This window comes from Triticum aestivum, chromosome 5A (assembly GCF_018294505.1).
Source record: "Triticum aestivum cultivar Chinese Spring chromosome 5A, IWGSC CS RefSeq v2.1, whole genome shotgun sequence".
In the NCBI taxonomy this organism is placed as follows: Eukaryota; Viridiplantae; Streptophyta; class Magnoliopsida; order Poales; family Poaceae; genus Triticum; species Triticum aestivum.
The window spans coordinates 432059803-432113784 of NC_057806.1; the positions used below are offsets into that span (position 1 = coordinate 432059803).

General features: G+C 47.2%; 3 protein-coding genes across 3 annotated transcripts; all 3 read left to right on the forward strand.

Moving 5' to 3' along the window:
• Positions 1 to 4405: 4405 nt before the first annotated feature.
• On the forward strand, positions 4406 to 8528 carry LOC123107069 (uncharacterized). The gene is made up of 2 exons (XM_044529076.1): positions 4406 to 6119; positions 7945 to 8528. Exons 1-2 carry the CDS (start codon positions 4492 to 4494, stop codon positions 8279 to 8281), a joined length of 1965 nt encoding a protein of 654 aa, XP_044385011.1. The 5' UTR covers positions 4406 to 4491; the 3' UTR covers positions 8282 to 8528.
• A 19708-nt stretch (positions 8529 to 28236) lies between these two features.
• LOC123103789 (E3 ubiquitin-protein ligase RNF144B-like) lies at positions 28237 to 30232 on the forward strand. The gene is made up of 2 exons (XM_044525467.1): positions 28237 to 29001; positions 29707 to 30232. Exons 1-2 carry the CDS (start codon positions 28334 to 28336, stop codon positions 29885 to 29887), a joined length of 849 nt encoding a protein of 282 aa, XP_044381402.1. The 5' UTR covers positions 28237 to 28333; the 3' UTR covers positions 29888 to 30232.
• A 460-nt stretch (positions 30233 to 30692) lies between these two features.
• Positions 30693 to 34415, forward strand: LOC123103787 (uncharacterized). Its single transcript, XM_044525466.1, has 5 exons — positions 30693 to 30853; positions 30960 to 31350; positions 31435 to 31884; positions 32010 to 32165; positions 33900 to 34415. Exons 2-5 carry the CDS (start codon positions 30985 to 30987, stop codon positions 34059 to 34061), a joined length of 1134 nt encoding a protein of 377 aa, XP_044381401.1. The 5' UTR covers positions 30693 to 30853; positions 30960 to 30984; the 3' UTR covers positions 34062 to 34415.
• The last annotated feature ends 19567 nt before the right edge of the window (positions 34416 to 53982 follow it).

The window sequence follows — 53982 nt, forward strand, 5'->3', positions numbered from 1 at the left end:
TATGAGATTATGCAACTCCCGTTTACCGGAGGAACACTTTGGGTACTACCAAACGTCACAACGTAACTGGGTGATTATAAAGGAGTACTACAGGTGTCTCCAATGGTCGATGTTGGGTTGGCGTATTTCGAGATTAGGATTTGTCACTCCGATTGTCGGAGAGGTATCTCTGGGCCCTCTCGGTAATACACATCACATAAGCCTTGCAAGCATTACAACTAATATGTTAGTTGTGAGATGATGTATTACGGAACGAGTAAAGAGACTTGCCGGTAACGAGATTGAACTAGGTATTGGATACCGACGATCGAATCTCGGGCAAGTAACATACCGATGACAAAGGGAACAACGTATGTTGTTATGCGGTCTGACCGATAAAGATCTTAGTAGAATATGTAGGAGCCAATATGGGCATCCAGGTCCCGCTATTGGTTATTGACCAGAGACGTGTCTCGGTCATGTCTACATTGTTCTCGAACCCGTAGGGTCCACACGCTTAAGGTTACGATGACAGTTATATTATGAGTTTATGCATTTTGATGTACCGAAGGTTGTTCGGAGTCCCGGATGTGATCACGGACATGACGAGGAGTCTCGAAATGGTCGAGACATAAAGATTGATATATTGGAAGCCTATGTTTGGACATCGGAAGTGTTCCGGGTGAAATCGGGATTTTACCGGGTTACCGGGAGGTTACCGGAACCCCCCGGGAGCCATATGGGCCATCATGGGCCTTAGTGGAAAGGAGAAAGGGGCAGCCCAAAGGGGCTGCGCGCCTCCCCCCTTCCCTAGTCCTATTAGGACTAGGAGAGGTGGCCGGCCACCCCTCTCCCTCTTTCCCCCTTGGGAATCCTAGTTGGAATAGGATTGGGGGGGGGAGTCCTACTCCCGGTAGGAGTAGGACTCCTCCTGCGCCTCTCTCTCTTGGCCGGCGCCCCCTCCCCCCTTGGCTCCTTTATATACTGAGGTAGAGGCACCCCAAAGACACACAAGTTGACACAAGTTGATCCACGTGATCTATTCCTTAGCCGTGTGCGGTGCCCCCTGCCACCATATTCCTCGATAATACTGTAGCGGAGTTTAGGCGAAGCCCTGCTGCTGTAGTTCATCAAGATCGTCACCACGCCGTCGTGCTGACGGAACTCTTCCCCGACACTTTGCTGGATCGGAGTCCGGGGATCGTCATCGAGCTGAACGTGTGCTCGAACTCGGAGGTGCCGTAGTTTCGGTGCTTGATCGGTTGGATCGAGAAGACGTACGACTACTTCCTCTACGTCGTGTCATCGCTTCCGCAGTCGGTCTGCGTTGGGTACGTAGACAATACTCTCCCCTCGTTGCTATGCATCACATGATCTTGCGTGTGCGTAGGAAAATTTTGAAATTACTACGAAACCCAACAGTAGGTGCCAGGGGGATGCCCGGAACCCCTTGCGGTGACCCGGTATGTACCCGGTACCCCCAGAACACTTTCAGTGTCCGAATATCATCGTCAAATATATGAATCTTTACCTCTCGACCATTTTGAGACTCCTCTTCATGTCTGTGATCTCATCCCGGACTTCGAACAACATTCGGTCACCAAATCACATAACTCATATAATACAAAATCATCATCGAACGTTAAGTGTGCGGATCCTACGAGTTCAGGGACTATGTAGACATGACCGAGACACCTCTCTGGTCAATAACCAACAGCGGAACCTGGATGCTCATATTGGTTCCCACATATTCTACAAAGATCTTTATCGGTCGTACCGTAATGACAACATACGTTATTCCCTTTGTCATCGGTATGTTACTTGCCTAAGGTTCGATCGTCGGTATCTTCATACCTAGTTCAATCTCGTTACCGAAAAGTCTCTTTACTCGTTCTGTAATACATCATCCTGTAACTAACTCATTAGTCACATTGTTTGCAAGACTTACCATGATGTGTATTACCGAGAGGGCCCAGAGATACCTCTCCGATACTCGGAGTGACAAATCCTAATCTCGATCTATGCCAACCCAACAAATACCTTCGGAGATACCTGTAGAGCATCTTTATAATCACCCATTTACGTTGTGACGTTTCATAGCACACAAGGTATTCCTCCGGTATCCAGGAGTTGCATAATCTCATAGTCGAAAGAATATGTATTTGACATGAAGAAAGAAATAGCAATAAAGCTAAACGATCAATATGCTAAGCTAACGGATGGGTCTTGTCCATCACATCATTCTCCTAATGATGTGATCCCTTTCATCAAATGACAACACATGTCTATGGTTAGGAAACTTAACCATTTTTATTGACGAGCTAGTCTAGTAGAGGCTTACTAGGGACAAGGTGTTTTGTCTATGTATTCACATGTATCAAGTTTCCGCTTAATACAATTCTAGCATGAATAATAGACATTTATCATGATATAAGGAAATATAAATAACAACTTTATTATTGCCTCCAGGGCATATTTCCTTCATATTCCATAGAACTCGGTCCAACATGGACCTTTATATCACTACATGACATTTAGCAACTCAGACAACATATTGTCATCATAGATAGTCCAACTTTCATTAAAAAAAGATATATGTATTTTGCAAGAAAAATACAAGCTTCACAAGATGAGGTCATTAGCTTCAACTTTTGGTGTTTTGGCGGGAAACTCGGTGAAGAAATCTAGATGACACATTGTTGTAATGTACCAAAATCACCATGAACTCTTCTCCTGCTTTGGTCTGAATGGTGTGTGGCACGTGGGACTTTAGGTGTAATATATTATGACAATTTGTTCTGGCCACAACATACGGGTCAGGTCCTACTACAATGGTATGCCTTCAACATGATGTCGGCTCGACCCATTTTTGGACAAATACATCCAATAACTACAACCCATTTTGAGTTGTGCCCAACTTGTCGGTCTAGCCCGTTTAGTGTCAAACGCATCTACACATGATTTGGGTTAAGCCTGTTTTTGTACTCGTTTAGACCGAGCACATTTTTCTCTCTGTTTGTCATAGTTCTTATGATTGGGCCTATCAAAAGGCCCACTTAAGAATTGTTGCGATTAAGCCTATTTACAAGGTCCACTTAAGATCAAAATAAACCCTAGCTTCCCCTATATATATAGTCCTACACCATCCACCTTATTTTACACCGCTTCTAGTCTAGTACCTAGATATGACAACCATCCACCTTTTATCTCCGTCGTCTCGTCTCCCATAGTCACAAAAATCGCCATAGCTTGTAAAATGTTTCGCCGCATCGACCCCTCCAATCATTCTCCCAACTCCAGGCTACCCTAATCTTGGAGCTCCATCTTCAATTGGTACTATTCCGAATTTTGCCTGTTTATAATCTAATAGTGATAGATTTGATGTAATATATTATATCTAATCTGCGTATATGTTTTTATTAGTATTTTGGATGATATTGGTTTAGATCTATGAACACAATAGATGTTTGGTCATATATTTTTGCGGCGACGGTGCGTTTGCTGCGATAACATGGTGTTTGCTTAGTAAGTGAGGTAAGATACTAGACCATGCACTACATGGAAGCGATGTCACAACGACGCGGTGGCCGGCAAGGGTGTGGTGGCGGCGTTTGTGAGAGGGAGGTTTGTGAGGATGAGGGTGTTTTGGTGTTTAAGTTGTTGATATTGTGGTTGAAAATATATTTCTCCTTTTTCTTTAGGGTTGAAAAAGGTTAGTTCATAATTGGAAACAAAGTAGAATTGGGGGAAAGGATTTGTGGCATGCAGATGCGGGGGCATTGAGCCCCTCGCGCATGTTTTTTCTGATGATTTTCGAACTTAAAACTTTCGTATCTTTCCAACCAAAAGTTTAAATTAAGTTTTGTTTTCAGATTCGTGTTGCCCGTGAATATATTTGGTAAGTTTTAACTGTCAAAACTTAATAGGAGTGACTCACAATCTTTAAGCTTAAAAACTGAATCAGTAAGATTCAGAACTAGATCTTAGAAAATGCACACGGAATCAACGACTTTGCGGATCCCGAAACAATCGTGCGGCTGGGTTGGGCTGTGCAGGTGCGCGCCCCCAAGAGTTTCCGGCAGAATCGGTTAGATTTGACACCTTTCCGCTTTCATTAATTCTTCATATATCTCTTCAAAGAAAATCTTAAATTCGAGTGTAATTAATGTATTATTTTTTTTAAAACAATTAATGTATTAATCGACATGTTGATTTCCCCGTACTCCATTTGCATTTGTTTTTGGGAAAGCAAAGATAGCGATAGATCCGTATATTTGGAAACACGGCCGGCGAGAAAAGTCTCGGATTACACCGCGTTCGGTCGGTTAATTTGTACTCTATCCGTTCACGAACCGAACTCGACGGCCAAGAAAAAAAGAGCAGGACTCTCGGCGCCCAAGAAACCTTCCCTTATATGCGCGTCCCCCCTTTCCAACTGTGCAGGTCATGACGCAGCGCCCAAACAAATCTCTTCTCTCGTGGAGCGCCTACGAGATCTACCCGTGAGGTGCAATGGAGAAAGAATCCCAGCCCGCGGAGTATCACCGGCTCGAGCCGGGGGAACCAGAGGCGCCCGTCGCCAGCCCTGGCGCCGCCGGGGCTCCCATCTACGACGTGTACATGGATGATGAGGAGGAGGCCGAGGAGGCGTATCTGGAGAGCCTCGACGTCCCCGCGGGCCCCGTCGTCCTCGACGCGGACACGGCGGCGGCGGTGGAGGCGGAACGGCAGGCCGCCATGGCCGCCGACGAGGAGATGGCGCACGCGCTGCACATGCAGGACCTCGTGGAGGCGGAGGAGTGGGAGCTGCGTGACCTGGACCTGGAACAGCCGCCCGGCGACTACCCCGCCTCCTCCAGGGCCGGCGTCGGCTTCGGCGCCAGGGCCACCGCGGACAACTTCTTGGAGAGACAGAGCGGGACCTTCGAGAGCATCCATGAGGTGGAGAGCGGAACCGTCTTCCTCGGCAATTCGAGAATCCTGGAACCCCTCGAGTGTCTGGAAAGTCTGCCAGGCCCGAGCGCTGCCGGCGCCGCCGCATCTCCGGCGAGACAGACCATCCGCTCCCAAGACGCCGGCGGCTCCTCGTCAAGCCAGCAAGTCCCCGGACACGGGGTAGCCGCTACTGTACCAAGCGTGACCCCGCCCATCGGCTTCGTCCCATCTCCAAGAAGATGCGGCGCTCTCTGCGCCATCGCCCCGCGGGCCAGACCAATCGGCCCTTTCGACGACCCCGTTTCCGTGAAAAGACGGGCCCTCCTCGCCGACGCCGCCTCATCGGTCATGTTCCCCGCAATGGAAGAAGGGCACGACAACGGCTGGTACGAGGCCATCGTCCTCGACGATGCTGACAAGCTGGAGCTGGCGGAGAAGCAGCGATTGCTCGAATCATTGCAGCTGTGCCTCCCAAGATCTGATGAACCCTGCAAGCCCTCCGTCGCGGCCGGCGGCGGAGAAGAAGAAGAAGAAGAGGGCGGGTTCTCCCTGCCCAAGTTCTGCCAGAGGTGGGGCGTCAGCCCGTCCGACCTCGAGCCCGACGCGCCCGGCCCGTCGACGACGAAGGTGCCCCCGCTGGCCGACGACGAGGTGCCCACGTTCGACTGCGGCATCTGCATGGACACCCTCCCCGTCTTCGACCTCTTCCACGGGCTCCCCTGCAAGCACAAGTTCTGCGCGACGTGCATGACCACCTACGTGGAGGGCAGGATCCGGGCGAGCGAGCTGCCCATCCCGTGCCCCGACGCGGGGTGCAAGGGCAAAGAGAACGCCGTCCTCCACCCGGAGAAGTGCAAGAAGGCGATCGACTACGGCGCGTTCGGCGATTGGGGCGCGCGGCTCACGGAGCGCGCGCTCCCGGCCGACCGGCGCGCGTACTGCCCGAACCGGCGGTGCGGGGTCATCCTGGAGACGAGCGGCGGGGCGGAGCCGGCCATGGCGCCGTGCCCGGCGTGCAAGCACCAGCTGTGCGCCACCTGCGGCATGGAGTGGAGCCCGGACGGGGCGGCCGGCGAGCACGACTGCGCCAAGGGCCCCGACGCCGCGCTCGTGAGGAGGCTCGCGCAGGAGCGCCAGTGGAAACAGTGCCCGAGCTGCAGGATGATCGTCGAGAGGAGCTACGGATGCAATCGAATGACATGCAGGTATTACTCTCAGTCTCATCTCAATTGATTCGTTATGCTCTGTTAATTTCCTGTCATCTGAATTTATTTCATACAGTATATCAAGTTTTCTAGAGCTAAGTAAAACACTTAATTAATTATTAGCTGAATTTATCAGGGCACAACTATCATTGTCATCTTCATGTTTCACATCATCTAGTGTAGTAAAACCTACTACCAACACTTAGTTCAAAGTACTTTATCGTGCATATATTTCGTATTCAAACGTAAAACATTTTCATAAAGTATCGTCGGATTCGGATGACTAGGAAATATCAAACCTCAAAATGATTTGGTACACTTGGTTTGTTGCGCTCTTGCGTGGTAATGTTTTTTGGCATGTTAAGGGCATCTTCAACAACAACCCACAAATTCCCTCGATATTTGTTTGAAAATCAGTATATGAACCAGTGTCTAAACACTGATAACACTGATACAGGAGCCGGCCATCGAACCGTACTTGCATCCATTTGAAAACAATTGTGTGTTAGTAAAATAAAACAGCTTCCGCCAAATCTCAAACGTTCTTCGTGTTGCTTGTGTTGGTAAAATAAAACACCTTTCACAAACTTGTTGCTTCCGCCAAACGTCTTCCGTTCAATTGGGTGTTAGTAAAATAATCAATTAAGCTCACTAATGCACACCTTCTGCGAAACACCTTCCGTTCATATGCACACCTTCCACCAAAATACCTTCCATTCAATTATGTGTTAGTAAAACAATTAAGTAAGCTCACTAATATACACCTTCCGCCAAACACCTGTTACCTTCCGTTCAATTGTGTGTCAGTAAAATAATCAATTAAGCTCACTAATATACACCTTCCGCCAAACACCTTCCGTTCACATGCACACCTTCCGCCAAATTACCTTATGTTCAATTGTGTGTTAGTAAAATAACCAATTAAACTTACTAATATACATCTTCCGTCAAACACCTTTCGTTCACATGCACACCTTTTGCCAAACACTTGTATGACTAATAATAGTTTCTGCCAAAGCAAAAAAAAAAATTAGCCACAGCTATTCGCCATCTGGATGGAGAGCGGGGCTTTTGGTTTGTCATGTGGATGTCCAGACTCCTACAAAGCTTCCCATATTTGTCTCCAGTTTACCGAAAAAGCGTGAACCGGACCGTCGGGCGGACCGATATAGGATCACGTTGGATGACAAACTGTGTCCGAACAACGTGGTCCGGACGCTTGCAAGAGTTTTGCGGGTCCGTCTTGAAGATGCCCTAAGGACATCATTAGAATTTGTTGTTGTTATTGCAAAATGAGAAAGAATCTGGTATGGTGTTGTTTTTCAATAAGCTGTGCTATATATTGTTTGGGCCGGTTAACTCAACTAATCGTGGCCAGCTTGATTGGTTACAAGTTGCAACCGGTCACCAACGCATGCCATTTTTAGCTTCTGAGACAACCTGCAGTAAAACATATAAACGATGTTTTTCTTCTTCACAAAGCTCATGATACATACATATAAACGATAATTTTCCTTCAAATATAATTTTGTAATCTCATCAATATCTAAAGTTAAAATTAAAAAATTGGATGCACGCATTATTTAGAGGTAGTATATATGTAAGGTTTGATGTTCTATCACTCCCATGCTGCACCGTTTGCTGATGTGTGTATCTGAATCTGCCAGTGCACATACATCACACTGCCTTTCGATGTAATACTATCATTTTTTTAATTCCTACATATTTTCCATTTCGAACGCCATACTTATTTTTTCAAGAGTACGCCTAGAAGTACTATGTACTTTTTCGAACGCCATACTCACTGAACTCTTTTGTGCTGAAGGTGCGGCTTCGTCTTCTGCTACCAGTGCGGGCGCCCCATGAGCAGGGGGCAGCCGGGAGAGGCAGGCCTGCTGGAGCCATGCCGGTGCCACGACGCCGGGCTCGCGTTCGCCTTCGCGCACCACCACCAGGCCCACCACGTCGAGCTGAACGTGCCGGGGCCGCCCCCGCTCCTGCAGGAGGAGGAGGCGGCGGCGGTGGAGGCCCTCGTCATGAACAGGCTGCCGCCCGTTCTCCCCGCAGACAGGGCGCACCGCCGGCTGGAGGTGGCCGACGGCATTCACCAGCCCGGCCCTCAAGATGCCCCAGACGTGGAAATGGAAAACTTCTTGTACTAGTTGGCTTGGTTCGATCGGTTGTGTCTCTGCATGCACAGGGGAGCTGAACGGTGACATGAGTGGCCGAGTGTTCTTCATCATCTCTCTGGTAGATGATGACAATGTCTGTTTCCTTCCCCGTTGGGATTTGATGAATTTTATACAAGTTTGGATGATTGGATTTGGCTGAGAATATCGGACTTCAGTATCACATATGTGTTAAACTATTATATTGCATGCCACATATTCTCCTTCCGTTCTACTAAAATGATCTAAACGCTCTTACATTTCTTTACGGAGAGGGTGTAATGTAGTGTATTTTTTTAAAGGTCAAACTTTATGAACTTTGATCAAGTTTGTGGATAAAAATATTTACATCTAGAATGCCAAACTTATGTCCTTAGATTCATCATAACATGTAGTTTCATTCATCATAGCATGTAGTTTCATATTTATACACACTAGATTATGGAAACGGAGAGAGTATTAAACAGGTTACCGGTGCATGTTTAGTTTAGGTGATCACGTAACTAGATACTTCCTCTATTTCAAATTTTGTAAAATTCGACCGTGTTTAATGAGCGAATTATTTATATTTAGAATACCAAATGTATATCATCGGATACATTATGAGTTAAATACTCATACTACTCCCTCCGTTCCGTATTATAGTACGCATAATTTTTTTGAAAAATCAAATTTTACAAAGTTTAACAAAGTTTATATAGAAAATTGTATATATGTACAATATCATATATATATATATGTATGTATGTATGTATATATATATATGAAACTACACCTTATGATGAATCTAATGATATATGTTTGGCATTCTATAGATGTAAATATTTTTCTCCATAAACTTGGTCAAAATTTGTGAGGTTTGACTTTTCAAAACATCAATATGCACGACATTATGGAATGGAGGGACTATTGTTTATGTTTGGTGTTGAAGATATACTATCTCCGTCCCCAAATGGATGGCGTATAAATTCAGTTAAAAAGTCTAAGTTTGATCAAGTATATATTAAAAAAATGAAGATAAACAATACCAAGTCAGTATCATTATATCCACCATTAGATATATTTTCGTAATCTATTTATTCAATATTGTATATGTTGATCCTTTTTTATACATATTTGGTCCAACATAGAGAGAATTGACTTTTTGACTGAACTTATATGTCATCTGCTTAGGGACAGAGGGAGTAGATAGCTTTTTTGGCACGGCGGCTCGAGGCTCTACTCCAAAGAGCACCTACTACAAATTCTGCGAAGTACATTAACTGTGCAGGTCAACATCATGCAGGGAGAAGTCGAGAGAAGAACACAAGCGAGAGAAGATATTCCGGACCTAGCAAGTGCCGTCGGGTTCATTTCTGTTATCGGAGCTCAGCTATCAAATTGCTGTAGCTCGAACATTTTATTTTAATTTGTGTAACTACCTTTCATGTACTACTACTATATCACGACCAGCTGGACTAAGTTGAAGTTTATGCTTTCTGTCCTCGTTGTGATTCTGAATTTCCGAGGCGTGGACGGCTCGGTCGTGGAAAGATGACTCATCCTTGGCCCTTTCTGGCCTGTCACGATCAAGTGTAGCACCGCTCTGGTCCGATTCTTACTGGCCAATCCACCGAAAGCGCGTACAAGAGTGCGACCAACGACCAGTTTTGAGATAATTGCATGTTTGTTTCTTTTTTCGAAAAACTGTCGATCTATTCATTTTCAATTACGGCAGTACAACAAACATCAAAAATAATAAAAATTACATCCAGATTCATAAACCATCTAGCGACGACTATAAGCACTGAAGCGAGCCAAAGGCGTGCCGTCGTCATCGCCGCTCCTCGCCGGAGCCGGGCACAACTTGTTGTAGTAGACAGTCTGGAAATCGTTGTGCTAAGGTCCCATAGGACCAACGCCCCAGAACAGCAACCGCCGCTGATGAAGAGAATTTTAGATCCGAAAGATCCAACCTGAAGACACATGAACAAAGACAAACAAAAACCGGATCCGAGCGGATCCACCAAAGACAATCACTGACCAAATCTCGCGAGATCCGCCGGAGACACACCTCCACACGCCCTCCGACGATGCTATACACACCATTGGGACGGAAGCTAGGCGAGGAGAACCTTATTCCATCTTCATGAAGTCGCCGCCGTCTTGTCTTTTTGAACAGGACACAAACCCTAACAAAACTTGAAAAAGCACCTGAAAACGGAGCCTTCCCGACGGCAAGGACCGGGATCCACCGCGCACCCCTGGCCCTAAGGCCACAGGAGACGTGGGAGATCGGCGGTGCCGCCGACGGGAGACAGAAACTCTATCCGCCTTTTCCTGGAGGATGGACAAAGGGAGATCTGCCACACAATTATGATGTGCGCACGAGATAATTGCATGTTGATACCACATTTGGGGCTGTGGCCATGAATCAATACCACTATCTATATTTTTCACATGTCAGTATCATGTTTGGGGCAAGGTGTTATAAAACGGTCTAAATCGCGTATAACAGTGTATTGACGGTGTATCTGACCGTTCGGCCCAACCTGTCAGGTGACACCGTGGCCAATCGGCGTGTACTGCCCACTGACTCAGACGAGGCCGGCTCGGTCGGTCTTATATGGCTGGGTCAAACTGATTCGAAGCCCTCTCTTCACTCTCGCTCTCGGACCCTAGTTCTTTCCTCTCAAGCTCTCGCCCTCCTGTCTCGGATTCGCCACATCGCCCTGGTGTACGAGGATGAGAGCAGTGCTGACTACTCCAACATGCAGTACATCAACTCCTCCTCCAACGTCATGCGGTACCAAGTCAGTGATAGAGCTAGGTTAGGGTTTCTGATTTGGGATTTGATTTTTGATTTGAGAGTTTTGGTTTCTTTTGCTCCTGCAGATCCCTGCTAGCATTGAAGATCAAGACTACATGGGTATGGAGACAGAACTCATGGTTCATTGCATTCACAGGGGAACAGAATGGTGGCATGCATGAATGGCCGAATGTTCTTCATCTTTCTCCTAGATGATGACAATGTTTGTTTCCTTCCCGGTTGGGATTGTTGGGGAACGTAGTAATTTCAAAAAAATTCCTACGCACACGCAAGATCATGGTGATGCATAGCAACGAGAGGGAAGAGTGTTGTCTACGTACCCTCGTAGACCGGACGCGGAAGCGTTAGCACAACGCGGTTGATGTAGTCGTACGTCTTCACGGCCCGACCGATCAAGCACCGAAACTACGGCACCTCCGAGTTCTAGCACACGTTCAGCTCGATGACGATCCCCGGACTCCGATCCAGCAAAGTGTCGGGGATGAGTTCCGTCAGCACGACGGCGTGGTGACGATCTTGATGTTCTATCGTCGCAGGGCTTTGCCTAAGCACCGCTACAATATTATCGAGGATTATGGTGGAGGGGGGCACCGCGCACGGCTAAGAGATCAATGATCAATTGTTGTGTCTATGGGGTGCCCCTGCCCTCGTATATAAAGGAGTGGAGGAGGGGGCCGGCCAAGGAGGGTGGCGCGCCCTAAGGGGGAGTCCAACTCCCACAGGGAGTAGGATTCCCCTTTTTCCTATTAGGAGTAGAAGAGGGAAGGAAGAGGAAGGAGGGAGGAAGGAAAGGGGGGCCGGCCCCCTTCCCAATTCGGATTCGGCTTGGGGGCGCCCCTTCCCTTGCTCCTTTCCCCTCCTTTCCACTAAGGCCCAATAAGGCCCATATACCTCCCAGGGGTTCCGATAACCTCTCGGTGATCCGGTATTGTTCCAATCTCACCCGGAACCTTTCCGGTGTCCAAATATAGTCGTCCAATATATCGATCTTTATGTCTCGACCATTTCGAGACTCCTCGTCAAGTCGTGATCACATCCGGGACTCCGAACAACCTTCGGTACATCAAAATATATAAACTCATAATGAAACTGTCATCGTAACGTTAAGCGTGCGGACCCTACGGGTTCGAGAACAATGTAGACATGACCGAGACACGTCTCCGGTCAATAACCAATAGCGGAACCTGGTTGCTCATATTGGCTCCTACATATTCTACAAAGATCTTTATCGGTCAGACCGCATAACAACATACGTTTGTTCCCTTTGTCATCGGTATGTTACTTGCCCGAGATTCGATCGTCGGTATCTCAATACCTATTTCAATCTCGTTACCGGCAAGTCTCTTTACTCGTTCTATAATACATCATCTTGCAACTAACTTATTAGTTGCATTGCTTGCAAGGCTTAAGTGATGTGCATTACCGAGAGGGCCCAGAGATACCTCCCCGACAATCGGAGTGACAAATCCTAATCTCGAAATACGCCAACCCAACATGTACCTTTGGAGACACCTGTAGAGCACCTTTATAATCACCCAGTTACGTTGTGACGTTTGGTAGCACACAAAGTGTTCCTCCGGTAAACGGGAGTTGCATAATCTCATAGTCATAGGAACATGTATAAGTCATGAAGAAAGCAATAGCAACATACTAAACGATCGGGTGCTAAGCTAATGGAATGGGTCATGTCAATCACATCATTCTCCTAATGATGTGATCTCGTTAATCAAATGACAACTCATGTCTATGGTTAGGAAACATAACCATTTTCAATTAACGAGCTAGTCAAGTAGAGGCATACTAGTGACACTTTGTTTGTTTATGTATTCACACAAGTATTATGTTTCCGGTTAATACAATTCTAGCATGAATAATAAACATTTATCATGATATCAGGAAATAAGTAATAACTTTATTATTGCCTCTAGGGCATATTTCCTTCAGTCTCCCACTTGCACTAGAGCCAATAATCTAGATTACACAGTAATGATTCTAACACCCATGGAGCCTTGGTGCTGATCATGTTTTGCTCGTGGAAGAGGCTTAGTCAATGGGTCTACTACATTCAGATCCGTATGTATCTTGCAAATCTCTATCTCTCCCATCTGGACTAGATCCCGGATGGAATTGAAGCGTCTCTTGATGTGCTTGGTTCTCTTGTGAAATCTGGATTCCTTTGCCAAGGCAACTACACCAGTATTGTCATAAAAGATTTTCATTGGACCCGATGCACTAGGTATGACACCTAGATCGGATATAAACTCCTTCATCCAGACTCCTTCGTTTGCTGCTTCCGAAGCAGCTATGTACTCCGCTTCACATGTAGATCCCGCCACGATGCTTTGTTTAGAACTGCATCAACTGACAGCTCCACCGTTTAATGTAAATATGTATCCGGTTTGCGATTTAGAATCGTCCGGATCAGTGTCAAAGCTTGCATCAACGTAACCATTTACGATGAGCTCTTTGTCACCTCCATATACGAGAAACATATCCTTAGTACTTTTCAGGTATTTCAGGATGTTCTTGACCGCTGTCCAGTGATCCACTCCTGGATTACTTTGGTACCTCCCTGCTAGACTTATAGCAAGGCACACATCAGGTCTGGTACACAGCATTGCATACATGATAGAGCCTATGGCTGAAGCATAGGGAACATCTTTCATTTTCTCTCTATCTTCTGCAGTGGTCGGGCATTGAGTCTTACTCAACTTTACACCTTGTAACACAGGCAAGAATCCTTTCTTTGCTTGATCTATTTTGAACTTCTTCAAAACTTTGTCAAGGTATGTGCTTTGTGAAAGTCCAATTAAGCGTCTTGATCTATCTCTATAGATCTTAATGCCCAATATGTAAGCAGCTTCACCGAGGTCTTTCATTGAAAAACTCTTATTCAAGTATCCCTTTATGCTATCCAAAAATTCTATATCAATTCCGATTAGTAATATGTCATCCACATATAATATCAGAAATGCTACAGATCTCCCACTCACTTTCTTGTAAATACAGACTTCTCCAAAAGTCTGTATAAAACCAAATGCTTTGATCACACTATCAAAGCGTTTATTCCAACTCCGAGATGCTTGCACTAATCCATAAATGGACCGCTGGAGCTTGCACACTTTGTTAGCTCCCTTTGGATCGCAAAACCTTCCGGCTGCATCATATACAACTCTTCTTCCAGAAATCCATTCAGGAATGCAGTTTTGACATCCATCTGCCAAATTTCATAATCATAAAATGCGGCAATTGTTAACATGATTCGGACAGACTTAAGCATCGCTACGGGTGAGAAGGTCTCATCATAGTCAATCCCTTGAACTTGTCGAAAAACTTTTGCGACAAGTCGAGCTTTGTAGACAGTAACATTACCGTCAGTGTCAGTCTTCTTCTTGAAGATCCATTTATTCTCAATTGCTTGCCGATCATTGGGCAAGTCAACCAAAGTCCACACTTTGTTCTCATACATGGATCCCATCTCAGATTTCATGCTTCAAGCCATTTTGCGGAATCTGGGCTCACCATCGCTTCTTCATAGTTCGTAGGTTCATCATGATCTAGTAGCATGACTTCCAGAACAGGATTACCATACCACTCTGGTGCGGATCTTACTCTAGTTGATCTACAAGGTTCAGTAGTAACTTGTTCTGAAGTTTCATGATCATCATCATTAGTTTCCTCACTAATTGGTGTAGGTGTCACAGAAACCGGTTTCTGTGATGTACTACTTTCCAATAAGGGAGCAGGTACAGTTACCTCATCAAGTTCTACTTTCCTCCCACTCACTTCTTTCGAGAGAAACTCCTTCTCTAGAAAGGATCCATTCTTAGCAACAAATGTCTTGCCTTCGGATCTATGATAGAAGGTGTACCCAACAGTCTCCTTCGGGTACCCTATGAAGACACATTTCTCCGATTTGGGTTCGAGCTTATCAGGTTGAAGCTTTTTCACATAAGCATCGCAGCCCCAAACTTTCAGAAACGACAACTTTGGTTTCTTGCCAAACCATAGTTCATAAGGTGTTGTCTCAACGGATTTTGATGGTGCCCTATTTAACGTGAATGCGGCCGTCTCTAAAGCATAACCCCAAAACGATAGCGGTAAATCTGTAAGAGACATCATAGATCGCACCATATCAAGTAAAGTACGATTACGACGTCCGGACACACCATTACGCTGTGGTGTTCCGGGTGGCGTGAGTTGTGAAACTATTCCGCATTGTTTCAAATATAAACCAAACTCGTAACTCAAATATTCTCCTCCACGATCAGACCGTAGAAACTTTATTTTCTTGTTACGATGATTTTCAACTTCACTTTGAAATTCTTTGAACTTTTCAAATGTTTCAGACTTATGTTTCATTAAGTAGATATACCCATATCTGCTTAAATCATCTGTGAAGGTGAGAAAATAATGATATCCGCCACGAGCTTCAACATTCATTGGACCACATACATCTGTATGTATGATTTCCAACAAATCTGTTGCTCTCTCCATAGTACCGGAGAACGGCGTTTTAGTCATCTTGCCCATGAGGCACGGTTCGCAAGTACCAAGTGATTCATAATCAAGTGCTTCCAAAAGTCCATCAGTATGGAGTTTCTTCATGCGCTTTACATCGATATGACCTAAACAGTAGTGCCACAAATAAGTTGCACTATCATTATCAACTCTGCATCTTTTAGCTTCAACATTATGAATATGTGTATCACTACTATCGAGATTCATCAAAAATAGACCACTCTTCAAGGGTGCATGACCATAAAAGATATTACTCATATAAATAGAGCAACCATTATTCTCTAATTTAAATGAATAACCGTCTCGCATCAAACAAGATCCAGATATAATGTTCATGCTCAACGCTGGCACCAAATAACAATTATTTAGGTCTAATACTAATCCCGATGGTAGATGTAGAGGTAGCGTGCCGACCGCGATCACATCGACTTTGGAACCATTTCCCACGCGCATCGTCACCTCATCCTTCACCAGTGTTCGCTTAATCCATAGTCCCTGTTTCGAGTTGCAAATATTAGCAACAGAACCAGTATCAAATACACAAGTGCTACTGCGAGCTCTAGTAAGGTACACATCAATAACATGTATATCACATATACCTTTGTTCACCTTGCCATCTTTCTTATCCGCCAAATACTTGGGGCAGTTCCGCTTCCAGTGACCAGTCTGCTTGCAGTAGAAGCACTCAGTTTCAGGCTTAGGTCCAGACTTGGGTTTCTTCTCCTGAGCAGCAACTTGCTTGCTGTTCTTCTTGAAGTTCCCCTTCTTCTTCCCCTTGCCCTTTTTATTGAAACTAGTGGTCTTGTTGACCATCAACACTTGATGCTCCTTCTTGATTTCAACCTCCGCAGCTTTTAGCATTGCGAAGAGCTCGGGAATTGTCTTATTCATCCCTTGCATATTATAGTTCATCATGAAGCTCTTGTAGCTAGGTGGAAGTGATTGGAGAATTCTGTCAATGACGCAATCATCCGGAAGATTAACTCCCAGTTGAATTAAGTGATTATTATACTCAGACATTTTGAGTATATGCTCACTGACAGAACTGTTCTCCTCCATCTTGCAGCTATAGAACTTATTGGAGACTTCATATCTCTCAATCCGGGCATTTGCTTGAAATATTAATTTCAACTCCTGGAACATCTCATATGCTTCATGACGTTCAAAGCTTCATTGAAGTCCCGATTCTAAGCCATAAAGCATGGCACACTGAACTATCGAGTAGTCATCAGCTTTGCTCTGCCAGACGTTCATAACATTTAGTGTTGCTCCAGCAGCAGGCCTGGCACCCAGCGGTGCTTTCAGGACGTAATTCTTCTATGCAGCAATGAGGATAATTCTCAAGTTACGGACCCAGTCCGTATAGTTGCTACCATCATCTTTCAACTTTGCTTTCTTAAGGAACGCATTAAAATTCAACGAAACAACAACACGGACCATCTATCTACAATCAAACATAAACAAGCAAGATACTATCAGGTACTAAGTTCATGATAAATTTAAGTTCAATTAATCATATTACTTAAGAACTCCCACTTAGAAAGACATCCCTCTAATCTTCTAAGTGATCACGTGATCCAAATCAACTAAACCATAACCGATCATCACGTGAAATGGAGTAGTTTTCAATGGTGAACATCACTATGTCGATCATATCTACTATATGATTCACGCTCGACCTTTCGGTCTCAGTGTTCCGAGGCCATATCTGCATATGCTAGGCTCGTCAAGTTTAACCTGAGTATTCTGCGTGTGCAAAACTGGCTTGCACCCGTTGTAGATGGACGTAGAGCTTATCACACCCGATCATCACGTGGTGTCTGGGCACGACGAACTTTGGCAACAGTGCATACTCAGGGAGAACACTTTTGTCTTGAAATTTAGTGAGAGATCATCTTATAATGCTACCGTCAATCAAAGCAATATAAGATGCATAAAAGATAAACATCACATGCAATCAATATAAGTGATATGATATGGCCATCATCATCTTGTGCTTGTGATCTCCATCTCCGAAGCATCGTCATGATCACCATCGTCACGGCACGACATCTTGATCTCCATCGTAGCATCGTTGTCGTCTCGCCAATCTTATACTTCCACGACTATCGCTACCGCTTAGTGATAAAATAAAGCATTATAGCGCGATTGCATTGCATACAATAAAGCGACAACCAAATGGCTCCTGCCAGTTGCCGATAACTCGGTTACAAAACATGATCATCTCATACAATAAAATTTTAGCATCATGTCTTGACCATATCACATCACAACATGCCCTGCAAAAACAAGTTAGAGGTCCTCTACTTTGTTGTTGCAAGTTTTACGTGGCTGCTACGGGCTTAGCAAGAACCATTCTTACCTACGCATCAAAACCACAACGATAGTTTGTCAAGTTGGTGTTGTTTTAACCTTTGCAAGGACCGGGCGTAGCCACACTCAGTTCAACTAAAGTTTGAGAAACTGACACCCGCCAGCCACCTGTGTGCAAAGCACGTCGGTAGAACCAGTCTCGTGTAAGCATACGCGTAATGTCGGTCCGAGCCGCTTCATCCAACAATACCGCCGAACCAAAGTATGACATGCTGGTAAGCAGTATGACTTATATCGCCCACAACTCACTTGTGTTCTACTCGTGCATAACATCAACGCATAAAACCTAGGCTCGGATGCCACTGTTGGGGAACGTAGTAATTTCAAAAAATTTCCTACGCACACGCAAGATCATGGTGATGCATAGCAACAAGAGGGAAGAGTGTTGTCTACGTACCCTCGTAGACCGGAAGCGGAAGCGTTAGCACAACGCGGTTGATGTAGTCGTACGTCTTCACGGCCCGACCGATCAAGCACCGAAACTACGGCACCTCCGAGTTCTAGCACACGTTCAGCTCGATGACGATCTCCGGACTCCAATCCAGCAAAGTGTCGGGGATGAGTTCCGTCAGCACGACGGCGTGGTGACGATCTTGATGTTCTACCATCGCAGGGCTTCGCCTAAGTACCGCTACAATATTATCGAGGATTATGGTGGAGGGGGCACCGCACACGGCTAAGATATCAATGATCAATTGGTCTGTCTATGGGGTGCCCCCTGCCCCCGTATATAAAGGAGTGGAGGAGGGGCCGGCCAAGGAGGGTGGCGCGCCCTAAGGGGGAGTCCAACTCCCACAGGGAGTAGGACTCCCCTTTTTCCTATTAGGAGTAGGAGAGGGAAGGAAGAGGAAGGAGGGAGGAAGGAAAGGGGGGCCAGCCCCCTTCCCAATTCGGATTGGGCTTGGGGGGCGCCCCTTCCCTTGCTCCTTTCCCCTCCTTTCCACTAAGGCCCAATAAGGCCCATATACCTCCCGGGGGGTTCTGATAACCTCCCGGTGATCCGGTATTGTCCCAATCTCACCCGGAACCTTTTCGGTGTCCAAATATAGTCGTCCAATATATCGATCTTTATGTCTGGACCATTTCGAGACTCCTCGTCAAGTCCGTGATCACATCCGGGACTCCGAACAACCTTCGATACATCAAAATATATAAACTCATAGTGAAACTATCATCGTAACGTTAAGCGTGCAGACCCTACGGGTTCGAGAACAATGTAGACATGACCGAGACACGTCTCCGGTCAATAACCAATAGCGGAACCTGGATGCTCATATTGGTTCTCTACGAAGATCTTTATCGGTCAGACCGCATAACAACATACGTTTGTTCCCTTTGTCATCGGTATGTTACTTGCCCGAGATTTGATCGTCAGTATCTCAATACCTAATTCAATCTCATTACCGGCAAGTCTCTTTACTCGTTCTATAATACATCATCTTGCAACTAACTTATTAGTTGCATTGCTTGCAAGGCTTAAGTGATGTGCATTACCGAGAGGGCCCAGAGATACCTCTCCGACAATCGGAGTGACAAATCCTAATCTCGAAATACGCCAACCCAATATGTACCTTTGGAGACACCTGTAGAGCACCTTTATAATCACCCAGTTACGTTGTGACGTTTGGTAGCACACAAAGTGTTCCTCCGGTAAATGGGAGTTGCATAATCTCATAGTCATAGGAACATGTATAAGTCATGAAGAAAGCAATAGCAACATACTAAACGATCGGGTGCTAAGCTAATGGAATGGGTCATGTCAATCACATCATTCTCCTAATGATGTGATCTCGTTAATCAAATGACAACTCATGTCTATGGTTAGGAAACATAACCATTTTCGATTAACGAGCTAGTCAAGTAGAGGCATACTAGTGACACTTTGTTTGTTTATGTATTCACACAAGTATTATGTTTCCAGTTAATACAATTCTAGCATGAATAATAAACATTTATCATGATATAAGGAAATAAATAATAACTTTATTATTGCCTCTAGGGCATATTTCCTTCAAGGATTTGATGAATTTTATACAAGTTTGGATGATTGGATCTGGCTGAGTATATCACACTTTGTATTACATATATGTGTTAAACTGTCACATATTGTCCTTCCGTTCCAAAATGTTTGGGCCTTTAGTTTAATGTTAGTGCATTATTTTTTTGAAAAGTCAAACCTCACAAAATTTCGCATCTAGAATTTTAAACATATATCATTAGATTCATCATAGCATGTAGTTTCAAATATTATATATTTGATAATGTAGATATAAATAGTTTTCTCTACAAACTTGATCAAAATTTGCAAAATTTGACTTTTCAAAAATATTATGCGCACTACATTACTGGACGAAGGGAGTATTAAACAAGGTTATAGGTCCATGTTTAGGTGATCACGTAACTAGATACTCCATCCATTCCATAATGTAGCGTTTATATATTTGTTTAAAGAAAAGGTATTTATATTTAGAATACCAAATGTATATCGGATACATCATAGTTAAATATTCGTACTATTGTATATGTTTGGTATTGTAGATATACTACATCCGTACGCAATTGGATGGCGTATAAATTCAGTTAAAAAGTCGATGTTTACTTGTTTGACCAAGTGTACATACAAAAATATGGAGATAAATAATATCAAATCAATATCATCATATCCATCATTAGATACATGTTCATAATCTATTTATTCAATATTGTATTTGTTAATATTTTCTTCTATATATTTGGTCAAACTTTTGACTGAACTTATAGCCATCTATTTGGGGACACGGAGAATAGACAGCTTTCTTCATAAAATTGGTCAAAGTTTACTAAACTTGATTTAAAAGAACTATATGCACTACATTATGAAACGGACGGGGGTATTGCCATTGCAGCGAATGGCGAGTTTGTCACAGGTCTATCAAATTTCGGACCTACTAGTTTGTGTAACTACTATATGGAGTACCTTGAAGTTTATGCTTTCTGTCCTCGTTGTGATTCTGAATTTCCAAGGCGTGAACGGCTCGGTCGTGGAAAGATGACTCATCCTTGGCCCTTTCCTTTCTGGTCTGGTCTGTCACGATCCAAGAAGTGTCGATAACATTTCATGTTCTCTCCTCCGGATCTGCTGATTCGGTTCTTTGGATGGGTTTTGAAACTTGCGAGCCGTTAGAGGCGACTCGGGGCGACGCGGGCGGCGACTCCGTTCCCCCCGGCGATGCTGCCGCGGCGTCGGCGTGGGTGCTGGTCCGGCGGGGTCCCTGTGGCGCCTCGGCGCTCCCTGCTCCGGCGTGCCCCCTGGGGTTGGCCGTGTTGGTGGCGGCGGCCGTTTCTGGGCGTTGGCGGAGGATTCGTCCGATGAGGAGGATGGGCTATCCTCACCGCGGCTGGTCCCTCCCCCGGCGGGGGCGACGGTGGGTGATTTCGTGCTGGCGGTTGCTCAAGGTGGAGCTAGTCGGGGTGACCAGCGACGCCGTTTCGCGCCGGGTGGTGGAGGCGCGCGGTCGACGGCGGTGCGCTGCTGGCGGCCAGAGGCGCCTGCGGCTGAGGCCGCGTGGGGGGTTCCCCCGCTGTCTCCCCGGCGTTTTGGGTCCGCGGTGGCCCCGGTGTCGCCTGAGGAGTGGCCTGTCCTCCCTGTCCCCCCCTCGTCGGCGTCGTTGGCGGCGGCGGCGGCGCGGGTAGCGGAGGTGGCGGATGCGCTAGGGTTGGCGCCGCCCGCCCTGCCCTTGGGCCTGCTGGGGGCCGCTGGGCCTGGGGCGGCCCAGCCCTGTCCAATGACCGTCGGGCCTTCTGGTGGGGGGCCCAGGTCGTCTGTGGGGGAGCTTTCGGGCCCTGGTGAGGGACCTGGCCCCGTCAGCCCACGCGGGCGGCCTGCCCCAGGGGGGCCCGTTGGCCCGCCTGCCAGCGCTTTATATGGCTGCGCAGGGGCCTCCGCGACCCCTCGCTAGGGTTTTCGGCTCGTTCCAGTGAGGTGCGGTGCCATCGTCTCACCATCAGATCTCTCGTTCCCCTTCCCCCTCCTCCACCTCTCTCCCTGTCCTTTGCCGAGGTGACGGCCATGGGTGACCGGCGCGCGGACAAGCCCCCGATGGAGCCCCTGCTCTCCAAGGAGGAATGGCGGCGCAAGAAGGCCCTTCGGACGCAGGCGAAGCGTGGCCTGCGGGCCAAGGCGGCAGGGCGAGCGGACGGTGGCGGTGGTTTCGAGCATGGTCAAGACGGCGGTGCTGGTCGGGGCTACGGTGGCTATCAGGGCCACGACTCAGGATCTGGTTTCCACGGGTGCGAGGGGGATTGGGGTCCTCCTCCCCCCTGGTGGGGCCAACAAGAGATGAAGAAGAAGCGTAAGCATGGCGAGCGTCGCCACGAGCTGGAGCGCAAACAAGAGCACCCCCTGTGCGGCGGAGGTCATGGGGACCCGCTGGCAAAAAAGCCCCGGGCTTCGGCTACACCGCTCGCAGTGGTCGCGCTCGATGCGCCGCGGGGCTCAGCGGACGCTCCCATTCCAGTAGAAGAGGAGGGCGGTGAGTGCTTCAAATGCGGCCGGACCGTCCACTTTCAGGCCAAATGCACCTCCCCCCTTTGTGTGATCTGCAAGCAGGAGGGTCATGCCTCGACGTACTGCCCTTCACGGGGCAAGCAGCCGCACCTACAGATCATGGGCAGTGCCATTCCGGGCGAAGGTTTCTTCTGCATGGAGTTCGAAGAAGAGGAGTTGGAGGAGGGCGATGCCCTTAAAACAGCCAATGGGGCCATACTGTCAGTAGAGCCGGGGAGGCTTTCGCTGCGTACGCTCACGCAGGAGCTGAAGCACATGGTGGCTGGTGACTGGGACTGGCAGATTGCGCAGGTTGGTGACAATGACTTTGCAGTGAGCTTCCCCTCAGCAGATCTACTGCATATGGCCAAGACAAGTGGCAAGCTTTTCCTCTCCATCATTGACATTACGGTGCTGGTTCGTGACTCGATCCATGAGACGATTGTGCCTCTCTCCATGCCGGAGGTGTGGCTTCGCCTTCATGGCATCCCCAAGAAGCACCGTCGGGTCGATCGTCTAATGGAGGGGCTCAAGATGCTGGGCAGACCTATCGTGGTGGATGAGCTGTCCCTCATCCGGGTGGGACCGGTGAGGATGAAATTTGGTTGCAGAGCCCCTGACAAGATGAATGGTTTTGTGCAAGTTTGGTTTAATCAAGAGGGCTATGACATTCGGGTCGAGGTGGAGCGACTCCCAAAGCGTCCTGGAGACGGGCCGGCGGCGCCTGGCCCTAACATTCCCCCCTCTCACCCGGGTGATAAGAGTGCTGGACCGTCTGGTCCGGGGACCGGAGGGCCAGCGGGGCTGCAGCAGCAAGATCCAGGGACCCAGGGCGGGCACATCTCTGGGAACGGGGACCGCGCTATGGATGTGGACATGGCTGGGCGCGAAGATGAACCTGAGGATAGCATGCCGGACACGTCAATTGACACGGAGACCTGGAACCAATTGGGTATCAAAGAACTTGCGCTTGACGAGGGGAAGGAGAACGCGGAGCCTGGGGCGCTGGCGATCTCGAATACTGCTGGGAGCAGCCCACCCCCGTCCCGCGCACTAGTGGGGGCTTTCAATAAGGTGGGCTCGGCGGCGCCTCCTGTGGCTGTCGCCCCAGCCTCCCCCAGTCTGCTCGACTCGGACTCGGGCGTGGTGCTCAACGAACACTCCATCCGCACCCCGGTGTCGAGCCGCCGCAGTTCGGGGGGCTCTGGGCGCGCCCCCAAGAAGACGGCTGGAAGGAAGCCTCCTGTCAAGCAAGCCGCCTTGGCGCTTCCTTCGCCGGTGGCGCCAGCGTGCGTGGACCTTCAGACTGCTCTGGGCTCCGTGGGCGCGGCATCCAAGGCACGGTGCTCTCGGGCATCCCCGGGCCCCCAGCGGGCTCCCAGTGCCCGGGCCAAGGCGGCGCTGGGTGAATTGTCTTCCTTGGAGAGTGCTCAGCTACGCCTGGCGGACAAGAACTTGGAGATTTCAGGTAACCCACCCCCCTCCTTTAAGATTCTGAACGCGTTTTCTGATCCGCAACTAGTTTCTATCCTAGACGACAGCGGTTTCGATTTAGGTTCGGATCGTGGCGAGCTTGTGTCCCTTATACGTGCTCGCGAGGAGGCCCAAGCGGCTTTGGCAGAGGCCGCTGATGCGGCCAAGGCCAGGGAGGCCGAATCCACGGCGTTGGCGGTCTCTGCTAACCCAGTGGCTTCGGGTAACCCTGCCACGCTAGTCCTGTCTGAGGGGGCTGCCGCAACCAGGGAGGTTGCCACAGCTCCGTCGACTAGCCGCGCCCAAGCTAAGAAGCGAGTGGCTAAACCGGTGACCTCCAGAGGGGTTCGCCTTCGCAACTGTATCATCTGATGCGCTACATCTTTTGGAATATTAGAGGTTGCGGGCACTCGGGTCGTCGCACGCAACTTAGGGAGTATATCGCGCGCGAGAGGATTGACGTTGTCGCTCTTCAAGAAACGATCAAAGCGGATTTTTCGTACCGCGATCTGGCGGCCTATGATTCTCTCCACCGCTTCGTGTGGGGTTGGGTCCCTTCAGCATGCCATTCGGGCGGCCTTCTACTGGGTTGTAATTCTGATGTTTGTGATGTTGTAACCTGGGATGTGGGTGCGTTCTTCATTTCAGCCACCATTAAACATAGAGTCTCTCTCGCATCCTGGGCGATCATTTGTGTTTACGGGCCGGCCGATCACTCTCGCGCGGCTGATTTCTTAGGTGAAATCCAAGTCTTGGTCGGGGCCAAGCAAGCCGCTAACATCCACATTGTCCTTGGGGGCGATTTTAACCTTATCCGATCAGTTGCGGACAAGAATAACCGCAACATCGACTGGCCTAGGGTTTCCCTTTTTAACAATGCCATTGCGGCTTGCGCTCTTCGGGAAATTGCTAGGACAGGGGCTAGATACACGTGGACTAACAAACAACTCAACCCGGTTCGGAGCGTCCTGGACCGTGTTTTTGCTACGTCTGATTGGGAGATGATCTTCCCCATGTGCACGCTGGTTGCTGAAACACGCATTGGTTCAGATCATGTTCCTCTGATCCTGGCATCTGGGGAGGATAGGATCAAGCGTAGCTCACGCTTCTACTTCGAAACAGGGTGGTTCGAGGTAGATGGTTTCATGCCTATGCTCCTTGCGCGCTGGGAACAAGCTAGAGCCGCGGCTGGGCGCTCCAGAGGTCCTATGGACACTTGGGTGAATGCGGCCGGGTCCCTGCATGGTTTCCTGCGAGGGTGGGGGGCAAACCATGGCAGTGATGCTAAACGAGCTAGGGAAGTTCTTGTCGAGGAAATCAAGGCACTTGACGCCCAGGCTGACTCGCGTTCCTTCTCGGAAGCGAAGTGGGCTAACCGTTACGCCCTTGAAAATCAAGTGCTTGCCATCCTCAGGGAAGAGGAGGAATATTGGCGCCGGAGGGGTGGCGTCAAGTGGATTACCAAAGGGGATGCTAACACGGGCTATTTCCATGCCTTCGCCAACGGCCGCAAGAGGAAAAGTTCGATTCTGAGATTGCAATCGGACCAGGGGCTACTAGTCAGCCAAGCCAAAATCTCGCGGCACATCTACGACTTCTTCCTTAACCTGTTGGGAACAGCGGAAGAAAAGCCACTGCGCCTCCGTGCAGACTTCTGGGGGGAAGAATCTTGTGTGTCGCAAGCCGAGAACGATGGCCTGGCCCTATCCTTCTCCACGGGGGAGATCGATGAGGCGCTTGGCTCGATGAAGACCGATACCGCGCCAGGGCCGGATGGCTGGCCGGTGTCTTTCTTCCGGCGGTTCTGGCCGGCGCTCAAGGACATTTTCTATGATATTATCAATGGGTTTGCGCTAGGCACAATAGACATCTCTCGCCTCAATTTTGGTGTCATTAGCCTCATCCCTAAAGTCAAGGGGGCGGACTCGATCAAGCAATACCGCCCCATCACCCTTATTAATGTGCCTTTCAAATTATGCTCCAAAGCCTACTCTACGAGACTTGCCCCGGTTGCACAACGTGTGATCGACCATTGCCAGTCGGGTTTCCTCAAAGTCCGTAACATCCTAGAAGGTCCGGTAGTTTTGCAAGAGATCGTGCACGAGCTTAAGCGCACGCGACAGCCGGCCGTGCTCTTCAAGCTCGACTTCGAGAAAGCCTACGACCGAGTGAACTGGGAGTTCATTCGTGAGGTGCTGACCCGGAAGGGATTCGAGTCGGGTTTCATTCATCGCATTATGCAACTGGTCGTGGGGGGCCAGACTGCGATTGCAATCAACGGAGAAGTGGGGAACTTCTTCCGCAACAAACGCGGTCTCAGACAAGGAGACCCCTCCTCGCCTTTGATTTTCAACTTTGTTGCCGACGCTCTCTCGGCCATGGTGAACAAGGCCAAGATCGCAGGCCATATCCGAGGTGTGGTGCCTCACCTGTGCCCTGGAGGGATCACCCACTTACAATATGCGGATGACACCCTGCTGCTCTTCGAGCCCGATGACCATAGCATAGCCTCGATTAAGCTCATCCTCCTCACTTTCAAGATCATTTCCGGCTTGAATATTAATTTTCTGAAGAGCGAGGTGATTGCCATTGGGATGGACAATCCCAGCGCCTCCCGCATTGCTAACCTACTTAATTGCAAACTAGGGAGTTTCCCAATTAAGTACCTAGGACTTCCCATTTCGGACAAACACATTTCGATTCTCGAATGGGAACCACTCTATGGCAAAGTGGCGAACCGGGTCAGCCCCTGGCGCGGCAGATTCCTTTCATCTGCGGCTAGGTTGATTCTGACGAATTCTAGTCTGTCCTCCCTGCCCTTGTTTACCATGGGCATGTTCCTACTGGCTGACGGAGTTCACGCCAAGCTCGACACCCCTAGATCTAAGTTCTTTTGGGAAGGGACTGGGACAAAAAAGAAATACCACCTGATCAAGTGGGCGGCGCTTTGCCGCCCCAAGAAATTCGGTGGCCTTGGGATCCTCAACTCCAAACTCATGAATGTAGCTCTCCTTGTCAAGTGGATATGGAAACTCTCCCAGAACGAACAAGGGCTTTGGGCTGATATTCTTCGCGCCAAATACTTCACCGATGGAAACTTTCTCACCTCAAAGGTGAAGGGATCGCCTTTCTGGAATGGGATTCAGGCGGTTAAGCCGGCCTTCACGCTTGGGCCAAGTTCTGCGTTAAGAATGGGAAATCCACGAGACTCTGGCTCGACCACTGGCTAGGGGCGGAGCCTTTATGGCGAAGCCACTTTGACATCTACCAACTAGTGACGGACGTTGAAATCTTGGTGGCCGACGCGCTTAGAACTAACCCTCCTGCCATAGCTTTCAAAAGACCTCTCCTCGCCCATGAACGGTCAAGTTGGGATGGGCTCCTAACTGCCTTGCAAGGGGTCTCTCTCTGCCCTGAGGCTGACTCGGTCTCCTGGTCCCTCTCGAGATCCGGCAAGTTCATGGTACAATCGCTTTACAACAAGCTGACTGAGGGACCGACCCTCGACATAGCTAGGGGGCTATGGAAAGCGTCTATTCCTCTAAAGATCAAAGTGTTCCTTTGGCAATTATTCCGTGACCGCCTACCTTCGTCTAACAACATTGCCATTCGACACGGCACTTCGGATGGGTCATGTGCGCTATGTGGAGCGCACGAAGATGCGAACCACATCTTCTTTCAATGTCACCTAGCACGGTTTGCTTGGAGTGCCGTCCGTGAGACTTTTGCGCAAAACTGGAATCCCCAAACGGCTGCGGACCTACGTGGGATACTTCTCGCTCATAGAGGTAGCTTCGGGCGCGTGCTGTGGCGATGCGTAGGGGCGCTGTGCTGGTCATTATGGACCACCCGTAATAAGATAACTATCGAACACAAGTTCCCTGCTCACCCTGCTGATATTATTTTCAAATGCTATTTGTTTCTCCAGACATGGACACCGTTGGGGAAACGGCGTGATGCAGACCGGATGATGGAGGCCTTGGAGCGGATTCGCATGATTCAGATTGAAGCCCGACGCTAAGTCCCCGCTCGTGGCGCTTTTGGAATGTCCGCCTCGTTCCTTTAATTACCATCTTTCTTATCAGGCTGGGGCCGATTGCATGTTCCGTACTTTGGGCATTTGACCCCCTTTTTATTTCGTTCGAAATCTCTGTTTCTTTGTTGGATGCTGCCTGTGATGGGCTTTATTAATTTAAAGCCGGACGCAGTTAAAAAAAAATGTTCTCTCCTCCGATTCTTACTCGCCAATCCACCAAAAGCGCGAGCCCCACGTACAAAAATTGCGACCGACGACGACTTTCCCCACCTCCCCACTAACCCAACCTCCTTCCACCCACGCAGTCCCATGGCGAGCGCGGCGCAGGAGCTCGACGTCCAGGACCTCCGCCTGCAGGAGCTCATCCGGGGCTCCATGCCGGACCGGCCGCCGTCCTCGTCGTCGTCCCGCGTGCCGCCGCTCAGCGACGACGAGATCGGCCGGTTCCACTGCGCGGTCTGCATGGAGCCCAAGCTGGTGTTCGACCGGTTCCGCGCCACGCCGGCCTGCGCGCACGACTTCTGCGTCGCCTGCGTCGTGGCCCACATCGAGGCCCGCGTCGTGGACGGCGCCGTGCCCGTGCCCTGCCCGGCGGCCGGGGCCGGCTGCCCCGGCGCCATGCACCCGGAGGCCTGCAAGAAGCTGCTCCACATGGACGTATTCGACGCCTGGTGCGTCGCGCTCTGCGAGCGCGCCGTCGGGCCGGCCCGCGCGCGCTGCCCCTACCGGGACCGCGGCGAGCTCGTGGTGCTCGACGCCGGCTGCGGCGCCGCCGTCGGCGAGGTGCCTGAGGAGGCGACCTGCCCCGGCTGCTCGCGCGCCTTCTGCCTGCTGTGCGAGGAGCCCTGGGACGACCGCCACGACGGCGGCCAGGGGTGCGCGCTCGACCGGCTCGCCGTGGGGCGCAGCTGGATGCGCTGCCCGAGCTGCCGCGCCATGATCGACCGGATCGACGGCTGCAAGACCATGCTGTGCAGGTAAAACTAAACTAACCGCGGTAACAACTTACTGCTGGCTACTCCCTCCATACCATAATATAAAAACATTTTTGACAGAACGAGTACTTCTTAAATTGACTTTCACCTGCAAGTTTTCTCCTCAGTTAAATCTTCAAACCTGCTTAAGATTATGAACCAAGGTTTGTGCGACTTTTTCTGATGGCCATTTCAAACAATGAAGGAGGATTGTCAAACGCAGCTGTTGCTTAGAATTTTGGTTATTCAATTTTGGAGGACACTGTCTGAATTGCAGTCCCTTTTCCTGTGAACCATTGATTGTGATCTCTAGTCTTCGCAGGAGCATCTATAAATACGTAGACTTGAGTTGACTAATGACCTGAAAAACCTTGTTGACTTGACCGACGACGACGACAGCATATGAGTTCCATTTTTCAGATCAGCGGGGATCGGTTCCCCGGTTCCATTTCATATGACAAAACCAATGTTAACAAACACCAAGATTCAGAACCCCAACCAAAGACATGAAGGCAAATTTCTCTGAGTCTGTCATTACTAGTGACAATTTCTCTGAGTATGTACTCCTCTGTAAATTAATATAAAAGCGTTTAGATCATTAAAATAATAATCTAAATGCTCTTATGTTAGTTTAAATAGTGATCTAAATACTTTTATATTAGTTTACGGAGGGAGAACTGAATCTTTGTCGGCTCTTGTGATCCACAGGTGTGGCTCCGTCTTCTGCTACGGCTGCGGCTCGTCTCGGGTAGAGGGGATGTGCAGATGCTATGCTTCGCGACGGGAGGATTTCATACCACTCGACGCCGGCGCTGATCTCGTCGGGGCCGGGCCAAGCGCTGGCCTATCCTCGACTCTCAGCAAGGATAGCTCGGTTGATGGTTGTTGAACTGATCGAGTTAGCAGTGCTGAACTCTTGAGTGAGGAAGCCAAACAGAGGACTACAGTGGTACATATATATTTTTGTTTCCCCTTCCATTCTCTTGTATGTATGTATTGTCTATTGTGCTTCATGCTGCGGTGGATTGTGATATTGGAGCATGTCCAACAGACGCTCGTTAAAAAAGTTTTGTAGTGCTTAAATAGTGTTTTTGCGCGCGGGAGGTTTACCAGATGCACAAAAACACGGTACCCAACCCGGCGGCCCCACATGCAGCAGCCCGCGTGCGTTAAATTTACAACTTCGTTTTTGTGCATGCTTTATTTTACAGCTTCTGCTGGAGCGTTGTTTTCGGGCGCAGGCACCAAAAAGCTTTGTTTTTTGCGCGCACGTTTTATTTGACGCGTCTGTTGGAGATGCTCTTTTTGGCAACTTCCAGAGATGGAAAAGATGAACACTTTCCGGCAAGAAAAAATAGAAAAAAGAAAAAAGAATAGAAAGATGAATACTGCGGTATGGCATTCCCCCACTGGAACTGGTTTTTTTTTAGCAAACCCCACTGGAGCAGTTTTTGTTTTGAGGGGTCCCACTGGAACAGGTGCAGAAAGGAGAGAAGTTCATCTTCTCGGGCCTTTCCAGCCCATTTGCTGATTTATCTACAAGCAAATGAGGCCCAGGCGCTCAGGCCTTTCGGGAATACGTACCGGAGCAATACGCCACGGCGTCGCTCGCCCGGCAAAGGCTTTGCCGTCTGTTTGCCGACGGTCTCCCGCCACCGCGCACTCGGCAAACCCCCGGCTGCAATCTGCAATGCCCCCCCCAAACCCTACATAGCCCGGCTTACCCCTCCGTTTGCGCCTCCATCCTCCGCGCCCTCTTCCACTCGCGCCGCCGCTCGTCCCCGCGTCCGAGCCTGCTGTTTAGGAAGGTCGCGCTCGCATCGCACGTTTGAAGAAGAAACCGACCGGCACTCAGGTCAGTTCGCCGCCATTTGTGCTGCTCGGAGCGGCAGATCTGCTCGTGTTCCCGCAATGGTTCGGTTTCTGACTGAGCTTACAATCATGTGTGGCGTGCGGCGCAGGGAGAGAGAGGGAGGCCCGGCGACGATGGCGGAAGACCGCAGCTGGATGTACACGGGCCGCCAGAGCAGGAAGAAGTTCACCCCCGAGTGGTTGGAGAAGACGACCGAGTTCGTGGAGCGCGCCTTCCGCATCCTCCCGCCGAGGCGCCAGGCCGTCGTGCTGTGCCCCTGCGCTCGCTGCGAGTTCAGGCTGTACAGATCGAAGGACGAGATTCAGCTGCATCTGTTCAAGAACGGGTTCGCGCCAGGGTACACGGTGTGGGTGTACCACGGCGAGCGACGCAACCCCCAGCCTGCTAAGCCGTCCGACGACCGCCCCAAAGAGAATGGCGATCTCAGCGGGAAGAAGGATGGCGCCGGCGGCGGCGAGCAAGCGTCGAAATCAGCGCAGGTTTGGTTCTGAACATCTGAGCGGGGTTTCAGAAACCGTAGCTTAAACAGGGGAGGTTTCAGCAGCGGTTACTGACATTTGCAGGGGACCAAGAAGTGGGCGTGTGCAAGAGGAAAGCCACCAAAGAAGAATCAACTGTGGGCGCGGGCTGCCGCGCAGGGAGAGGGAGGCCCCGCGACGATGGCGGAAGACCGCAACTGGATGTACACGGGCCGCCAGAGCAGGGACTCGATCACCCCCGAGTGGGTGGAGAAGACGACCGAGTTCGTGGAGCGCGCCTTCCGCGGCGTCCCGCCGGAGCGCCTGGGCGTGGGCATGCTGTGCCCCTGCGCGCGCTGCCGCAACCGCAACAGGCGGCCGAGGACCAAGTACGCCATGCAGCTGGATCTGGGCAGGAACGGCTTCATGCCAGGGTACACGGTGTGGGTGCACCACGGCGAGGGCCACAACCCCCAGCCGGCGAAGCCATCCGACGACCACCCCGAAGAGAATCTTGATGGCGCCGGTGGTGGCGAGCAAGTGTCGAAGCCGCAGGTCTGGTTCTGAACATCTGAGGGGTTTCAGAAACTGTAGCTTAAACAGGGGAGGTTTCAGAAATTCAGAAGCTGTGAACGCCCCAGGAGGTTACTGACATTGTGTACTTGCCATTGCATTTGCAGGGGACTGAGGAGTGGGAAATGCCCTTGCTTGAGGCGTATGCAAGAAGCAAGCTACCAAAAGAGGATCAAATTAAGTGGAGCTACCAGAAATACCTGTGGGAGCAAGAGAAAACCAAGCAGCACCAGCAACAGAGTGCACCAAAGGCAAAGAGGCTGGTGAGTTTACCTGCCTTACTGACATTGCAGTGTAATTACTTAGTAGAAACCATCAAACTAGCGTTGCTTGTCCTGTATGAAGGCTGTGAACTAGAGTAGAAACATGGTTTGATGTGTTTGCTCTCTACACCTTAACTAGAGGGGTGCAGGGTAGCACAAATTTTCAGCAATGGCCGCCCAACTTCATGCTTTGCTCGCGCTGTGTGGAATGGGCGGGCGGCTTAACTGCTTCAAGCCTGAAATGCAACTTTGGGAAGAGCAACTTGTTGCATTGTTTCCTGTCAGTAGTTATTTAGACTCTGTTGCTAGCAAATTCTGTACTGCTGAATGCTGATAGAGGCAATCTTCTTCAATATAATGGTATAATTAGCATAGTTTTAAATAGCCGGCTATAGCCCAGTTATAGCTCCGCTATAGCTGTTTGAGCATGTTGTCGCTAAATGATTTCATGTACAATTTGCCGCTATAGCCTCGCTATAGCCCAGCTATAGCTGTTTTTAAGGGTCCCCGCTATATGCCATAGCACGCTATTTAAAACATTGATAATTAGAGATACAACACCTTCCCCATTTCATGTTTTTCCTGAAACTTCTTTTAGCCTCCAATGCTGTTCTATTGGGAGAAAGAAACGTGTTTGCCAGCTCTAGAAGACCACACACCATTTGGCTGTTGGTACACAGTGCTATATGAATGTTCTAAAGGCATTCGACTTTGAGGACGATCCTCTTGCTCAGTGGCGGATCTAGGATTTTGAAACAGGGTGGTCCACCTAAAAAAATACTACAAATATGACATGCCTATGATCAATGATATGTACAGTAGCATATTTCGCAGGAAGATTTTTTTTTTTTGCCTGTGATCCTTCACTACTAATTTTACTTATGTATAGGAAGAAATGGCAGCGAGGAATTGCCATTCAAGAAATAATTGCTTTGCATCATACTACTTTTTTTTGCGAGTGCATCATACTACAATTTTGATTCTTCACGTTTTTTCTTTTCTTTTTTAGCACTAACTAGTTCCAGTTCACTGTACCATCTCACGGAACACAAATCATAAGTTACGGGCAGTACCATTGATAGTTAGTCAACTCACGTTACTGTAGTTCTTCATACTCCGTAGCCTCGCCGGCCGCCGGGCAAGACTGCGCGCGCGGGATAAACGAGCGTGCCGCTATTGTGTCAGGCGGGCAGGGCGGGTGCCGGGTGGCTCCTAGCCTCCTGGGATCGAGCCGTGGCAGTGGATCCACCGAGCTCCGCCGCTCCAGCCCTGTCATCTGGCTACGGCGAGTTGCTGGCGAGGCGGCGCAGTAGGGACGGGGGCGCTTAGGCCAGAGGGGAATCAGGGACAGGACAGGTGCGGCTGTGCGCAGAGTGGGTCAGGACAGTGCTTCCTGGGCTTCGTATATTTTCATCGGGCCTCTATGGTATGAAGGCCGTTGCAAAATCCCAGGGTGGGCCGCGGCCCACCCTGTCCACCCTCTGGATCCGCCAATGCTCTTGCTTGAGGATAGAGGATCAGCATGCAAGTAGTAATAGCAGGTCTTCTCGCTAAAATCTCACATGGGTTTGTTATTGATTAGTAGTAGCACACAGTACACATTATTGGCTTTTCTCTGACGTACAGTTGCACGAATTTCTGCACTTTTTCTAACTGACGAATGTCTACACTTAATAGCATATGCAACTTGTTAAAACTATGTGACACGTTTCACTTTCCATTCATATGCCGTAGCGCACCTCTGGTTCGTCCGCTGCCAAGCCCGCTGAGGAGGAAGGGCGCAATGTCAGCGTCCCGGAGCCTGAACTTGAAGATACAGCAACGTCAACAGCTAATCCGGCAACGGCAGACAACGCGTGTGGAGTTCAAATCCCAGCTGGACGGAATTCCGTGTAACGACTACCTCCTTTAGCTCCTCATGTACTTGGCGGTTAAGAAATGGGCGGCTTAATCAGCTAGTTAATCTTCTTCTAGATCTCTCCTGCCGGCGTAGTTTTGGGCCTACTGATGGTCGTCGGCATGCCTCGGCTGTAAGCGTGGTGTACTGCACTTTCAGTAGTTTAATTTGCTTCCAGAGAATTTCTTTGTTTCCTCATGGATGACATACAATGCCCCATAGTTCGCTGGAATGTGCGCGGCCTGAACTCGCTGGTAAAGCGGTCGGCAATCCGTGAGGTCGCCGGCGCCCGTAGAAAAGCGATCCTTTGCCTGCGAGACAAGAAAATTGAAACGTGGGATCGACAGTTTGTTAGAGAAGTAGGGGGGCTGCGTCAATTTTCTGGGATGACACAGTCGTGTCTGTGCCATCGCATAGGATAGGAATCTACTCCATTACGGCGCAAGTTATGGTAATTAGTTAGATCGGCTAAAATCTTCTGGCTAACCACCGTGTATGGGCCAACAGACGACGCATCTAAAGATCAGTTCCTCCTCGAGCTAGTAAGGGCCCGTTCGAAAGTCTGCTGGCTTCCCAAAGTAGCCAGCTTCTCGGGGAGGCAGCGCTAGCCAGCTTCTTGGCGGAGCCAGCGATGCGTTCGGCACTTCGGCAGCGCGCGGCTGCTCTCTAGCTCCCGTCTACATGGGCCGGCAGCCCAGGAAGCAAGCATAAAGCCCAGTTAGGTGGTTTCTCGTACGGGAGAGAACATATCGGTGAGAGAAACATATCGATCCAACCGGTACGCTGCCCCAGAGTTCACTTGGCGGTGGCATATCTAGTAATTACGTCCAAGTCCAACTCTGCCTCCTTCCATTTTTGAAGCTAGGTTCGGCCCGCTTCTCGTTTTTGCACTACGAGGGCAGTTCGCTCCGCGAAGCTGGCTTTCAGGAGCTGCCGCGTTCGGGACGACTGCACGTGCTGACCAAAGAAGCTGGGAGTAGAAGAGGATCCGAACGGGGCCTAAGTAGTGCGCCACCCGCCGGCGAGCCGTGGCTCATCAACGACGATTTCAACGCAATCTATGAGGCTCGGGACAAAGACAACCTTAACATCAACCGCCACATCATGGGTAGGTTTAGGACGGCGATCGACACGGCTGCTCTTCGAGAGGTAAAATGCAAGAACCATAGATTCAGTTGGAGTAACGAGCACGAGGTTCCCACACTCGTAAGTATCAACAAGCTTTTCTGCAACATTGCCTGGGAAACCATCTTCCCCTCCTTCCTCCTCATGGTTGCATCGACATCTTACTTGGATCGCTGCGCACTCCTGCTCAGCGGCGCGACATGCTAGGTTCAGATTCGACAGCTTCTGGCCTAATGACGGTGTCATACACCGGGGTGACTCACATAAGGGTGTCTAATAATTAATTAATTGCATTAAGGACTCGGCTTCCAGATTGATTCATCACAAAAAAATACCTATTTAATTGGATGTAATTAATCACATATGTAATTTACTGTCTGCCTAATTAATTATATTAATGACTTGATTTCTAATCGATTGGGTGTTCGATTTCAATATAATTTTGCATTAATGGTTGCGTCCCAACGACGACTACGTATGCATTCCCCTTAATTTTCAATTGATTCGGTTCAGTTGCCATATTATTTTTTACATCTCTACTCCTAAAGTCTCAACAAGGTAGTTGTTCGCTAGTTTCGTTTGTTACCTCCCACGCACGACCAGATCTCGATCCCATCGATTTTTTACCCCACCTGTTTTCATCGACTTTTTTACCCGGCCCACCTCCTGTTTCTGGTCTATACCGATTTTTGTCTTATTAATCTCAGATGTGCACATCACCTCTCCGATCAACAAAAATTCCACGCACGTATGTCTCCTCAACCCGATCTCTCCTTCCCCATTCCAAACCCTAGCAGAGGCTAGCACGCATGTCTCCACTTCCCCCTCCCACATCTTCATCGTCCGTGGCCGCCGCCTCGTGACCCCCCTCCGTCGGACAAAAGGAGCCCCTCTGTGTCGGAACAAAGTAGGTGGGTCATGGTGGACCATTGCCGGAGCCAGAGCAGAGAGACGGGGTGGAGGAGATGAGGAGGACGGGGAAGGATTCACGTGCTAAAAACAATGCCGTTGATAGCTAGTGACTGCTGCGGTCATCGCGCGACATGAGTTGTAGCCGCGTCCGGTGGGCAGCAGCCCCCATCGTCGCTGCCGCCGCGCTGGTGCTCCAGCAGGCGGCCGTCTTGGCATTGTGCCTCGGCTGCCGCGGGTGCGATGCCGCCGTAGTGGCCAACGAGAAGCCAAATTACCAGGGAGACGATGTCGAAGAGCCTTCTCTACTTAGATGCACATCGGTCGGGGCGGCTTTAGGTACAACCAACGCATGAGGTGGCGCGGGCATTCGGGGATCATCTGTAGCAGGGCTTGGACCTCGTGGCGGGTACTACGGCGAGCAGGTAAGTTCGGCCCGCCCTTGGCCTTCACCGTTACCACACACCACATGCGCGAGGCCATCGAGTGGGGCACCAACCATGTTCATCTACCCAATCGCTTCTCCCCTCTCTACAAATGCACATCTTTCCCTTCTCCATCTTTCTTTTGTGCATGATACCCCTTATCTTAGCCACCCATTTTTGCATCATGATCCGTGCAGGCACATTTATCATTTTTGTTTCTCTCAAACGAAACAACGTATAAACTTGAAACTTTGCAGGACAACAAAACAATCTAATTACTATGTGGGATTTTTTTAGATTTTTTCATGCATTTAAAATGCTAAAAATTATTTTTTTAATTAAAAATCCTCATTTTATATATTTATGTTGGTCCAAAAAATCTGAAAGTTTTTTCACACATTAAAGTTGTAAAGTTTGTTTGATCTGCAAAGTTTGAAGTCCATATGTTCTTTCATTTGGAAGAAACAAAAAAGAGAAATCTCCTTGTTGCAAGTTAGTTGAAGAGTACGGATCTTAAATCAATGTTGAAGGGTTGAAGATAAGAGATTCCATATAACTCGACCTACAGAAGAACTTTACCAATATTATTTTCGTCTTGATCTGGTCCGTAACTTGAATACAATTTTTTTGTTAGGATCACAAGCATGGTGTTCAATAACAAATTGTCTTGCTACGTTTGCGATTTTTAGTTTGTAGATTATGCAAGGGCTCCCTGATCAGTATGTAGTTGCAGGAAACTCGAAGCCCTAGCGACAGTTTCAAGGATGGCTAATTCAGTGACCGTGTGAAGAATGTTATTCAGAAATATAGTGTCACGATGCACTGGGCGTTGCACAACAAGGATACTTGTTGGGGAGGGGGTCCAATAATGGTGATTCACGGATTATTTATTTGTCATCTGTTTTATTTCTCGAACTTGGACAAGATGATATAAATGTTGGGGAACGTAGTAATTTCGAAAATTTCTTAGGCACACGCAGGATCATGGTGATGCATAGCAATGAGAGGGGAGAGTGTCGTCCACGTACCCTCGTAGACCGTTAAGCGGAAGCGTTATGACAACGCGGTTGGTGTAGTTGTACGTCTTCACGATCGGCCGATCCTCAGTACCGAACGTACGGCACCTCCGCGTTCAGCACACGTTCAGCTCGGTGACGTCCCGCGAACTCACGATCCAGTAGAGCTCGGGGAAGAGTTTCTTCAGCACGACGGCGTGGTGACGATGTTGATGAAGCTACCGCAGCAGGGCTTTGCCTAAACACCGCTACAGTATGACCGAGGTGGAATTTGGTGGAAGGGGGGCACCGCACATGGCTGGGAGAGATCTTTGTGATCAGCTTGAGTGTCTAGAGGTGCCCCCTGCCCTTGTATATAAAGGAGCAAGGGGGAGGCCGGTCGGCCCTTGTTGGCGCGCCTAGGAGGAGGAATCCTCCTCATAGTAGGAGTAGAATTCCTCCCTTTCCTACTCCTAGGAGGGAGAAAGGCAGGGAGAGAAAGAGAAGGAAAGGGGGGCGCCGCCCCCCCTCTCTCCTAGTCCAATTCGGACAGGGGGAAGGGGGCGCGCTGCCTGCCCTAGGTCGGCCCCTCTCTCTTTCCCTTATGGCCCAACAAGGCCCATTAGCCCCCGGGAGGTTCCGGTAACCCCTCCTGTACTCCGGTAAAATCCGGATTTCACCCAGAACTATTCCAATGTCCAAATGTAGGCATTCAATATATCAATCTTTATGTCTCGACCATTTCGAGACTCCTCGTCATGTCCGTGATCACATCCGGGACTCCAAACTACCTTTGGTACATCAAAACATATAAACTCATAAAACCGATCGTCACCGAACTTTAAGCGTGCGGACCTTACGGGTTCGAGAACTATGTAGACATGACCGAGACACGTCTCCGGTCAATAACCAATAGCGGAACCTGGATTCTCATATTGGTTCCTACATATTCTACGAAGATCTTTATCGGTCAAACTCACAACACTATTCGTTGTTCTCTTTGTCATCGGTATGTTACTTGCCCGAGATTCGATCGTCGGTATCCAATACCTAGTTCAATCTCGTTACCGGCAAGTCTCTTTACTCGTTCCGTAATACATCATCCCGTAACGAACTCATTAGTTATCATGCTTGCAAGGCTTGTAGTGATGTGTATTACCGAGAGGGCCCAGAGATACCTTTCCGACAATCGGAGTGTCAAATCCTAATCTTGATCTATGCCAACTCAACAAGTACCATCGGAGACACCTGTAGAGCACCTTTATAATCACCCAGTTATGTTGTGACGTTTGGTAGCACACAAAGTGTTCCTTCGGTATTCGGGAGTTGCATAATCTCATAGTCATAAGAACATGTATAAGTCATCAAGAAAGCAATAGTAGTAAACAAACGATCAAGTGCTAAGCTAACGGAATGGGTCAAGTCAATCACATCATTCTCCTAATGATGTTCCCATTGATCAAATAACAACTCATGTCTATGGTTAGGAAACTTAACCATCTTTGATCAATGAGCTAGTCAAGTAGAGGCATACTAGTGACACTATGTTTGTCTATGTATTCACACATGTATTATGTTTCCGGTTAATACAATTCTAGCATGAATAATAAACATTTATCATGATATAAGTAAATAAATAATAACTTTATTATTGCCTCTAGGGCATATTTCCTTCAGTCTCCCACTTGCACTAGAGTCAATAATCTAGATCACATCACCATGTGATTTAACATCAATAGTTCATGTCACCATGTGATTAACACCCACAGTTCACATCGTCATGTGACCAACACCCAAAGGGTTTACTAGAGTCAATAATCTAGTTCACATCTCTATATGATTAACACCCAAAGAGTACTAAGGTGTGATCATGTTTTGCTTGTGAGAGAAGTTTAGTCAACGGGTCTGCCATATTCAGATCCGTATGTATTTTGCAAATTTCTATGTCAAAAATGCTCTGCACGGAGCTACTCTAGCTAATTGCTCCCACTTTCAATATGTATCTAGATCGAGACTTAGAGTCATCCAGATCGGTGCCAAAGCTTGCATCTACGTAACTCTTTACGACGAATCTTTTGTCACCTCCATAATCTAGAAACATATCCTTACTCCACTAAGGATAATTTTGACTGCTGTCCAGTGATCTACTCCTATATCACTATTGTACTCCCTTGCCAAAATCGGTGTAGGGTATACAATAGATTTGGTACACAACATGACATACTTTATAGAACCTATGGCTGAGGCATAGGGAATGACTTTCATTCTCTTTCTATCTTCTGCCGTGGTCGGGCTTTGAGTCTTACTCAATTTCACACCTTGTAACACAGGCAAGAGCTCTTTCTTTGCCTATTCCATTTTAAACTACTTCAAAATCTTGTCAAGGTATGTATTCATTGAAAAAACTTATCAAGCGTCTTGATCTATCTCTATAGATCTTGATGCTCAATATGTAAGAAGCTTCACCGAGGTATTTCTTTGAAAAACTCTTTTCAAACACTCCTTTATGCTTTCCAGAATAATTGTACATTATTTCCGATCAACAATATGTCTTTCACATATACTTATCAGAAATGTTGTAGTGCTCCCACTCACTTTCTTGTAAATACAGGCTTCACCGCAAGTCTGTATAAAACTATATATGCTTTGATCAACTTATCAAAACGTTTATTACAACTCCGAGAGGCTTGCACCAGTCCATAAATGGATCGCTAGAGCTTGCACACTTTGTTAGCTCCCTTTGGATCGACAAAACCTTCCGGTTGCATCATATACAACTCTTCTTCCAGAAATCCATTCAGGAATGCAGCTTTTACATCCATTTGCCAGATTTCATCAAACGTGGCAATTGCTAACATGATTCGGACAGACTTAAGCATCTCTACGAGTGAGAACATCTCATCGTAGTCAACACCTTGAACTTTGTCAAAACCTTTTTCGACAAGTCTAGCTTTGTAGATAGTAACACTACTATCAGCGTCCGTCTTCCTCTTGAAGATCCATTTATTTTCTATGGCTTGCCGATCATCGGGCAAGTCAACCAAAGTCCACACTTTGTTCTCATACATGGATCCCATCTCAGATTTCATGGCCTCAAGCCATTTTGCGGAATCTGGGCTCACCATCGCTTCTTCATAGTTCGTAGGTTCATCATGGTCTAGCAACATAACCTCCAGAACAGGATTACCGTACCACTCTGGTGCGGATCTTACTCTGGTTGACCTACGAGGTTCGGTAACAACTTGATCTGAAGTTTCATGATCATCATCATTAACTTCCTCACTAATTGGTGTAGACGTCACAGGAATCGTTTTCTGTGATGAACTACTTTCCAATAAGGGAGGAGGTACTATTACCTCACCAAGTTCTACTTTCCTCCCGTTCACTTCTTTCGAGAGAAACTCCTTCTCTAGAAAGGATCCATTCTTAGCAACGAATGTCTTGCCTTGGATCTGTGATTAGAAGGTGTACCCAACAGTCTCCTTTGGGTATCCTATGAAGACACATTTCTCCGATTTGGGTTTGAGCTTATCAGGTTCAAACCTTTTCACATAAGCATTGCAACTCCAAATTTTAAGAAACGACAACTTTGGTTTCTTGCCAAACCATAGTTCATATAGTGTCATCTCAATGGATTTAGATGGTGCCCTATTTAACGTGAATGCAGCTGTCTCTAATGCATAACCCCAAAACGATAGTGGTAAATCGGCAAGAGACATCATAGATTGCACCATATCTAATAAATTACGATTACGATGTTTGGACACACCATTATGCTGTGGTGTTCCAGGTGGCGTGAATTGCAAAACTATTCCGCATTGTTTCAAATGAAGACCAAACTCGTAACTCAAATATTCTCCTCCACGATCAGATTGTAGAAACTTTATTTTCTTGTTATGATGATTTTCCACTTCACTCTGAAATTATATGAACTTTTCAAACGTTTCTGACTTATGTTTCATCAAGTAGATATACCCATATCTGCTCAAATCATCTGTGAAGGTAAAAAAATGATACTCGCCGCGAGCCTCAACACTCATCGGATCGCATACATCAGTATGTATTATTTCCAAAAAGTCAGTCGCTTGCTCCATTGTTCCGGAGAACGGAGTTTTAGTCATCTTGCCCATAAGGCATGGTTCGCAAGCATCAAGTGATTCATAATCAAGTGATTCCAAAATCCCATCAGCATGGAGTTTCTTCATGCGCTTTACATCAATATGACCTAAACGGCAGTGCCACAAATAACTTGCATCTTTTGGCTTCAATATTATGAATATGTGTATTACTACGATCAAGATCCAACAAACCATTTTCGTTAGTGTGTATGACCATAGAAGGTTTTATTCATGTAAACAGAACAACAATTGTTCTCTAACTTAAATGAATAACCGTATTGCAATAAACATGATCAAATCATATTCATGCTCAACGCAAACACCAAATAACATTTATTTAGGTTCAACACTGATCCCGAAAGTATAGGGAGTGTGCGATGATGATCATATCAATCTTGGAACTGCTTCCAACACACATTGTCACTTCACCCTTAACTAGTCTCTGTTCATTCTGCAACTCTCGTTTCGAGTTACTACTCTTAGCAACTAAACCAGTATCAAATACCGAGGGTTGCTATAAACACTAGTAAAGTACACATCAATAACATGTATATCAAATATAGCATTGTTCACTTTGCCATCATTCTTATCCGCCAAATACTTGGGGCAGTTCCGCTTCAAGTGACTAGTCCCTTTGCAGTAGAAGCACTTAGTCTCAGGCTTAGGTCCAGACTTGGGCTTCTTCACTTGAGAAGCAACTTGCTTGTCGTTCTTCTTGAAGTTCCCTTTCTTTCCCTTTGCCCTTTTCTTGAAACTAGTGGTCTTGTTAATCATCAACACTTGATGCTCTTTCTTGATTTCTACCTTCATCGATTTCATCATCATGAAAAGCTCGGGAGTGGTTTTTGTCATCCCTTGCATACTATAGTTCATCACGAAGTTCTACTAACTTGGTGATGGTGACTAGAGAATACTGTCAATCACTATTTTATCTGGAAGATTAACTTCCACTTGATTCAAGCAATTCTAGTACCTAGACAATCTGAGCACATGCTCACTGCTTGAGCTATTCTCCTCCATCTTTTAGCTATAGAACTTGTTGGAGACTTCATATCTCTCAACTCGGGTATTTGCTTGAAATATTAACTTCAACTCCTGGAACATCTCATATGATCCATGACATTCAAAATGTCTTTGAAGTCTCGATTCTAAGCTGTTAAGCATGGTGCACTAAACTATCAAGTAGTCATCATATTGAGCTACCCAAACGTTCATAACGTCTGCATCTACTCCTGCAATAGGTCTGTCACCTAGCAGTGCATCAAGGACATAATTCTTCTGTGTAGCACTGAGGATAATCCTCAGATCACGGATACAATCCGCATCATTGCTACTAACATCTTTCAACTTAGTTTTCTCTAGGAACATATCAAAAATAAAACAGAGGAGGTAAATGCGAGCTATTGATCTACAAAATAGATATGCTAATACTACCAGGACTAAGTTCATGATAAATTAAAGTTCAATTAATCATATTACTTAAGAACTCCCACTTAGATAGACATCCCTCTAATCATCTAAGTGATCACGTGATCCAAACAACTAAACCATAACCGATCATCACGTGAAATGGAGTAGTTTTCAATGATGAACATCATTATGTTGATCATATCTACTATATGATTCACACTCGACCTTTCGGTCTCAGTGTTCCGAGGCCATATCTGCATATGCTAGGCTCGTCAAGTTTAACCCGAGTATTCTGCGTGTGCAAAACTGGCTTGCACCCGTTGTAGATGGATGTAGAGCTTATCACACCCGATCATCACGTGGTGTCTCGGCATGACGAACTTTGGCAACGGTGCATACTCAGGGAGAACACTTTTATCTTGAAATTTAGTGAGAGATCATCTTATAATGCTACCGTCAAACAAAGCAGAATAAGATACATAAAGGATAAGCATCACATGCAATCAATATAAGTGATATGATATGGCCATCATCATCTTGTGCTTGTGATCTCCATCTCCTAAGCACCGTCATGATCACCATCATCACTGGCGTGACACCTTGATCTCCATCGTAGCATCGTTGTTGTCTCGCTAACTATTGCTTCTAGACTATCGCTACCGCTTAGTGATAAAGTAAAGCAATTACAGGGCGATTGCATTGAAGGAAATATGCCCTAGAGGCAATAATAAAGTTATTACTTATTTCCTTATATCATGATAAATTTTTATTATTCATGCTAGAATTGTATTAACTGGAAACATAATACATGTGTGAATACATAGACAAACAGAGTGTCACTAGTATGCCTCTAGTTGACTAGCTCATTGATCAAAGATGGTTATGTTTCCTAACCATAGACATGAGTTGTCATTTGATTAACGGGATCACATCATTAAGAGAATGATGTGATTGACTTGACCCATTCCGTTAGCATAGCACTTGATCATTTAGTTTGTTGCTATTGCTTTCTTCATGACTTATATATGTTCCTATGACTATGAGATTATGCAACTCCCGTTTACCGGAGGAACACTTTGTGTGATACCAAACGTCACAACGTAAATGGGTGATTATAAAGGTGCTCTACAGGTGTCTCCGAAGGTACTTGCTGGGTTGGCGTATTTCGAGATTAGGATTTGTCACTCTGATTGTCGGAGAGGTATCTCTGGGCCCTCTCGGTAATGCACATCACATAAGCCTTGCAAGCATTGCAACTAATAAGTTAGCTGCGGGATGATGTATTACGGAACAAGTAAAAGACTTGCCGGTAACGAGATTGAACTAGGTATTGAGATACCGACGATCAAATCTCGGGCAAGTAACATACCGATGACAAAGGGAACAACGTATGTTGTTATGCGGTCTGACCGATAAAAGATCTTCGTAGAATATGTAGGAGCCAATATGAGCATCCAGGTTCCGCTATTGGTTATTGACCGAAGACATGTCTCGGTCATGTCTACATTATTCTCGAACCCGTAGGGTCCGCATGCTTAACGTTACGATGACAGTTTCATTATGAGTTTATATATTTTGATGTATCGAAGATTGTTCGGAGTCTCGGATATGATCACAGGCATGACGAGGAGTCTCGAAATGGTCGAGACATAAAGATCGATATATTGGACGGCTATATTCGGACACCGGAAGTGTTTCGGGTGATTTCGGAGAAAACCGGAGTGCCGGAAGAGCTACTGGAACCCCTGGGGGAAGTATTGGGCCTTAGTGGGCCTGCGGGGAGAGAGAGGGCAGCATCCCAGGAGGTGGCGCCCCCCCTCCCATGGGGAGTCCGAATTGGACTAGGGAAGGGGGGCGCGGCCCCTCTTTCCCTCTCCCTCTCCCTCTCTTTCCTTCCCCCTTCTCTCTTCCTAGTTGGACTAGGAAAGGGGAGTCCTACTCCTACTAGGAGGAGGACTCCCCCCTCCTTGGTGCGCCCCAAGGGCCGGCCGGCCTCTCCCCCTTGCTCCTTTATATATAGGGGCAGGGGGGCACCTCTAGACACACAAGTTGATCTTCGTGATCGTTCTCTTAGCCGTGTGCAGTGCCCCCCTCCACCATAATCCTCGATAATATTGTAGCGGTGCTTAGGCGAAGCCCTGCGACGGTAGAACATCAAGATCGTCACCACGCCATCGTGCTGACGGAACTCTTCCCCGACACTTTGCTGGATCGGAGTCCGGGGATCGTCATCGAGCTGAACGTGTGCTAGAACTCAGAGGTGTCGTAGTTTCGGTGCTTGATCAGTCGGGCCGTGAAGACGTACGACTACATCAACCGCGTTGTGCTAACGCTTCCGCTTCCGGTCTAGAGGGTACGTATACAACACTCTCCCCTCTCGTTGCTATGCATCACCATGATCTTGCGTGCGCGTAGGAATTTTTTTGAAATTACTACGTTACCCAACAGTGGCATCCGAGCCTAGGTTTTATGCGTTGATGTTGTGCACGAGTAGAAATCAAGTGAGTTGTGGGCGATATAAGTCATACTGCTTACCAGCATGTCATACTTTGGTTTGGCGGTATTGTTGGATGAAGCGGCCCGGACCGACATTACGCGTACGCTGACGCGAGACTGGTTCTACCATCGTGCTTTGCACACAGGTGGCTAGCGGGTGTCAGTTTCTCCAACTTTAGTTGAACCGAGTGTGGCTACGCCCGGTCCTTGACATGGTTAAAACATCACTAACTTGACAAACTATCGTTGTGGTTTTCGATGCGTAGGTAAGAACGGTTCTTGCTAAGCCCGTAGCAGCCACGTAAAATTTGCAACAACAAAGTAGAGGACGTCTAACTTGTTTTTGCAGGGCATGTTGTGATGTGATATGGTCAAGACGTGATGAGATATAAGCTGTTGTATAAGATGATCATGTTTTGTTGAAGTTATCGGCAACTGACAGAAGCCTTGTGGTTGTCTCTTTATTGCATAAAATGCAAGCGCCAAATAATTGCTTTACTTTATCGCTATGCGATAGCAATAGTTGCATGAGCAGTAGTTGGCGAGACAACCATGTGACGACACATTGATATAGATCAAGATGATGGAGATCATGGTGTCATGCCGGTGACGATGGAAATCATGACGATACTTTGGAGATGGAGATCAAAGGCACAAGATGATCATGTCACATATTTTGATTGCATGTGATGGTTATCTTTTATACATCTTATTTTGCTTATTTCGATGGTAGCTTTATAAGATGATCTCTCACTAATTATCAAGGTATAAGTGTTCTCCCTGAGTACGCACCGTTGCGAAAGTTCTTCGTGCTGAGACACCACATGATGATCGGGTGTGATAGGCTCTACGTTCAAATACAATGGGTGCAAAACAGTTGCACACGTGGAATACTCAGGTTAAACTTGACGAGCCTAGCATATAACAGATATGGCCTTGGAACACGGAGACCGAAAGGTCGAGCGTGAATCATATAGTAGATATGATCAACATAGTGATGTTCACCATTGAAACTACTCCATCTCACGTGATGATCGGACATGGTTTAGTTGATTTGGATCACGTGATCACTTAGAGGATTAGAGGGATGTCTATCTAAGTGGAGTTCTTAAGTAATATGATTAATTGAACTTTAAATTATCATGAACTTAGTCCTGGTAGTATTAGCGTATCTATGTTGTAGATCAATAGCTCGCGTTTAGCTCCCCTGTTTTATTTTTGATATGTTCTTAGAGAAAACTAAGTTGAAAGATGTTAGTAGCAATGATGCGGATTGGATCCGTGATCTGAGGTTTATCCTCATTGCTGCACAGAAGAATTATGTTTTTGATGCACCGCTAGGTGACAAACCTATTGCAGGAGCAGAAGCAGATGTTATGAAGATTTGGCTAGCTCAATATGATGACTACTTGATAGTTTAGTGCACCATTCTTAAACGGCTTAGAATCGGGACTTCAAAGACGTTTTGAACGTCATGGACCATATGAGATGTTCCAGGAGTTGAAGTTAATATTTCAAGCAAATACCCGAGTTGAGAGATATGAAGTCTCCAACAAGTTCTATAGCTAAAAGATGGAGGAGAATAGCTCAAGCAGTGAGCATGTGCTCAGATTGTCTGGGTACTACAATCGCTTGAATCAAGTGGGAGTTAATCTTCCAGATAAAATAGTGATTGACAGAATTCTCTAGTCACCATCACCAAGTTAGTAGAACTTCGTGATGAACTATGATATGCAAGGATAACGGAAACGATTCCCAAGCTCTTCGTAATGCTGAAATCAACGAAGGTAGAAATCAAGAAAAATATCAAGTGTTGATGGTAGACAAGACCACTAGTTTCAAGAAAAGGGCAAAGGAAAGAAGGGGAACTTCAAGAAGAACGGCAAGCAAGTTGCTGCTCAAGTGAAGAAGCCCAAGTCTGGTCCTAAGCCTGAGACTAAGTGCTTCTACTGCAAAGGGACTGGTCACTGGAAGCGGAACCGCCCCAAGTATTTGGCTGATAAGAAGGATGGCAAAGTGAACAAAGGTATACTTGATATACAGATTATTGACGTGTATTTTACTAGTGTTCGTAGCAACCCCTTGCTATTTGATACTGGTTTAGTTGCTAAGAGTAGTAACTCGAAACGGGAGTTGCAGAATGAACATAGACTAGTTAAGGGTGAAGTGACGATGTGTGTTGGAAGTGGTTCCAAGATTGATATGATCATCATCGCACACTCCCTATACTTTTGGGATTAGTGTTGAACCTAAATAAGTGTTATTTGGTGTTTGCGTTGAGCATGAATATGATTTGATCATGTTTATTGCAATACGGTTATTCATTTAAGTAAGAGAATAAATTGTTGTTCTGTTTACATGAATAAAACCTTATATGGTTACACACCCAATGAAAATGGTTCATTGGATATCGATCGTAGTGATATAATATTCATAATATTGAAACCAAAAGATGCAAAGTTAATAATGATAGTGCAACTTATTTGTGGCACTGCCGTTTAGGTCATATTGGTGTAAAGCGCATGAAGAAACTCCATGCTGATGGGCTTTTGGAATCACTTGATTATGAATCAGTTGATGCTTGCGAACCATGCCTCATGGGCAAGATGACTAAGACTCCGTTCTCCGGAACAATGGAGCGAGCAACAGATTTGTTGGAAATCATACATACTGCTGTATGTGGTCCGATGAATATTGAGGCTCGCGGCAGGTATCAATATTTTCTGATCTTCACGGATGATTTGAGCAGATATGAGTATATCTACTTGATGAAACACAAGTATGAAACATTTGAAAAGTTCAAAGAATTTCAGAGTGAAGTGGAGAATCATCGTAACAAAAATAAAAGTTTCTATGATATGATCACAAAAGTAAAATATTTGAGTTACGAGTTTGGCCTTCAGTTAAAAACAATGTGAAATAGTTTCACTACTCACGCCACATGGAACACCACAGTGTAATGGTGTGTCCGAACGTCATAACCGTACTTTATTAGATATTGTACGATCTATGATGTCTCTTACCGATCTACCACTATCGTTTTGGGGTTATGCATTAGAGACAGCTGCATTCATGTTAAATAGGGCACCATCTAAATCTGTTGAGACGACACCGTATGAACTATGGTTTGGCAAGAAACCTAAGCTGTCGTTTCTTAAAGTTTGAGGTTGCAATGCTTATGTGAAAAAGTTTCAACCTGATAAGCTCTAACCCAAATCGGAGAAGTGCGTCTTCATAGGATACCCAAAATAAAATGTTGGGTACACCATCTATCACAGACCCGAAGGCAATATATTCGTTGCTTTGAATGGATCCTTTCTAGAAAAAGAGTTTCTCTCGAAAGAAGTGAGTGGGAGGAAAGTAGAACTTGATGAGGTAATTGTACCTGCTCCCTTATTGGAAAGTAGTTCATCATAGAAATCTGTTCCTGTGACTACTACACCGATTAGTGAGGAAGCTAATGATGATGATCATGTAACTTCAGATCAAGTTACTATCGAACCTCGTAGGTAAATCAGAGTGAGATCCGCACCAGAGTGGTACGGTAATCCTGTTCTGGAGGTCATGTTACTTGATCATAACGAGCCTACGAACTATGAGGAAGCGATGATGAGCCCAGATTCCGCGAAATGGCTTGAGGCCATGAAGTCTAAGATGAGATGAGAACAAAGTATAGACTTTGATTGACTTGCCCAATGATCAACGAGCCATTGAGATTAAATGGATCTTCAAGAGGAAGACGGACGATGATAGTAGTGTTACTATCTACAAAGCTAGAATTGTCGCAAAAAAAGGTTTTCGACAAGTTGAAGGTGTTGACTACGATGAGAGTTTCTCACTCGTATCTATGCTTAAGTCTGTCCGAATCATGTTAGCAATTGCCGCATTTTATGAAATCTGGCAAATAGATAAACAAAACTGCATTCCTTAATGGATTTATTAAAGAAGAGTTCTATATGATGCAACCAGAAGGTTTTGTCAATCCTAAAGGTACTAACAAAATATGCAAGCTCCAGCGATCCATCTATGGACTGGTGCAAGCATCTCGGAGTTGGAATATACGCTTTGATAAGTTGATCAAAGCATATAGTTTTATACAGACTTGCGGTGAAGCCTGTATTTACAAGAAAGTGAGTGGGAGCACTACAACATTTCTGATAAGTATATGTGAAAGACATATTGTTGATCGGAGATAATGTAGAATTATTCTGCAAAGCATAAAGGAATGTTTGAAAGGAGTTTTTTCAAAGAAAGACCTCGGTGAAGCTTCTTACACATTGAGCATCAAGATCTATAGAGATAGATCAAGACGCTTGATAAGTTTGTCAATGAGTACATACCTTGACAAGATTTTGAAGTAGTTGAAAATGGAACAGTCAAAGAAGGAGTTCTTGCCTGTGTTACAAAGGTGTGAAGTTGAGTAAGACTCAATACCCGACCACGGAAGAAGATAAAGAGAGAATGAAAGTCATTCCCTATGCCTCAGCCATAGGTTCTATAAAGTATGCCATGCTGTGTACCAGACCTATTGTATACCCAGCCATGAGTTTGGCAAGGGAGTACAATAGTGATCTAGGAGTAGATCACTGGATATTGGTCAAAATTATCCTTAGTGGAATAAGGATATGTTTCTCGATTATGGAGGTGACAAAAGGTTCGTCGTAAAGGGTTACATCGATGCAAGTTTTGACACTGATCCAGATGACTCTAAGTCTCAATCTGGATACATATTGAAAGTGGGAGCAATTAGCTAGAGTAGCTCCATGCAGAGCATTGTTGACATAGAAATTTGCAAAATACTTACGGATCTGAATGTGGCAGACCTGTTGAATAAACTTCTCTCACAAGCAAGACATGATCACACCTCAGTACTCTTTGGGTGTTAATCACATAGCGATGTGAACTAGATTATTGACTCTAGTAAACCCTTTGGGTGTTGGTCACATGTCGATGTGAACTATGGGTGTTAATCACATGGTGATGTGAACTATTGATGTTAAATCACATGGCGATGTGAACTAGATTATTGACTCTAGTGCAAGTGGGAGACTGAAGGAAATATGCCCTAGAGACAATAATAAAGTTATTATTTATTTCCTTATATCATGATAAATGTTTATTATTCATGCTAGAATTGTATTAACCGAAAACATAATACATGTGTGAATACATAGACAAACAGAGTGTCACTAGTATGCCTCTAGTTGACTAGCTCGTTGATCAAAGATGGTTATGTTTCCTAACCATAGACATGATTTGTCATTTGATTAACGGGATCACATCATTAGAAGAATGATGTGATTGACTTGACCCATTCCGTTAGCATAGCACTTGATCATTTAGTTTGTTGCTATTGCTTTCTTCATGACTTATATATGTTCCTATGACTATGCGATTATGCAACTCTCGTTTACCGGAGGAACACTTTGTGTGCTACCAAACGTCAGAACGTAAATGGGTGATTATAAAGGCGCTCTATAGGTGTCTCCGAAGGTACTTGTTGGGTTGGCGTATTTCGAGATTAGGATTTTTCACTCCGATTATCGGAGAGGTATCTCTGGGCCCTCTCGGTAATGCACATCACATAAGCCTTGCAAGCATTGCAACTAATAAGTTAGCTGCGGGATGATCTATTACGGAATGAGTAAAGAGACTTGCCGGTAACGAGATTGAACTAGGTATTGAGATACCGACGATCAAATCTCGGGCAAGTAACATACCGATGACAAAGGGAACAACGTATGTTGTTATGCGGTCTGACCGATAAAAGATCTTCATAGAATATGTAGGAGCCAATATGAGCATCCAGGTTCCGCTATTGGTTATTGACTGGAGACGTGTCTCGGTCATGTCTACATTATTCTCGAACCCGTAGGGTCTGCACGCTTAACATTACGATGACAGTTTCATTATGAGTTTATATATTTTGATGTACCGAAGATTGTTCGGACTCTCGGATATGATCACGGACATGACGAGGAGTCTCGAAATGGTAGAGACATAAAGATCGATATATTGGACGGCTATATTCGGACACCGGAAGTGTTTTGGGTGATTTCGGAGAAAACCGGAGTGCCGGAAGGGTTACCGGAACCCCCCGGGGAAGTATTGGGCCTTAGTGGGCCTGAGGGGAGAGAGAGGGCAGCAGCCCAGGAGGTGGCGCGCCCCCTCCCATGGGGAGTCCAAATTGGACTAGGGGAGGGGGGCGCGGCCCCTCTCCCTCTCCCTCTCCCTCTCTTTCCTTCCCCCTTCTCTCTTCCGAGCTGGACTAGGAAAGGGGAGTCCTACTCCTACTAGGAGGAGGACTCCCCCCCTCCTTGGCGCGCCCCAAGGGCCGGCTGGCCTCTCCCCCTTGCTCCTTTATATATAGGGGCAATGGGGCACCTCTAGACACACAAGTTGATCTTTGTGATCGTTCTCTTAGCCGTGTGCGGTGCCCCCCTCCACCATAATCCTCGATAATATTGTAGCAGTGCTTAGGCGAAGCCCTGCGACGGTAGAACATCAAGATTGTCACCACACCATCGTGCTGACGGAACGCTTCCCCGACACTTTGCTGGATCGGAGTCCGGGGATCGTCATCGAGCTGAACGTGTGCTAGAACTCGGAGGTGTCGTAGTTTCGGTGCTTGATCGGTCGGGCTGTGAAGACGTACGACTACATCAACCGCGTTGTGCTAACGCTTCCGCTTCCGGTCTACGAGGGTACGTAGACAACACTCTCCCCTCTTGTTGCTATGCATCACCATGATCTTGCGTGTGCGTAGGAATTTTTTTGAAATTACTACGTTACCCATCATGCATTGCATACAATAAAGAGACAACCATATGGCTCTTGCCAGTTGCCGATAACTCTGTTACAAAACATGATCATCTCATACAATAAATATAGCATCATGTCTTGACCATATCACATCACAACATGCCCTGCAAAAACAAGTTAGACGTCCTCTACTTTGTTGTTGCAAGTTTTACGTGGCTGCTACGGGCTGAGCAAGAACCGTTCTTACCTACGCATCAAAACAACAATGATAGTTCGTCAAGTCGGTGCTGTTTTAACCTTCTCAAGGACCGGGCGTAGCCACATTTGGTTCAACTAAAGTTGGAGAAACTGACACCCGCCAGCCACCTGTGTGCAAAGCACGTCTGTAGAACCAGTCTCGCGTAAGCATACGCGTAATGTCGGTTCGGGCCGCTTCATCCAACAATACCGCCGAACCAAAGTATGACATGCTGGTAAGCAGTATGACTTGTATCGCCCACAACTCACGTGTGTTCTACTCGTGCATATAACATCCACACATATAACCAGGCTAGGATGCCATTGTTGGGGAACATAGTAATTTCAAAAATTTCCTACGCACACGCAGGATCATGGTGATGCATAGCAACGAGGGGGGAGAGTGTCGTCCATGTACCCTCGTAGACCGTTAAGCGGAAGCGTTATGACAACGCGGTTGATGCAGTCGTACGTCTTCACGATCGACCGATCCTTAGTACTAAACGTACGTCACCTCCGCTTTCAACACACGTTCAGCTCGGTGATGTCCCGCGAACTCACGATCTAGTAGAGCCCGGGGAAGAGTTTCGTCAGCACAACGGTGTGGTGACGATGTTGATGAAGCTACCGCAGCAGGGCTTCGCCTAAACACCGCTACAGTATGACCGAGGTGGATTAATGTAACGCCCCAGATGTAACTTTCCCTATTTGTAATCCAACTCTTGCCGTTTCCGGTGTCAAGTTATATTTATTTCTCGGGTTCGGGTCTTTTTCTCCGTGTGTTATTTTCGTTTTCATGCATCTCATACCATGTCATCATGTGCATTGCATTTGCATACGTGTTCATCTCATGCATTCGAGCATTTTCCCCGTTGTCCGTTTTGCATTCCGGCGCTTCGTTCTCCTCCGGTGGTCATTTCTAGCTTTCTTTCGTGTTTGGGAATTAAACATTTCCGGATTGGACCGAGACTTGCCAAGCGGCCTTGGTTTACTACCGGTAGACCACCTGTCAAGTTTCGTACCTTTTGGACTTCGTTTGATACTCCAACGGTTAACCGAGGGACCGAAAAGGCCTCGTGTGTGTTGCAGCCCAACACCCCCCAAATTCGTTCCAAAATCCACCAAACTCTGCTCCATGTCCTAGATCGTTCGATCACGATCGCCTGGGCGAAAACTGCACCTCATTTGGACTCTCCTAGCTCCACTTATGCCTATATATACACCCCCCCTTTCGGATCTCAGATTCCTCCCCGTCCTCCTCCGAAAAAAAACAGAGATCCAACTCCTCCCGCCGCCGCCGGACACAACCGCCGCCGACGGACATGTCCGGCCTCCCCGTCCGCCACCACGTGTCGGCCTCCTAGTGGCCGCCGCCCGGTCCCCAGTTCGCCGCCGCCCGCGGGCCCGCGAGGCCCGTGCGGGGCCCCCGCGGCCCGATCCGCC

What these genes read in the sequence shown, in the direction of transcription:
- LOC123103789 (XM_044525467.1), top strand. Translation starts at nt 28,334, where the DNA reads ATGGCGAGCGCGGCGCAGGAGCTCGACGTCCAGGACCTCCGCCTGCAG. An exon ending in TGCAAGACCATGCTGTGCAG is followed by an intron (nt 29,002 to 29,706) that starts GTAAAACTAAAC and finishes TGTGATCCACAG; the next exon opens with GTGTGGCTCCGTCTTCTGCT.
- LOC123103787 (XM_044525466.1), top strand. Translation starts at nt 30,985, where the DNA reads ATGGCGGAAGACCGCAGCTGGATGTACACGGGCCGCCAGAGCAGGAAG. An exon ending in AGCAAGTGTCGAAGCCGCAG is followed by an intron (nt 31,885 to 32,009) that starts GTCTGGTTCTGA and finishes TTGCATTTGCAG; the next exon opens with GGGACTGAGGAGTGGGAAAT. An exon ending in CACCAAAGGCAAAGAGGCTG is followed by an intron (nt 32,166 to 33,899) that starts GTGAGTTTACCT and finishes CATATGCCGTAG; the next exon opens with CGCACCTCTGGTTCGTCCGC.
- LOC123107069 (XM_044529076.1), top strand. Translation starts at nt 4,492, where the DNA reads ATGGAGAAAGAATCCCAGCCCGCGGAGTATCACCGGCTCGAGCCGGGG. An exon ending in TGCAATCGAATGACATGCAG is followed by an intron (nt 6,120 to 7,944) that starts GTATTACTCTCA and finishes TTTGTGCTGAAG; the next exon opens with GTGCGGCTTCGTCTTCTGCT.